Here is a 72,089-nt window from a genome sequence, read left to right as displayed (position 1 = left end):
TTTATGTTTGCAAACCTGCTTATTGATAGATTCATTGGTTTGTATTTTTAAATCAGATTAAGCTGTTAATTATAATATAGAATGGTTCAAGTAACATATTTTAAAGTATTATACATACATATATTTTTAAAATATGTACAATGGCATTAATTTGTTTCATGGAGCAGTCTTCGTAAGTAGTCATGTCTTGAAGGAAAGCAGTTATCTGCCTTATCATGATCTATTTCCTACTTTTTTTTTTTTGCTTTCTGAGGTGTTAAAGTGACAGTCATAAAATACTTCTATTAAAAGATTATGGATTTCTTTCCAGACAGAAATATTCAGAATATTCAAACTTTCATACTGAAGCTTTTTATAATTCCTTTTTCTAGTACTTTAGTTGAAGATGTTCTCCCCTTTTGGATAGTAAACATGACAACCTGTGCATGTCTGTTTCATTGAGGAATATCTCAGTGCCTTGGAGGGGAGTGGTTAGCAAGGATGGGGAGAGGAGAGGGAAGCAATGCTGTGTTCCTGCTGCTCATTCCCCAGAGCAGATGAGTTTTCTGTCTCCCAGCTTTGAAGACAGCTAGCAAGATTATCAGCTCTGATTGTTTCTCAGGCAAATAGGTGTTCAAGGGAATAGGAGTAGCCAAGATGAAGACAGCCTGAGGGTAAAGGGAGCAGATGAAGCAAAAAGAAGCTTTTGAGATAAAAGTGATGTAAGAACATGAGGACATTAGAATCAAAAGTTGCATATGATGTAGAATAAAGAGAAAGACCTATATATTTCCAGTTAAGTTAAAGGTTTAATTGGTACCATTTCCAAAAGTATGGGCTTTTTAAGTTCTAGAAATCCACTCAGCTAACAGATGTACAAAATGCACACCCTATCCTCTTCAGCAGTGAAAAGATTTGTGAGGTAAAAAAAATCATTTAAAGGTGCTGAATATTTCATATTTTATTCATATGCTTTTGACCACTATGCCCTGCACAGCTGCTGGAAAATTTAATGAGATCAAAGTATTTGTGTCTCTCCTCTACTTGTGTTTTTGTTATTTCTGAGTTTTAAACACCAATAATTGGAAATGAAAACAGCGATGTGTGCTTTGATTGTATAAATGTAACTATTCTGAGAAATCATATTAATATCTTTCTGGCTACCAAACTGAAAATCACTTGCCAAATGACCAGTTTGTTTGTCTGTTCCAACACCTGAAATAAAGGAGGATGCTACCTTCTCTAAAATGAAGGTGTGCAGCAAACCCCACAAATACCTGTTGAGATGTTTCTAGAACATTCCGTTTAACAGACGAGTGCATGGAAAAATCATGAAGCAATGTTTTTGGGGTTTTCAAGATTTGAATAGTGCATTAAAAAAAAAAAAAAAAAAAAAGAAAAAGTATGTAGCCTAAAGCTTCGTATAACTCAACCTATTTGTGAATGAGAAAAAAAATAGTGCAGAATTATATTTCAGTACATACTTCATAGTAGTTTTTCCTTTGGGAGAAATAGTTCTGTTCAAGGCTTCAGAAAAGAATTGAGAGATGGATTCTATGAACTCTGGATGAGAGAGGTAAAAGGATACCTATTTTCTGGCTTTATGATCCATGGCATTGTCATTCACTTATAATTAGAGTAGTAAGTGTTGCATGGAATTAGTGCTACAAATTATTACTTTCAATTGAATCAAATCATAAAAACTTATAATTGTTTCAACCATAATAATGAATTATTCATATATATAATATTCTTATAACCCATTTACTGCTAATAACAAATTGTTAATTTATTATTAACATAAATATCTTGGATACATGATCTTTGGAGTACATGTAACAGATAATGTCTTTGAATTAACTGACCCACATCTTCATTATTTGTGTCATGTTTGTGAAGCTAGTTTGTTTTATTCCTGTCTCTTTAGCTTTAGAGCAATTTTGAAGCTGACAAATGTTGTCTGTGTTAAATCAGCCAGAAAGTTTTTTTACGATTATGAAGATTGACTGTGTTATGCCTGAATGATTTGTATTTTAGGCAGTGACTGCTCTGTGTCAGTAACTTTAATACTTATTAACTGCTAGATTGAGATCTGTCTCATTAAACAGCAATGAACCTAATGTACTGAAGACTCTATAACAGCTAATCACAACACAGTTTTCTGTACATTATTGTAATCATCAGTGTCCAAAATACGAGTATTTCTTTCTGTCCAAGGTGTGAATGTATACATTTTTGCATGTATATAATTAAATTATTTTAATCGTTACTTTTTCTGAAAATATTTGCATTGGTTTACATTGCAAGCAATACCAATACTGATAAAATCAATCTTCCCAAGCATATAAAGGTGCCTTTTCCAGTATTTTTTTCTTAATAATTTCTTTCTCACCAGAAGCATTACCTACTTGGGCACAGATAAACAAAACCACGGACAATCATAAATATCTCATATGCAATATTTTTTATGAGTGTGGAACAATGAAGGAGTCAAATCAACTGGTGTAGTGTCATCTAGTTGTGGACACCTATGTCATATTCTGCATATTTTATTAGTTACGGTGTTAATTTGATTTTAAGTCAATTGGACAAGCCACAGGTTTTCAGCCAAGCACATTCTCAATACCTTAATAAATGGAGCCTTGTGTAGGTACCTAAATAGTAGCTGAGCCAATTTCTTTGACAAGCTGTGGGTTGTGCAGCCAGGAGCTTTTGCTTAAGTTAATCCTTTGTTAGAATTACAATTGACAGGACTGGGAAAAGTGGCACTGGTACCTTAAAGGAAGCATGCAGCATGCAGGATGATCATTTACCTGTCCATCAAAGAAGAAAAGAAAAACAACCCTAGAGTGAAGAAAAGGTTAGTTTCCTGCCTGACTGGCAAAGCAAATGAGGCATTTTGCTTTAAAAAAGTATTTTCAGTCAATCCTAGGTGACTTCCCTTTGTTGTTGAGAGTTATGGAGCTGGAAAGAAACACAGAGCAGCTTTTCAGGGTGTTGTGCAGTCTCCGCTAAAGCTTGGAATGTATCTTCACTACATGAAATCTAAACCTTTGATCATGACTCATGATGAGACTTTACTGCCAAGCCACTGTTCCTCTGGTGTCACTATAACTAAGATCTGCATTTTGCCAAAAGTTACTAATCAGGTGTATTGCTTCACAGCGCTCTTTTACTAATGTGTGATATCTAGTGATTCTCATCATTCATTAGAGAGTTATCCAACTTCAACAAATACTTTGGCAGAATACTTTGGTGCAACAGGGGAAGTCTACAAGCTATTTGATCATGGGTAAAAGAGTACAGTCCACTATGATGGAAAATGGATTTTTGTATGTGTGTATATAAATATAAATGTGTATTTATCCATATTCAGCTATCCTAAGCTGTGTTTCAGTTATTCAGGAAAAGAGGCTGTAGGTAGCCTTTTTGGCTTTTTTCCCCTCCAGGTTTCAGAGCAGTTAAGATGGATGGAACAAGGGAAGCTTGTTTGTTATGTTGGGATTAGTACACACATGTGACTCCTAAACTAGGAGAAAGAGAGGATCTCTTCTTTCTTGCTGTTGTTTATGTTGTTTTGACAAAGAGCCAAAACTTTGGACTTCAATGAGAATAAAAATCATGTTTCTTTATATTATCTGCGTCTTTAAACTTAGCTGAACACTTATTTTTAATATCATTTAGCTCAAATACAAAATACATCTTTGATTTGGCTTTGTAAGTTTGTTATATCAGTTTGATGGTAAAACAGATATTGTAGGTCACTTGGAAAGGTGGATTTCCAAAATGTAGTTATTTGAATAACTAAATGTTATAGATGAAGGTTTCTTGAAACAACATTTCTTCTCATTGGCAAAGTAGCATGTTTCATTTTACTCTACATTAGGACAGTGAATTATTAGGTATCTATATAAGCAATCCATTTGAGATTTAATTGCCTTGAATATGAGTGAAGAAATGTGTGCAATGCATATGATGAAAATGCAAATCTAAGTTATATTTCTGATGTAGGAGGTACCATGATTATTAGTGAGTTTGTTGAATTACTTTTTTTCCTGTAGTGACAGCAATTTGTTAAACACTACAAATTGAACAGGAGTATGAAGTGCTTAACAAGGAACAAGGGACAAGAACAAGGGACATTTCTGGATGAAATCGTACCTAATATTAAACAGAGTACAAAAAATGTACTAATTCTATTACCCTTATTCAGGTTTAATTGTTATCTGTTACTCAGATCAAGACAGCATCCATATGAGAAAGAGAGGCAGGGATTTTGCATAATGTACTGCATTATATTAAAAAACTATGTCATCTCCAGCTCCCCATATTTCAATTGAAAACAACCATAAATTAAAGAACTTAAAAATTTGCATATGCACTAAGGATTAAAAAAGTTATTAATAAATTAATTAGTAAATTAAATCTTTGAAGGGAGGCAGGGATTTTGCATAATGTACTGTATTATATTAAAAAACCATGTAATCTCCAGCTCCTCTTATTTTAATTGAAAACAACCATAAAAGAAAGAATTTTAAAATTTGCATATGCACTGAGGATAAAAAAGTTATTAATAAATTAATTAGTAAATTAAATCTTTGAAGGTCTTAGTAATTTCCTTTTTTAAATAAATATTTTGCTGCACAATTTTCTCTTCTCAAAATATTGGTGCAGCTACAAGGAGGTTTTACAAACTTAAAAATAAAAAACTGCTTGCATCCCTTGAAACCCTTGAATTTACATTGGATTACTGACCTGGGCTAGTATTGGAATTCTAAAATCTCTAAATAAAACTTCTCAAATAATAAAGTTCAGTTTAGAAAATTTTTGACAACAATGTCTTTTCCTAATACAAGTACTGAGCAATCTTGTATTGTTATAAGATATAGTAAATACGCAGTTGATTATTTCAATTTTTTTTTCAAAAATGGTACATAAAACTGAGCTGAACTTAGACTGTGACCATTCTATTCCTTTTGTTTTAATGATTCAGAGAAGATTTTTAATATTTTCTGCGTTTCAAAACACGCTGAAGGATCAAATATTTTACCTTTATTGCTTCAATTTCAAGTATTTCAGCATTTAGCCACATAAGAAATAATCACCTCTTAAAGCTGTCAATAAAGATGGGAATTTTTTTTTCACTCGAGAATTCCTGACATACACATTCAGCTCTTAAAGCTGCATTTTCAGACCACTTCATTATAAGTATGAAATTTTTCTGTTCATTTTTGTTTTGAAACCTCTTTGAAGGATTTCATTGGGGTTTTTTATGTTAGTGAAAGTCCTTGTATCAACCTATAGACAAATTGTAGTAGTAAATAAGATGGAAAATTGTGAGGTTTTATGCTGCGAAATGATAATTTTTGTTGTTGGCCTGGAGCTACTGGGGGATATCTGTGTGGACCTGGTATGTCCATGGTGACTTAATCCTAGTGTCATTCAAATACCTGAAGTCATATGCTTTTTATGACTGAACATTTCTCTAAGTCAGAGAATCAGAGCGTGGGTGGGATGGATGTTGCAAAGGTAATGTTTTGTTGCTTTTTAGTTAAAGGAGGAATTGTGTGAGATGTTATAGAGCAGTTTCTGGCTACAAGTTGTACATGTTTACCCTCCATATAATTCCCTGGACAGCAGTGTTATCCTAACCAGTCCACAAAGGTGGTTTCTGGGATTTTTTTTTTTTTAATGCAAGGCAATATGAGGACAGTGATCTGGTGAAGGGCTTGGTTTGTGGGAGCTGCTTCCAAAATCCAGCATAACCAGACTATATCTCCACTGCTTAAAGCAGTCATCTTGGCCAGTGGGATTCTCATGAACACACATCATAGTGTTTTTGACAATGCGCAGTGTTAAGTATGTCAATTCAGTTTGAGGCATTTTGCATCTAAATAAGAAAAAGTCTTTATGATTTCTCTTAGCCTTGGTCCCATGCTGGGTGCAGTAACTGAAGAAGCTATTAACTGCAGAATGACTGTAAAAGCCTCAGGACTAACATTTTCATTTTCAGTATTAGCTGACATCTGATTAGCTTATATCACTGTGGAGATAAGTCAAAGTAGATCCAGTAATGATACACAATTTAATGTGTAAAAGGATACCTTCATATTTGTTTTTTTATATACATGCATTTTGTTGCCTATTTCCTAAAATCCTTTTGTGTTTTTTTGGGGCATTATTCTTGCTTTTCTATATATCATGTTTCTTACAAGTGTTCCATATCTAACTAAGTTTTACACTGTAATCCTAGCAGTCAGGATATCAGAATTAGTTTTGTGGTAAAATAACTTTTTGTTGCTTCATAGGTAATTCTGTAATTGTAAGCATTCTTATTGAAGGTTGATCTAAATGAGAAATCATCTCCTGAACAAGACTAAGAAACAACTTTATTTGTTAGCATTACTGGTCTAGTCTCCAGTAGATCTTGTATGATGGGAGAGGGTGGAGCAGAGTGGGGATGTATTCCATTAATGCGCCTGGGACAAAATCACATGGGGAATGTGCATGCAGCGCTTGAGCAGGTTTTCCAAGTCAAAGTACAGGGGTGATCTTTGATGATTCATTCCCAAATATTGCTTCACCTCATTTGCAGCTTTATAAAACCACATTGTGAATGTCTGGTCCTTCTTCTTCCTTGGGATAGTATTGAGTGAGGTGGATTTCTTCTACCTGCTCCTATACTGTGAAGTCCTGGAGTCCCATTTTAGATCAGGAAATCATGCTGCATGTTGAGTAATTTGAGAGAATGAGATAGAATAAAAAAGTGTTGTTTTTTGTTCAATACATTGTGTTTTGATGGCTGTGTTTATCAATTAAAATATTACATAACAGTAGCTTGACTTGAGGTTAAGTCTAGCTTAATAGAATTCAGAAGTAAATCTGCATGTTTCATGATGGGGCTGTGAAGCTATATTTGAGTTGATTTGCCATGAAAGCTGTGTGACAAATGGTACAAATTTAGATAGGAAGAAAATGCCTGCCTAGCCAGGCATGGAAGACACAGAAGATTTGGTTATTTTGTTTTCCATTTCAAGTTTATCTAGTTCTCTGTCATTTTACTTGGACTCTGTTGTCCTGTCTTCTAATATTAGATAGAAAACTCTCTAAGAAAAGTAATTTAAGAAAAAATGTTATTAAAATGTTGAATGTTCTTCAGAGATACTTTTTCCCATTGGGGAGGTAATTATCTGTGATTAATCAGTAATTCTTTGGACATGTAGTTCTCTCTGATTAATCATTTAGGTGTTCCAGCTGCAAATGAGTTGGAAAGGATAAAAAAACAAAACCAGAATATTCTTCTGTATTTTATATGTTTACTTTTTACATATTTTTAATATTTTTTCTTCATGTTAATATCTGGGGTGAATGGGTTTTCTTGACCGTTTATGTGAAAGGCAGTAGCATAACAGCATTCTGAAACTGGTTCTGATATCATTGATTTAACTTTCGCAGACAGAAGTGGCAGGAGATGTAACTCCTGAATCTTTTTTTTTTCTTTTAAATATACTGATCAGAAATGGATTGAGTATTTTATTTGTTAGTTATATGTCCTGACCTACAATAAGGAGAAAGGGTTCACATATCATTAACACATGAACAAAGAAATTATTGTGGTGATGCAATTTGTGTGCATAATTGCATTTAAACCAAAGGGAAAATTTTTTCTTCTGCTTGATATCTAATTTTTTTGCCTTTTTAATGTAGAGATTGTATAAACAGAAAGTCAACTTATTTTTGGCTGATGCAGTTGAAGATATAATAGAATATTTACAACCAAACCCCTGAAAGTAGAAGAGATTTGCACAGATTTGCCTGTATAAGGAAGTTTAGAGATCTATATCAAGAATATTTCTGGTGTAGACAGTAATAATTGTACTAAGAGGAACAAAGAGGTAGTTGTCTGTGAGATGTTTGTTGACTGGAAAAAGATGAATATAGTGCAACATTAATGTGCTGTGTTTTGATAGCTGAATATAGCCAGTATTTGGAGTTTTATTTATCTTCATGAAATAAAATTTCTTGTCATCTTTTGTGTATTTCATGATTAAATTTTCTCTATGGAATGATTTTAATAAAATAGAGAAAAAAAGAACAGTACAGACTTTCATGTTCAAAATTACAAAAAAAAAGGATAGTATTTTCAATTACTTCCTGCAGTTTTGGTAAAGACCTGTGGCCCCAGAAGATTTGGATTTTTACCTGAAGGAAAAATATTGGTACACATGAGCAAAATAAGAACAGTAGATGCTGAATTATATAGCACAAGCTTATTGTGCAGAGTGAACAGTTTGAAAAGTACTGAAAACTGTATTTGAAGATGAGAACAAACATCAAAGGAGCAAAGAATCTTTTTCATCTTTCCTAGTAATTATTTCTGTGACTGTATGTGCTAAGTGCCTTGTGAAGAGGGTGTTGGGAGAGGTGAATGACTGCCTGTCTCACACAGACATACACACATATCTCACAGCTGAGTCACTCTCTGTGCTGGTGATTCAATATCACTGTGCAGGTTAAAATAGCATTTCTATTGTTCTGGTATTAAACAGTCATCTGCACATTCTGAACAGTTGAAAGAAAAGAATTGGAGCAGATATTACCTATAGCACATTACCTTGTGTGGTGTATGAATGATGTGTAAAATCTATTTAAAAATCACAGTGCTGATTCATTGGTTTGCTTTAGTTTTGAGTTGCTTTGACAGCACTGAAAACTCTGGAGTTACTCATGAAGTAAGCAGTGAGAAAGGTAATAGGATTATAGAAGAATGAAGTAAATGAGCAATGCTTTGACAATATATGATTATTTGAAAATTTCACGTGGTTGAATTAATTTTTTCCTAGTATGTTTTATGAATGAAAATATCTCGAGTCGGTGAAATATACCAATAAAATCTTCCCTCAAAGTCCTATAAAGATGAACACTTTGAATGTGAGAGATGAATAGAAGCACTTCTTCACAAACTGTAAATTTGTTTCAGAAATTTTACAAATTTTGAAGCGATGGAGGAAAAAAACATTATTTCTTTTTGGATTAAATTTTTCCTTGGATTGTACATTATTATATCTATCATTTACACTGTTTTTACTTTGTTATGCTATTTTACTACACTTTTACACTGTTTCACTGTAATAAAGCTCACGTAATATCTCTGCCTGTGGGTGACATCCAAATTTGTGAAATCTGAGTGTGTGCTCAATCCTCACTGGACCTAGAGAGCGAGGTGCAGCAGCTTCAGGAGGTAATGCACAGCCAGCTGTTCCCAGACAACAGTGCACACAACTTTCTTCCACTTCATCTTTCTCAGAAGGGGAAAAAGCAATCTTTACAAAATCTCTCTTCCTCTTCTCTGCCCCAAACTATTGCAATATGAAGAAACATCACTTAAAGTCCATGTGTCCCTGAAAATATTCAGGTCTACCTTATTTTTTCAGCTGGGCCTACAAGCTCTCATACACAATTCCTGCTACTGCCCTATTGCCATCTTTCCCCTTCTTTTTGCTTTCTCATATAATTCAATAGATGTACAGTGGTACTAGTTTTCTGTTTCTGTTTCTGTTGTTACGCTGTGCTGACAGCTCTGATAAATTCTGATGTCAGGTAACTAAGTATTGTCCTGTAGTTCTTGTTCAATGAATTTATTTCAAATATATATTTCTTAGGATTTTTGCCTTTAAGACAAAGATTTTCCAGTGAATGATTTTTTTTTCTAGTATTTGTACAGTCTTTTAAACATTGCAGAATTAATCACAGTTGTTATTATTAAGAGTAGTCTTAAAAAATAGGACCTAAGAAATTTTAAGAGATTCCTGCAGTTATCTGCATGCAGAATTAGTTACTTCAAAAGCATTTATACATTTGTCTAGTCTGTTTCTAAGATCTCGCACTGATGAAAATCCCAGAGTCCCTGGGTATAAAGCCCACATAGTTTGTCACTAAAGAAAGACTCATCCATCCCTGGACATCCAAAACCTTGTGCTGCTGGAGAGGACAGCTGCCTGCTGCCAGTGCAGTGGAATGGCAGGAATTGCAAGGACAATCTGCTCTTCACTCAGTAATCTGTGGGCTCAGAGTTGAGAGGAGCAGGGGAGATGGAATGCTCTCACCTAAAAGCCTGGAAGGTGTTACACCCCTGGTAGTGTGTGGTGAATGCTCCAGGTGGTGACTTGTGCTACAGGTTACTCACCAAGACTTTGGCAGCAGTTTAAATGTATGGATTTGCTGGTATTTCACAGCTGGCTCTGATACAGTAAGTTGGCATCAAACAAAAGCAGTCTTAAGCTATTACTTTCTTTCTCTTTTTGTACAACTAGCATACATACTTGGGTATTATTTTGTCTTTTATATTTTTAATATATTCAATGTTTAGTACACTATAATTTTTTACCAGGAGCTATCCAGCCATTTGAATGCTGCCTTCCATAATATTACACCTATTTATAAAATAGCAAGGGGTTTCTATATGGGTAAAATGTGTACATATTTGAAAATGGCCTAAACTGTTCTCTGCAGGGAATCTTCTATACAAATTTATATAAGTGCTAAACAAATATATATGTATATGACTATTTAATATTTGTTCATTAAAAGCAGAAAATGAAGGTTTTAACAGACAGAGGAAATTATTACGTGGCTTATCTAGGCTAAAGGAAATAGAAATATACCAAATTAAAGGACAAAACATGAAATTACATAGAGAAGCTACATTTGCGAATTAGACATAATGAAAGCAGACATACTGTCTTTAAAGAATGGCTTTTTTCTTTTGATACATCTTTGGCACTATGATTTAGCATGGCATAAAGCCTTTGGAACAAGTTAAAATATATTGAATCATACCTGTGGAACATCTTATACTTAATTTTTAATTGGTCTTTGTCTTAAAATGTATATGCCTCTCTTTGTTTTCTATCCAGGTCCTTTTTGCTGTAAACTGGTAGTGCTTAGGAGAAAACACAGCTTCTGATTACTGAGCCAATGCCTGTTTGTCTTCCAACTCAGCCAGTGGTTTCCATCTTCTGTGTCCCTTCAGAAGGCAATAGGAAGGGTTCCCTGGGGTGTAAGGAGTGTTATGGGATTGATGAGATTTGGAAGAGTCAGAGATGCTGCATTCATGAAACTAGGTAGGGTACTGCCAGAAACTTGACCACACTTACTGAAGAAATGGGTTTTTTTGTGGAACTGGGCATTGTGATGGCAGGACAAGAAGTTGGCCTTTTAAAACTCAAGAGCAATTACCTTAATTTAAGAAACACCTCAGAGAGTAAAATATATTGAGAGAAAATTCAACTATATTTTTTTGTAATTCTATGCTCTTTGGTGGATGTCTTTGTTTATTCTTGTATTTGAGCGGTGCAGAAGGAATTGGTGTTGCGGGCAGGAGCAATTCTGTTGTCAGAAGTGCATGTCCAAAAAACTGGAATAAACCTATGATGATGGAAGGTATTGGACTGAAAGTCTTTTTTATTTTTTTAGTGGTTTTCCCGTTATTGAGAGTCCTCCTCAGTAATCTGATAGGTGACCAGCAGGAATTGTGAATATAGATATAACCTAGGACTGGCATTGTAAACTGCTCTGAATAAAAACATGAACTTCTGCAAGGAACTAACTGTTTAACCTTTCATGTTAATCAGATGGCATGTCTACATTTAATAGGTCAAGTAGCAACTGAGAAAATTCAGAAGTTGGATTAACTTTTCACAGGTTTTCTGACAGTCTGGGTTGTTATACTTGACCTAAACTCTCTTTGGCCTACAGTCTTTAATTTTCAGAAATTTTTCTCACAAATAAGACACTCTTTTTTGCTTTTTTGATATAATTTAGTAGCATATAACTTTATATTTTTCTTTCTTGTAGGGTGCTTCGAGTGTTGCATCAAATGCCTGGGAGGGATTCCCTACGCATCTTTGATTGCTACCATCCTGCTCTACGCTGGAGTTGCACTGTTCTGTGGCTGTGGACATGAAGCACTTTCAGGAACCGTCAACATTCTGCAAACCTACTTTGAGATGACAAGATCTGCAGGAGACGTTATTGATGCCTTCACCCTGTAAGTTCTTTTTACTTGTTTCCTTTTGAAACTGCTGAAAAATTCCACAAGGGATATAAATTTGACTCAAGAAAATGTTATTTTTAGTGAAAATCATAAAGAAAATGGTTTGGATAAGCTTAGCAGATGAAGTTTTGACCAAGCTGATATTTTTAGTATTACAAGCAATTTGTAATACTATTAAATATCCCAAAGCTTTAACTAATCTATTACTAAAATTTACTTCATATAATGTCGATAAATCTGTTCACCCTTGCATTTAAAAAACAAGCAAGCAAACAAACAAATAAACAAACCCCGTGGTCACAAAACTATAAATAGATGAAGCAGACTTGTGCAACAAGTATCAGTTCTGGGAATAAACACAGTAAAGAGGTAACCAAGGAGTTGTGCAGAACCCTGAGACTTGAAATGTCAAAATTCTGTTGCCTCTGGTTTTTCTAAAATTAAGCTGTTTTGAAGGTTTCATGCTTTGCTATTCCTGAAAATCTGTTTCTGGAAGACCTTTGTTTTTCTGAGCATCAATTTCTCAATAAACTAAAAAAATAGTTTATTTCATGCTGAAATGAAATGAAATGTTTTCTTGTATCTTTAAAATTATCTCTTAAAGACATGATTATCTTAGATATTTGAAATTCACATTCTTACCTAGCTGCTAATGGTTGTAACTAAAGCTGAAGAAGCCTATCCTTAAATTTGTAATTATTTTCTTTCATGAACATTTTTCACAAAAGTGACTTGATCATCAGAAACATTGACCTCTTCTGATGGATAGTTCCACAACAAACATCTCAGGGCTTAGAACTGATCAGAAAGCAAACAAATGACCAACAAATGGAAAAATCAAATTGAAACAGAGAACATACCTATGCCATTATATAAGTTCATCTTTAATTCGTATTGTAAATACTGTATACAACGTAGGTTCCTCAAAGAACCCAAAGAAAAGATGATTACAGAACAGGAGATACATGGTTAAAAATTGAGTATAGGAGAATTCTTCAGTCTAGAAAGGGAGTAATTAAGAACTGTTGCATGAGTGGTCTGTAAATTCACAGTATTATGAATAAGACACTCAAGACTGGATTGTCTTTCTATTCCTGTAAAAAAAGTTTGAGGTATCAGAGGAAAGCATTAGGCACCAGATTCAGCAGGAGCAAGTTCTTAAATTTTTTCATAGCAAAACTGTAAACATATTTGCGTATTATGGTTGCCAGAAATTTTTATGGCTTCAAGGGAAGACTGGATAATCATGGAAAACAAATCCATTGATGGTTTCTAATGACAAATTTATCCAGCTCAGGATGTCACAAAGGCTAGGCTAGTGTTAGAGGTTATCCTGTTGACTTGCTTGCTCTTACTTTTTCCTTTTATTCATGGTTTGGCATACAAAAATGAACAAGATATATGTATATTTGATCTGACTGGGTGCCACTGTTTGCATGAGAGCTAGAAATGGAATCTGAAACTTAACTTCTCTTGGAATATGTTATCAACATCCTTTCCAAAGCTTCTCTGCAAATTTTAGGTGTACTCACTGTGGGATTGTCCTGGATTGTCAAAAAAATTGGGATTAGTAGCAAGAAGGGAGAGTGAACCAAATAAGTATGTCACTGCTACACCAAATTCTTCTTTGAAATAAAATTTCTTCTTTGGATCAAGGCATTTTTATATCCCTGTATAATAATATGTTCAGTTAAGGGGAAGATGTATCTTCTGCTTTGCCTTTTGGAATTGTCATTTAGAATGATGAGTCTGGCTTGACTTGGTGGCTAAGGTTCATTGTTATCCTGAATGAAAGATCAGTCATTTTATTAGGCTCTAACTTATTTTATAAGTCCCTAGGGAGCTATTAGTGCAGAATAGCCACAAATCAATGTTTTCTCTTTGTAGCAAGTTTTTCAGCTTCTCTCTGTCACATCCTAAAGTGAAAGTATCAGTCAGGGAATATAGTCCAAATGCATATAATTCACTGTAAAAGATTAAGGAATTGTAATTTTTTTCCCCCTGGCATTTGTTTTTCTTAGTTAGCAGGTTTTGGATCTGTTTTTTTTCTTTGTTTACTTAAAGAGATATTAAACCCACTTCTTTCTTCAGCAGGCTTATTGTAACGTAAAATTTGATTTTATTCAGTTGTGAAAGGTGTATCTAAACTTATGTCTTAAAGGCAGGAGGAGAAAATATATTGATTAAAAGCAGATAAGCAATTGCTTTGAACTGGGTAAAGTGTGTGACTCTTAAAGAAATTTGCACATGTTAATTTTCTACCTGTTTAAGTAGATATTACAGTGCTTTTAAAATAATTTTGTAGGGAGCATAAATCCTTGATATTTTCTCACAAGTATTGATTAACCATTTGCAGTACAAAAGTTCTATAGTAATCATACTTTTGAAAGATCAAAAACCAGAAAGAAGAATATGTAAGTAGAAATAAATGTTGTAGTGCCACATCCTTAAAACAATACATATTGAAATGGAAATAAAACATAGTTTTTTATTTTTCTGATTAAAAATTATAAGAACTTCAAAAAAATCTAGCAGTGTGCCCTAGTCAACTGTACTTTTTAAAGGTTATTTAACACATTTGGGCTCTTAATGCTTCTAGTGCTGTGAAGCATCTCAGGCTGGCCTGGACTCTGTCCTTCTGTGATAAATGTGCCAGGCAGATGCTGCAGTGGAGTGAAGTGTCTTAGATTCTGTTTAATCATGCTTATGGTTTCTGTCTATATTTTTATTAGCATGCTGGATTTTAAATGTCATTCAGCATAAAAATCAATCCCAATCTGAGAGCTATTTATGTGTGTGGCAAGAGAAAAAGGCTCTTTTAACTTTTTGCATTGTGTTCTGAATGCAAATAACACAACTCACAAGCCACCCTGTATCTTTTATCTCTGTCAGGGCAGCTACTGGCTATAATTTAGAAGAAGCAGCAGACTCCTGTAGAGAAAGTAGGGCATGTAGAGGGCATAAACAAAATCTGAAACACTCTCTTAATGCCTAAAATAAAAGCCAAAACACCTAGATCTAGCAATGCCATTCAGAAATGCCGATATCAGTGTCCCTGAGGGCATCAACAGCCCTGACTGTCCCTGCCTGGCCTCTCCCAGGGCCTCCCCTCAGCCTTCCCATGGTCCAGGACCACATTTCAGGGAAGCCAGAAGGGTTCAACCCCTCACCTCAGACTCTCCTGGCCACGGGGTTGGGGCTGCTCTGGGCTGCCCACGCTCCACACGATGCCTTGGCGCTTGGGGAGAGATTAATTAATGAAGAACCTGCAATAGGCAGCAAAGTTCTCTTGGAGCATTCAGCCCTTGGGGATTCAGCCAACAGCAACAGCCCTGTGGAATAAAAGAGGTGATCTGAGTGTTGGTCCTGCAGACTGGTCCCTCATCCCATCTCCCTGGAAGAATTACAGTCTGAACTCAAGGAGTCTATAACAGCTGCATATCATATTTGCTGTGGAAATATTGACAAGTAGTAAATATTTGCAATTTAAAAACTATAAAAAAGTTTTGTAGCTGCCATTTAAATTCCATAAATGCCAGTCAGATATATAAATTTTCTCAAACTTATGATTTTCTTTTCAAGTTACAATATAGAATGATCATGGTCAATAATTCCAAAGTTATGGAGGCAAGTTAGAGAGGTGCTGGGTAGGGTAGAGAGACTGTTTTTTTGCTTGCTTGTTTATAGAGGGAAAACACAACCCAAAATTCAGCCTTTAATAAGATGCAAAACCCAAAAATTTCTAAAAAATGACAATAATTTTTTTGAAAGGATTTTGTCTCAAAGCACTGGATTATAGCCTGACTTTAATTTCTTCAGGGGAGAAAGGTAAAAGTTACTCTAAATACTTGAAAGCTAATATAAATCCAATGTGTTCAAATTCATGAGAGCAAATGCTGTATAGACAGGTATTCCTTATGAAGAGAACATATCTGCAAAAATCACATAGCTGAATGGTAGATTCTTCTTTCTTTAGACAGTAGTTTTTAAATCCATAAACCTTTAATAAATTGGATGACTATAAAGACATCTGGAATTATCAATGTGTGATTTTTCATTTGGATTAACCTCTAATTATATTGCCTTCTGAAGGACTTTTGGGAAGCTTCATTCCCTACAGTTCCAGACTTTCACTGCTCTAATAGTAGCTGTCTCCCTCCACCCACTCCCCCACCAACTGAAGGAATGTTTGTTTGGGAATTTGCAGAAATCATAGGCCTTTTTTTGGGATGTGGATTCTTTCAGGGGCTGTAGAGGAGTTATTTTACTTCCTTGTGATCCAAAGGAAGCTTAAGAAAATATATATGATGCTTTAAGTTATCCTGAAAACTGCTTTTATAATATTTAACTGCAAGAGGTGAATGGCTTATGTTGCTGACTTTGTCAGTTTAAGAGCTCTGTAGATTTCACTAAGACTGAGCCATCTGCTTGAGATGGATGTAGTTTTCAGTCATTCTCTGAATAACTTAATAAAATGCAGTGAACACTATCTGCAAAGTACCAGGTATAACTACATTTTCTCTACTTAATCACTGATTTTGAGAACATTACAAAGTCAGCAGAACAAGACATATGATTATCAAGCATGTATCACATGAGCTGGATTTTTATATTTTTCTGGTGTTCGGAACAAATTCCAAAAGAAGATTTTAGAAAATCAGGAGCACAAGGTACATTTTGTGTATTTCTCAACAGCATCCTTTTCCAGTTCTTTCTCTTTAGTACGCAAAGCCAGTCAGTGCCATCTGTCACATGTTTGTGATATATAGGCCATGGAACAAGGGAATCATGCTCTTAGAGTGGAAAATGAAGAAACCTCCCTGATAGTAGCATTAAACCCATTTTCCTACTACAGTCAAAGCTAATTCAGGTCGTTGTAAATTCACTTCCTTTAAAGGTGCGAAACCAAATAGTAAACTAAATGAAGTTGCAATCCGTAATTCTGTTGTCACTGTGTTCTCTACAGGAAATTGCATAGACACTGTCTTGGTGCCACCTTCCCAGGTCTAAAAATTTCCTTCCTTTCAGGATGTCAAACTTGTGTTTCAGATACTGCTGTGGCCAAGTATGATGTTTGCTGATGACTTTTCTGTTAGTGCGTAGTCAGGGTTTATTAGATAGTATTGTTTTGTAATATACATATGTATGTACAACTGTTTTCTTTTGAGTGAAACAAAAAAAGGTGTAGAGTCTTTTATATCTACCCTCTTAGGGATAAAAAACAATGTTTTGAGAGGCAGATAAATGGATGTTATTATTTGCCGTCTTTTTTTTTGTTGTTGTTGTTGACTTTGCTGCTATCACAAGTGCTGGTAGCACTAAAATATTACTGTTATCATCAATCTTATCTACTTATATCAGTGGAACCCTTTGAAAGTTATTACAATGTGCCCCATAGTAAAGGACAAGCTAGTATTACATGTGATATTTATAAACATTTGCATTAGACTGTGTGATTATTCTGTTTAAGACATCTACTTAATACACAATAGTAGTAATCTGGTTTTCCCTATATATTTTTGATCTCTTACAAAAACATTCTTTAAATTTGAACATACATTATGTTTTAAATACTATTTATGTTATGGAAAGCAAAATTTATAATGCTCTGTATCAAATAATTGCTAACTTAGGCTGGCCTGTCCCATAGCATGTTTGGAAACAGCAACTGAGATTGTGTAGAAGAATGAAGTTTTCCCTGCATGGAATATCCAGCCTTGATCCACGTGTCTTCTTTGGGTATTATAATTTGGCAGGAAGCACCAGAGAGAGCACAATGTCATTGGCGATTCAGGTTACTTAAGGAGAACAGTTTTTATTTCATTGGAATTATTGAGTCACATATAAATAGCAGCCCTGGACAAATACAGCATATCAAATATTAGATAGAACATAGGAACATAGATTTTAGATCTGATATCATTGGCAGATGCATCAAATCTGGCAAAAAATAACAGCACCTGAGAACATGACCTTTACAAGATTATACAGTGCTGAAAAGTCACATTTATCACCTACTCAGCTGTATTATGTAGTCCAGTCTTCTGTATTCTGTTAAAGGAAATACCAGTGAGAACTTGTGTAAGTAAAATTTAGGATTTGGCAATTACCTGCAAAGACATGGTCCTCATTTTATGAAATGGAATAAGGCAATTCAGAGCACCACATGAGAATACCAGTGGAATAATCTGGAAAATTCATAGCAGTGCATGTGAATACCAGCAGAGTGATCTTGCATAAAGAATTTATTGGTCATCTTCTCTGCAAATACAGCTTCCTACTCTAGGGTAGACATCTGTATTATTTAGTACTGCGTTAAGTAGCTCTCCTTCCTGGTTGACTGGAATCTTAGATTAGCTGTAATCACTTCATGGCTTGTGATTTTCCCTTTCTCAATAGGTGGTTCATCTCAACAGAAATATCTTTTTCTTTTTTAACTGCCTTTATTTTGCTCACTTTACAATATTGCTAACTATGCTTTATGTGCCATGTAAAACTAACTCTGTGTTCCACAGGATATCTGAAAAGGGTAAACTCACTATTATGATCCCAATAAACAGATAAATTGGAAAGTGTATCTTGATATGTAATATCCATATTGCTAACTATGCTTTATGTGCCATGTAAAACTAACTCCGTGTTCCACGGGATATCTAAAAAGGATAAATTCACTATTATGATCCCAATGTGGGCATAGAGTAATAAGTTGTCAATCTTAACGCTGTCAGTATGTACTTGTGTGTCTCCAAGTTTATAGTTTACTAACGAAACACTCACAAATCCTGTGATATGCTTTTGCAACATCTTTTACCCTTTATGCCTGGAAATTCAGTATCCATAGTGTACAACAACCATAATGTAATTCCACCAGAAGTCAGCACAATACTCTGCCTTAGTTCCACTGGTGCTTTTGCTTTCTTCAGAATGCTTCTGATATTTTCTGCAATTAGCATCTCTAAAAATGTGTTCCACAGGATATCTGAAAAGGGTAAACTCACTATTATGATCCCAATGTGGGTGTAGAGTAATAAGCTGTCAATCTTATGCTGTCAGTATGTACTTGTGTGTCTCCAAGTTTATAGTTTACTAACGAAACACTCACAAATCCTGTGATATGCTTTTGCAACATCTTTTACCCTTTATGCCTGGAAATTCAGTATCCATAGTGTACAACAACCATAATGTAATTCCACCAGAAGTCAGCACAATACTCTGCCTTAGTTCCACTGGTGCTTTTGCTTTCTTCAGAATGCTTCTGATATTTTCTGCAATTAGCATCTCTAAAAAAGTTTCTAAGAAAGTAGTTTTAGACAGAACAACATTAGGTTAAAAACCGCCAAACAATGTTGAGGAGAAGCCTTGTCCATTGGTTGTAGTAAAAATTCAGTGTTTGGGACTCAAAGTTTTCATGATTACTAAAATTATGCTGGACCTTTTCCTGTATAAAGAAAGTTACAAGATTCACAGAACACAGATGTGGTTTGTGCTGCTTGTGCTCTTCTTGCATTAGTTTGAGGATTCTATATCACTTTTCAGACGTTCTGCAAGAAATCTATATTCAACTGTTCCATTCCTAGGAAGGCAACAACAAACTTGTAGAGGATGATGATCTAGGGTTCTATTTTCCATGGCTGTAGAGAGTTGAAAATCACAAATTAAAACCAATGGGTACTTGTCTCACATCAGCTTTGTTTCCGAGCAGAACAAGAAAATCTGGCCCTTGAAGAATATGAATGTAACTTGCATATTGTAGTAGGATGATGTCTTCTTTATATAATACTAACAATCTGGCTTTGGTTTCGATCAAATGTTTTGTATGATTACACACAAAATTTATTTCAGAAATACATAATCAACATCTCTGTTTTCTTTCTGTTGTATTTTTTTCTACTTTAATAAAAATTACTTTTTCATCTTTTTTGGTCTTTTCATTCCTTGACTGTTAATCCTTTCTCTTATCATTTCTTGATGCACTTTAGTTAAGCATTCTATACTCCAGTTTTATTTTTTTTTCCAACCTGAAATTTAGAAGTTAGACTCCTTATTAACCTAATCTAGGAAAAAATACTCATGGACTTATGCTGAATTTTTTTTTATTATTTTCATTTTTTTCCCCTTCACAGTGAGAATATTTCCGTTTCTTTTATCTCATTTGGGCTTTTACTTGGGGGGCTTTGTCTTACTTTGCAGGTAGTATATGACTATAAATAAATTCTTCTTTCTCCCTACTTGTTTTCCTCCTGAAGTTTGTCTTTGTTTGTCTCCTCCTTTTCCTGATGATTTCTCTCTGTTTCATGGTACCAGTTATCTTCTTTGCTCAATCTATTTAAGTGAATAGTATAATGAACTGACACCAAGAAATTGTCCCCAGCTGGTTTGCAGGGGAGCCTGAGCAGATGTTTTCTAAAAGTTCCAGGGGGCTTGGTTTCTGCATAGCCTAAACAGACATTTTGCTTGCAAACATCCCCTTATATCTTGTCTGTCTTCTAAAAACACAGTTGCAAAACTATTTCTACAAGGTTGAGACAGTATGAGGGGGGAGGCTGCTATCTCAGTGTCTTAGCACCCTCTTAGCATCAGTCCCTTAGGGGGAAAGAGGATCAGCATGGAGGCCAGCATTTCTGGTTTACAGAGTAACAGAGGTTAATGTGTGTTCTAGATGTAAACATCAAGTATTCAAAATTCCCTGTCATTGAAAGAGAAAAAAACAAACAAACAAAAAAAATCCTCCAAAACAGGAGAAGCCCTTCTACCCCAATAGTGACATTTGCATGTATTTCTCATCCTTCTAAATTTTCTATGCAGGTTGAAAAAAAAAAAAAGGCAGTTTTTCATTAGATATTGTACTATGGTAATCTTATTAACATTTCAGTACTTTGATTGCTTTGGTATTTTATTTTTCTTATTGTGTTTGGGGTTTTTATCTTGGAAATAGGTGAAATTGCCTGAAACTTGAATTCAGAAAGTATAGGTACAATTCACTGCTAATCATGTTCTACTTAACATCTGTAATATCTTAATATCATTGTAGATATTGGGTTATGTTGGAAATTCTGGAATAGATACACGAGACAGAATTATAAATTCAGGAAAACTAGTCCCACAGTAATATCTGGTATTCTGGTGGGTTGACCAATGAAAACCTTTGGAATATTAGGCAAAATGTTTAGGCTGAAGTGCACACATAATTATTTAGAATAGAATGGTTTTCTGGGCAGCAAAAGAATCCTGTCACAGGGCAAATTAGTGTGAACTTTAGCTGTTAATTACAACTAAATGTCTGTACTGCATTCCTATATTAACCAAATTTAACAAAATATATCCCTAACAAGTATGTATGCTGTTCCAAAACTGTATTAAGATGCTTTTCACAAAAACCTGCTGAACATAGACAAGTCTGTTTAACACATTATTTTATTTCTTGCTGATTTATTATATTTTTTAATGCTTAAATTTGCCAAAACACCATGAAAATACACAGTAGGAAATCTGAAACATTGGTCTGACTCACTAAGAATATTTTCACTCACCTCTGACTTGTCTCTGCTGGGATAGTCTACTCGGTTTTCAGTTCCAACCTGTTCATTGAGAAGCTAGCATTGATGGCTTCCCTGAATACCTTCTTCCAGAAGAAGAAAGTGTTTTCTCTAGAGATATTTTGAATATGTTTCTTGTTGGATAGAATCCAGATTCAGACTAATGAATTAGGGAAGTCTAGTTAATGTGGAATAATTAATGACCTAGCAGCAGAGAAAGAACTAAAAATTGAAGGATCAGCTTGATTTAAATAACAATTTAAAAAAAGTAATGTTTTAACATTTCTGAACATAGTGTTGTGAGGACAGGCAGATCCAGAATCCATGGAGAATCCACCAGGCTAAGATAAATATATGGCTTACATTATTCTATATTTTTTTAAAAAAGCTTTCACTAACTTCAAGATGCTTTTCACATTTATTTTATGCTTAGATAATAATTCAGCTTATTCTATTCAGCAGCCTAGGTCAGAGTAGCTTTAATAATAATGTATATTTTTCCAATACAACATAAATATTTTTTTGTAAAATAGTGCATATTTTTCCAATCCTGTCAGAAGAATGAAATTTTATTTTTATCATTTTGTCTCCTTCCTTTGCTCATTACCCACTTCTTTCCTTCCACTCCAGCTTATACAAGTGTAAGGCCTCCTTGTTCATTTTCTTTGTCCTTACCCATCTTGCTCATTGGCTCATGTTCACCACCCCTTCTGCCATTCCCTTCTACCTCCCTGGTTGCTCTCAGGCTCTGTCTGCAGCATTTGAGAATTTGCTGAAGCACAGATGGCAATTAATCTCCCTGAGTTCATCCACGAAGAATCACATTTTATTTTAAAGAAAGGCAATCTCCATTTTATAAGGTCTATCTTTTATCTATTACAACTTAATGAGAAAATAAAAGTTTATGTGAACTGTATTAGATGCCGCAGAATAAATTAATAGTAATTCTATCTTTAAAACTATATATATATATATATATATATATAGTTATTGTTGTAAATACATTTCCTTTAAATACAGCAGGCACTAAATGTAGCTATACTGCAATACAACTCTATCTGGCTTTTAAAGAGGTAGCTGAGTGATTGTCTCACAATTTTCATTTATCTTTTTACTTTTTGCTTCATAGGACATCTTTCTGCCTTGGAATAAGGCTGGCCATTTCATCCCATGTAGTCTGATGATGAATAGAGATTTTACGACCTCTCTGTAATGAGTGGATGAGGAGGAAATCGATTTCTATATTTGGCTACTGTTGGGCTATATATATTTTTTTCCTTTTGTGAAAGGAAGGCTCAAGTGAAAGTTATTCCTGTAGATGCACATAAGGCTGAGGGAAAAGCAGAGATCTCTTAGCACACTTTTTGACACAAGCGGCTCAGTGGGAGACTCAGCACAGATGGTTTAAAGGGCTGTTGTAAGGACTGAAATAGTCTCTGGACTTCTCCAAAGTCCTAATCTCTTTAGGGCAATGAGAGCTTGTAACTGAGCACATTGAGGTCTGAGGGGAGCTGCTGCTGGCAGAACTCCCAGACTTCAACCACTGGTGAAGGTCACAATTGTTTAAACTATATATATCTAAGAATTGGAAGAGTTTTTATGGAATAGTCATAAAGTTGCTGTCTATTTGTTTTTGTAACCTTTTTTAAAATCACTTATAGGTAAGATAGGCTTAAAACACAGTTTTGATGTTTAAAAAGAAGTGTTACAATGGCTCAATTACTGTCAAATCAGGGAAATTACATTTTTGCAATGTATTATGTATATTAAAATAAATTTAATCTGCATCATCTCATACCATCTAGAGTGTAGAATATTTTCACCCTTTTGAGTCATTCAAGTATCTATTCCATGCAGAAATTTACTTACTCTATTTTTTATTTGAGTATGAGACAAAAAGCAGTGTTAAAAAAAAAAAAAAAAAGCTGGAAATGCATTGGTATTAGAATGTTAGGGGAAAACATAACCTGTCTCATTTCCAGAAGCATTAATTTCTAGTGCTTCTCCCATCCCCAGATATGTCAGAAGTTTAAATGTATTTTGATGGCATTTTTTAATGTGGACCTGAACTTGACTTTGAATCTTTTGAAAATTATTCAAGCTCAAAGATATTTTAACAGGTTTTTGAGCTTTTTTCATTGTATTATACATGTAAAATGTGTATTATGAGTTGTCTTTTGAGTGATGATGGAAAGTGTGCTCATAAGGAATTGTTATCATTAAATTTTCCTTTCATAACAATAAAAATATTAATCATTGTCTTGAGAAAACATCCAGTGTGGGTAATGGCATGTCAAAATTCATCTGGCAGATCCTAATCGTTCTCAGGTTTATTTTTTTTCTTTCTCTGTTAGGAAGTGTCACTATCTTGACCTGGAGAATACAACTGGAATTAAGTACCATCTTAAATCTGAATATAGCAATTTTATAAAGAGTTGTACAGCTCCTTCCCTGTCACATCAACAAACTGACAATTTACTGTGACTATTTTTTTTAGAGAAGTTCAAGTAGAAAACTTTGAAATCTGCTGATCTAAGGCCATGGCCGGTAGGAATATTTCCAAGTATAGAAAAAGAGCAGAGAGGTGCTATCAAAAATCCTGTCCCCAATGCTGGTCATGAGAGAACATTTAGGAGGCACAGTCTCCTTGAGCCAAGGTTGAACTTACAGGCAGTGCTGGGCAGAACAACCACATACCCAGGTAATCTTTTCCATGAACTGAGCCTTCCAGGACCCTGCATGGCACACTGCAAGCCATCCCTCCATTGCTCCAGCTGTGTGCCTGTGAAATTATATTTTAAAGCCTCATTATAGAAGAATTCCGGATGATCTGACCTCATTATTTCTGGAATAATATGTTTCTGGTTTGAAGTAAGGAATCTCTCGTGATGACTTTATTATTCTGTGTCAAACACTTTGTCCACTGGAGAATAAGTGGGAGAATAACAATGAGAAGGTAGCACAGACTGACACTGCAGACTTGTATGTGTATGTGTTTTATTGAAGATTGCAACTAAATATCTTTTATAAACTAAGTGCTGGATAGAATGTATGACTTAGGAGATGTGTCAGGTTTTTCTTCCTTTTCCATTTCTTTTTTTTCTTTTCCACTTCATTTACAGGAAAAAAAAAAAACTGAAAAGTAACTGACTTTTAAATTGATGTGAAAATATTTGCTGTCTTACCTAAACAGATCCATTTTTACATTTAATTAGATTCAATGACCCAGTGTTTCTTATATCAACACTATTTTATTTCAGAGTTCATTGCTGTCCTCAGCTTCACCTGTCATTATGGCACATCAGCACTTGCACTTCCAGTCAGTCATAAAGTTTGAGACTCAGGGGGGTCTGATCATCTCACCCTGAAATTTCAATCAGCTTTAAATATCTATGCAGATAATTAATTTTTGCTGTTCCTATACAGGATTGACATCTTCAAGTACGTGATATATGGTGTAGCAGCTGCATTCTTTGTATATGGCATTCTGCTGATGGTGGAGGGATTCTTTACAACTGGTGCCATCAAGGATCTCTATGGAGATTTCAAAATCACCACTTGTGGCAGATGTGTGAGTGCCTGGGTAAGTGTCTAAAAAGCTTTTGTACTTATGACAAATTCGATATGCTCTGTATATATTTTTAGTGTCCTGTGATGTTTATTTTTTGGTTTTGTTTTTCTTCAGTATTTTGTGATACCTCAGCTCAGTGTTTAAAAATTACAGCAATGAGAAAAGAGTGTTATAAATATTCTCTGTATTGGTTAAACTCTAAGCAATTCTTGCTACTCAGGAGCAATGAATTCCACCAGCTGAGTGAGAAATCTCGTTACCTCAGCAACATGAGCTGTACTGAGCAGGACTGAAACTGTAATGCCTCCAGCTCTACTGGGAATGAAATATTTCCCTTACTAGTATTTTCAGTCATTTTTGGAATCTTGCCTGTTCCTCTTTGGAACAAGCTGAGACCTGTCATCTGGTTCTATTCTGTCTCTAAATGGCAAACAGGCCATTATTTACTCCTGTGTTAATCTCTGGTTTGGAGAGACCATTTACTTATGACCCTGGAAAACTTGGATTCAAAAATTCTGATTTGTGCTAGGACTTAAATGGAAGTCTATCATACTAAAATTGCTGACTGTTTCAGGTGGGATTATTTTAACCTTTCTGTTCAGTGTCAGGTAAGTAACTAATTTTTTCGGTACTTGACTGTTCTGCATCTAAACTAAGAGGCCTGTGTACTTTGTAGCTGTTGGAGTTGGATATTTCTGAAAACAGTCTGCATGAAAACTTCATATTTTGTGATCAATACTAAATTAATAAATACAACCAGATAAATCTGGGTGTTAAAGTACACATTTTTTATGCTATATTAATGATAAATCACATATAAATTAGTATGCTGGGTTGGGTTTCCCACTGTACTCTGCTGCAACTCTCAACACTTAATTTAGTGGAATACAGTCTAAGCAATAGATACTTCCAGTCACACAAAGACTATCAAAACTAGTATTTTGGATATCCTGAGGTTTAAGGTTAAACTGAACACAGATAATCTGCATCTTGCAAAATTGGGGAATGCAGTCTGTATGTCATCTCTATGTAGATGCAACCTGTTCTACAGTAACCCTGTGTTTTTGCCTCTTCTTCTTTCATTCTAGTCATCATTGTATGATTTTGGCACTTTGACTAAGATTGCTTTAAAACCTTTAAATAAGTATATAAAAAAAGACTGAGAACATTTTAAATTAAGTGCAGTCATTGCTTATGCCAACACTGCTTTCATCTTCTGGAAAGAAGTCTCTAATCTGTATTCAGTGAGGACATACTAAGTTAGTTCCAATTCTGTATAGAGTAGCAAGATTTTCAGAACGCTTTTTCTTCACAGCTTCCATGAATGCCTGTCCTCAGCATTGCAGCAGAGCAGTGCTACATCCTCCCACAGTTTTGATAACTGTAATTCTATAGTACGTGTCTAGAAGAAATGAGAGGTTAAGCAGATATTCCATGGTTAATATCACTGTTATTATTAGTGATTTGTGACTTTATTTCCTTCAATACTTCACTTTCCTCATCAGTAATTTGCCGTGTTTGTGTTCTACTTTGAGAAGCCCTGGGTTGAGACACACTGTGCAGCTAAGGTTAAGGCTGTATACTCTTTATGACCACAATTAAAATAACCCATCAATAAGTTTGAGTTAAATACCTTGTTGTCATTGTTCTTTAAGTCAGTGGAAGTTTTTTCTTTTTCCTGGTGAAAAAAACCACAAACCTGCTGTTTGATTGCTTGTCTCATTTTGATGATGTGTCAGTAAGATTGCTATACAAATGTCTGGAGTTAATTTGGGTAATTATTCTGGCTTTAGTGTCTATGCTCTAGAGGGTATATGTCAATTAAAACTTGATATCCTTTTGGCTAGGTTGATTTTCATTGTCTCATATTTTAAATTCATAAGGGAAAAATAACATCCTATGTTTAAAAAAATATATATATATTTGGAATTACAAAATGTTTTAATCCAAGACAGATGTGTTTAGAATTTATTCAGTTCCTTAACATATGTTAATTATATAAAGAAATATAATTATATTTATATAAATTATATAAAGAAATAAGTCCTAAGAACAACAAAAACAATAGTAGAGAGGTAAATGAAACCAAATCAGTATTGTGTGTCAAGGCTAGATTGCCCAATTGCTAAAACAGTTCTGTAATAAATTTTGTTCTGTACAGTTGCCAAAATGAGATAATGCTATTGAAAAGGGTTGGCAGATACTACAAGTTGCAAGAAATTTTCCTTGTATGCAGCTTTGACCTTATACTTTTGTAAATAATAAAAATCTAAACTGTGAAAGATTAAACAGTTGATTTCTTTTAGCAGAGCCTTAATACTAACAGAAATGTACACAGAGGATATTTGTTGTTTTGAAAAATTAAAATTATAAAAATGGCTCCACATTAAAAACACCTTTGTAAAAACTCCAGTTGTGACTATGATTTCACATAAAATTTGCTGATATCTTTCTAAATAGAAGTTTAATGTTTAACATTTCAGTTCAAGTCTGAAAATTAAGTCCTTCAGCTTTACTGTTGCCACCAGTTGTTTTTCATTAATATTTTGCAGGACCAAATTTGTTATGTCAGTGACTAAACCTATTATGAAAATGTAGGGAAAAATCAATAAAAAAATTTCAAGACAGAAAAATTTATTTGAAATTGGTATGGTTTAGCTGTATTTCTATATATGGAAATATGAACAGTAACACCTTTTTCTCTTTCTTAAGAAATATTTTTGAAAAGCAGACTTTTGAGAACACTGATAGCCACCATCTGAAGGAACTTTTCATGTGCTCTTCCTGACCTCCCTCCTTAGCTGCAAATAGCTCACTTTCTAGCTCTGAACGGGCAAAAGGATTTTTTTTTTGCCTGAAGAAATGGAAAAAGAAATAGCTCAGCCTAACCTTTCCAGTGAATGTATAATTGACTTATCAGCTGGTATGAGCATTCAGAGACAGCATCCAAGTCATGTCAGTGCTGCCATGGAGCAGAGCCTCATATCTGAGAGAGACCTTGTGAAAGTGACAGTGAAGACTCTCACTGGCAACGTTTGTAGACTTAATTTACTGTGGAAAGAAAAACAAAAGCAGTAAAACAATGCCAGTCACATTCGAGGAGGGATGGCTTTCATTCCAGGCTTCATTTTTCCATGCCTGAACATGCTTTTAGAGTATTAAATAAACATTCATATATAACTGTGCTGCAGCATGATTAGTAGAGAATGGGAGACAGGCCTGAAGCCAACTGTAATACTGTTTTCATGTTTGCAGTTTATTACCCTTCCTACTTATATTTAGCTCCCTTGGCCATGGAAAGCCTCATTTACACCTTGTTTTAGAATATCTGCCCACAGAGTCAATAGAAATGCAATGACACTTTCCCCCTCATGTTATTGTATAAAAGGAGGTTTGGTTTTTGTTTTATTTCATCATAAAAAAATATATGAAGACTTCACTGTGGTAGTTGTATTTCTATTTCTTTGTACCTTGCTTTTCAAAAGAACCATATTAAGGCTCTAGAGAAATAAGTTTTATATTCTAAACTGCACTTACATATACCTTTTGTATCTTTAGTTTTAGGAATATTTCATTTAATTGCTGATAAGGATTTTTCTGCCTTGGAAAATAATTCTGGATACCTGATTGCCTATGGGCTATTTCATAAATGCTTCTTGAGTGTCTAAACTAAAACATGAACTTCCCAAAATATTGCCACAATTTATTTTGTAAAAAAAAAAAAAAAAAATGGAAGCTGCGCAAATGTTTTGAAAAACCATCTGTGAACTCATCACTTCATCTTTTCCTTACCAGACCAGTTATTCAGAGGCAGTGAAACTGCATCATATTGACATTTGATTCTTTGTGTAACAGGAGGAAGAGAGTTCAGTGCAGGCTCAGCTGGCTTTCCCACCCAGAACAGATGTATTATTTCTGAATGTTAGAAATGAACCTCTCATTTCTGAAAATTAGATACCATGTCTGGATATTCTGGGGTAAAACTGCTGATCTGAGAGACAGGGAGGCCTTGCTTCTTATTAAATTCTGCTTCATACCACATTTGTGAGAAATAAAGGACCTTCTCTCCAAGACAGCAGATATCCTTACGGGTCCAGACTCCTTCAAACCAATCTTAACTGGGGAAAGTATCTAAAAATCTCTTTTCCTCACACATGTTTAGTTGTGTATGCTGTATATAGTTTCACACCATGATATGGGAAGTGGGGAAGGTGAGATTCATAGTGCTCTGACCTTTCAGATTGCTCAACTGAAAACCAGAAACATGATTTTTTTTTTCACAAATTACCCAGAAGCTACTGAAGTAGTTAACTTCAGAGGGATTGTATTATGGCACAGACATATCCCACCTCATTAAGGTTATCAAGAAAAAGGCCTATGCTCCTTCAGTAGTTAAAGAAAAGAGCAGCTTAGGCAAACTTTATCAGGTGAATTGAATTTTTTTGTGACTGTCCTCTTTCCTGCAAAGAGAATAACCCTCAAGTCTTTTAAGTCATGTATTTTATATTAAGATCTTCAATCAACTATGTACATTTAGTTGGATGTATCCTGCCTGGCCCTTTTAGCTGGAATTTAGGTGAATAACATTTGCTATCTAAACACTGCTGCAGTTAGTAGATGAAAGAAAACATATTAGCAATTTTATAGGTTATTAGAACTCATCTTATCCCTGGATACTAAACCAGTGTTGGAATTTCTTTAGAGAACTGTGTTCCTTGCAGTTTTCTGCTCTTGATATTGAAATAGGAAGAACAAGCCCTAGCAGCAGTTCAAAGCTCAACTGAAATGTTGAGTCATCCTTATGTCACTCTCTCCCAACTGCATTGTTAATATACATATGGGGTCTTGAAAAGAAAGAAGAAAGCAAGCTTTTTTTCCACTATTTGTTATATTTTTAGAAATATTTTGCAATGAGCTCAGAAATTTTGTTGTGCATACCTATGTGCTGAGTCTACTTTTTTCTCTCTTATTTCTATAATTTAGCAAAGCCTTTTTGTTTTTCTTTATTGTACAGCTCCAGATTTTCTCACTTAAGAATATTGTACACATAAAATCATACTTTCATTTGATATTCCTTTCCTCCCATAACTTCCCATGTGTTGTATATGCAGCCCTTTTCTTGGCTGTGGTATTCATTAGTTCCTTTAACAGACATTGCCAGTACCTTCTCATCTTCTCTTGGTCTTGCTGCTTGCTGACAGCAACGTTGTTGTTGTTGGTTTTTGCTTCACATTGTGGTTTGTGTCTTGCACATTGATGACAGATTTATTTTCTTGGCATGTGAGATCAGCAAGTATTTTTGTTAATTAAACTGCTGTCATACATTTCCAAAGTATGCTTGACTTTGAGAGCGGTTGCACTTTCTCCATGGGCTTTAACTTTCTTTTATGGATCATCATAAAATGCTCAAGATGATAGCTTTATTTCCCCTGTGTTCAGATAATCCATCTCCGTTTTAACTTGAATGTTTCATCAGATGACGACAGTTTTCCCTGATCCTTGCTCTCACCTGGCTAACTTATTAAATGCATCTACACATCTTACTCTTTCTATAGTTATTTAAGCTTTTGAATATCAGTGGAATTATCACAAATTCATTATTTTTATGGTGATAGAAAATTCACAGAAATCATAGACCTTTGTTCTTCTTATGAACTGCATCTTCCTGTGGATGTCTTATGAACTCATAATTAGCTTTGTAAATATTTTTAGTCATTGCTTGCATAGGAAGGAGGAAAACTTTTAAATATATTTAAGATCACAATAAAAGCTTCAAAGTTATTGACACTGGATTCTTGGCAAGACAGGAATCAAGCAAGGAAGGTCCCTTCCCCTTCATTTTCACACAGGCTTCTCAAAGCCCATTAAGACTATATTAGAAAAGAAAACAATTTTTTTTTTGACAGCCAAGTATTAACCTTGAGTGACACATTTGTTTAGACTTATAACTATTATTTCTGATTTCTAGTTTAAGCTTCACTGCCTTGTATCCACCTTCAAACCATGGAAACTTCCTGAAAAAATGTTGCATTCCAAATTTTGCAAATGTGAAAAACGTAAACAATCTGTATTGTTCAGTCCTTTCCCAGCTGAGTGTTACGTCTTCATCTGTGTATAGAAAATGTGCCATCACTGAAAACCATTAGAGTATGGTTTCTAAAAAATTTATCAGCTGTTTGATAGCATAACCTAGTAAATTTACTACTAGGACCAGCCTACTTTGCCAGGGAAAATGTAATGATGGAACTGATTGTTTTTTGTGCTTAATGTCTTCGAATTGAATAGTTTTGTGGCATGAACATAGGAAGGAGAGCACATGAAAAAGGTTTTTTAATGAAGATATCCATATTTTAAAAGCTACTAATCCATATTTTAAAAGCCATTTTTAAAACCAAATTATTTATCTTCAATCCCATTTAAATACAAAGCAAGTATCTTAACTATATTCCCAGACAGTACTTCCTAGCATTAGAAAAATACCACCAGGAAAAAAAAACAAGAGGAGAAGGATAACTTTGTGAATGTGAAAATATAAGCATATGCATTTTGAGAAAAAATAATTCCTGTTTGAAAGATTGTAAAAAAAATTACATAGGAAATTCTGCTTTTACCAAGCAGCAGTAAAGATCTAAAGTTACAGGGCTTCAGAAACCTGTCAGACTACAAAAATTATACTCTTACCTGAAGGATATAAAACAACTAATGATAACTTTAGGCAACACAATGCTACAAACCCATTAACATTCTGAAGAAAACTCAGAAATAAAAAATAAATTACAATATTTGGTTTCTAAGGAAGTACCAAAGAGAAAAATTATATAATCTTAGGATAAAACTTTGTCTTGCATCAATGCAAAGCCATCTTCTTCAAACTGATATTTCCTCAATTTGTTAACTAAGCAATATTTCAAAAAATGAATCAATTTGTTAGAGAATAATTTCTGACATGACTGTGGAAATCTCCTCTGCTACCAACAAATCAACAGCATAAATCAGAAAGTAAGCCAGTTTTTTACATGCATCTAAATGGTTTCCAAAGCAATAGAAATAATGTATGGAATATTTTAACCTTGAAATACATGTTTAGAAAAATATATGTCCAGATGAAAAGCAGAAAGCAACAGTGAGAATTGATCCTAATTTTGACAAAACCATTTTTTCTTCCACATAAACTATCTGTAGAAGAAAAATGTTTAAAAAAGCCAAATAAAACTGTTCCAAAACATAATTTCAATTTTCTGGGATTTTATATTTTTATGTTAACATATTTTAATAATCAAAGGAAATTCTCATTAGGTAGTATTCAGTTTATGAATGAATTTCAATTAGGCAAACCTGAGAAATCTGTCCCTCTATGGAAAAAAATTTGGACCAATATTGGGTTTTTTTTTCCCCCTCTCAAAGCAGTTGACTTGAATGCAAGCCAAGGAATATCAACCACATGACAGTAATAGCACACCACAAAATCTATCCATGTTTCAACAAGACTTTTGGAGCTGTGCCTGGGAGTATAATATGTTAGAGAGAGAGAGGATGAGCATGTTTTGTAGAAGCAATTATAAATGTCCTACAAGTGATTGCTAGCAATGGAAGTGATGTTGTAGAAAAGACTTTGCATGTGTGTATTTTCTGTGGTTTACAGTGCATTTAGTGATAATATCAGAACAACAGCCCCTTCCAGAAGTATTGTATACAAAATGAGACAAGTTGAAATATTTTGCTTCATTTTTTATTTCTCTTCATGAATGAGGCATGAATTTGAAGATGCTAGTTAGTGCAGAAATGAAAATATTAGAGACCATTTCCTTGTGATCTACTCAACAGTCCTTCTTTAACATGTATATGTCTGAAGAAATTTGGATTTTTTTTTGTTTTTCATTTTGTCATTTATTTACATTTAAATAACTAATAGCATTTTTGGTTCTAGACAACATTTTATAATAAGCAGCTGAGGCTCTTTGAGCTTCTGCATTGTTAAAACGTTTTCAAGAACTCAGCAAGTTTTTTACTTGTCTCTTTTCATATTTGCATATGGGGAATTAGACATGTAAAATGCTGTCACAAAAAAAATCCATTGGGAAGAGTGGAGGTGTTTATGGAGAGAGTATTCTTTAAAAGTAAAAAAAAATTTGCAAAAATCTGCTGGATTAAATCTGAAACTCTGAAAAGAAGAAATAAACTCCTGTGGGGTAATAATACAGGTGATGAACAGGAACAAATATCTAATCATTAAACTGCTCTGTCATAAACGTTTATTGATAAAGAGCTCTTATTGAGTCTAGCCTGTTGATGTAAGGTGTAGTTTGAACGCTTCATTATAGCAAATTGAATGCAAATAAACAGGCCTGAAGTGGGAATGAACACGTGTAGTACTTTAAATTTGGCTTCTCGTAACCTGAAGGGAGAACTGTGCACTCTATCAGTACTCTCCCAGTACAACTGCATCAAGAAATATTTCAGCATTTGAGAAAATATGTGTCAGCTGCAATGAATAATTAAAAAAGAGTACGCAAATGCATTTATGCAGAATGTGTGCAGAGTAAAGAGACCGTAGCAATAACGCAGAGGAATTCTTTTCTGGGTAAAATGAACAACATGAAGCAAAAGGCCTGAGAGTCAGTTATGAATTTGAAGCTGGGAAATATGCTAAAACTAAATAAGTTTTTATTAGTATTGAAATCAAATACGGACAATTGAAAGTGAATGACACATTTGAGAGACAGGACAATTCAGGGAGAAATTGAAAAGGTCTTTCTGTTCAAGCTTCTGTGTGGCCAAAAAATCCAACACAGCACCTTGTTCTGGCATTTCCTGTTTGGAAAATGCACCCAAACCAGGACTGCAGTGCACTGCAGAGGCCAGCTGCTTCCCAGTATTCCCATAAGAGACAGCCAGGCTAACCCTGGGCTTATTCTGCATGGTGTCCAGCACTACAAGGGTTTCATAAGGAAGCGTGATAGGCTTTGAGCAGGGTGGATGTACATGATCTCTGCAGGTATGGTTTTGATCTCTGGAAAAAACTGTTAAAGAAAATTTCTGAAACAGTTGGAAAGAACCTCTTAGTTCATGCAGCTGAAAGTAAACATTTTTTGTGTGTGTGTCACAGGATAATAAATCTAAATGTGATGGAAACACAGCAAGGTGCACATCTTTTTGCAACTCTCTGTGTTGAGAGCTCACATCAGGGACTTCATATAAAATAAATATATTATGAGATTGAAAGAAAGTGTAAAAGTAAGTACTGAGTGGTTTGGAGCAAAGATAAAATTACATGGCAACACGAGCTTTCTGGAGTTAAGTTTTATTTGGGCACTTAATTTGTTGCTATGTTTCTGTATTATTTTTCTTGTTGTAAGCAGCATTGTCCTCATAAAATAAAATGAATGAGGTTTAATTTGTTTTCCTTTTCATTCCATTTCTGTTTGTAGAAACTGTACCTTCTAGATAAGATTTCACTGTCTCTGTCCCAAGGGTCATTGAAGCCATCATACAATGTTTCTTCAGGGGTACTAAATTATTTATAACAAAACTAAAACAAGAAGAGTGTTTGAAATTTAATGAATGTGCTTTTCATGGAACAAGTACCCATAAATTAGGAAAGAAGGAGAGAAAAAAACTCCAAACCAACCAGTAACACAAATCTTGATCTTATTAAAATAGATAGGATTTGAGTAATGTTTTCAGTGGAAAAAGGATTTCAACCAGCTGTGACCACCAGGGAAGTTGTGCTCCACACAAACAATTTCAGAATATGCTCTGAAATACCTGCTTCCTGACATTGGTCTGTTTTGATTTAAAAACAGTTCCAGAAGGTTGATGATTCGCCTGCTTTGATAATTTATAACTCAGAAAAGCCATTACAGGCACTGAAAATCTTACAAAATCTGGAAAGTGCATTTTGCCAGCCACAGTGATGATATAAAAAACCCCAAAACACTAAAAATGTTAAAGATGTTTTTGTTCAAATAATTATTCATTTCAGCTATTCTTTGCAAATGTGAGCTCAATTTAAATTAGTGATCTTTAATCTTCATGATTTGGTAGACGAATTTCACTACCACTTCTAGTTTGTTTTGAGTTTATATGTTTGTCTTCTTAGAGTGAAAATCGAACTGATCAGAGAAAGCAATTCTCACTATAAACACAATAGATAGGATGCTAAAGGACAAACTGTGATACCTCTTTAAGATGCTATACTGCTATTTCAGTAATCTTCAGCTTGTCACATAGCAGAATGCTACTTCAAAGGAGAAAGATCCCTTTGAATCTCAGGAGACTGGGTACTGAATTTAATTCCTGGAGTGAACAGGCTCCTTAAGCATTCCTTGTAAGAGCGAAGAGGGAAGGTTGTAATAGCAGAGAAAATTATCTAAAAAAATATTTATTATTCCCTGTGCTTTTTAAAAAATCAAATTCATAATTTCATTCAATTACAAAAAGAAGCTATCACCTGCTATTGCTAGAAAATAATAATTTGTTGTACAAGGTTAAACTTTTTTTACTGCCCTTACAGCAGGAAGTATATTACTGCCCAGATCACATTTCTGTGGTTTGCTTCACTGATATCAGTGATAGCAGCTTCCAAGCATAAGCCAAAATTACCACATGGTTTAACTTGAAGTTTTGTATTTTAGTTATTCTTACATAAACAAAGGAAGCTTCTGTATTTTTTCTGTCTTCTTGGTGTTCTTGGTGTTATGGCATGAAATTAGGCATGTCATTGGCCATTGGCTCTTCAGCTAAAAAGCAACTGACTGAGGAAAACGGAAGTTTTCTCTTCTAAAATATGTCTTTAAAATGAAATAATCATTTGAGCAATTTTTCTGAGATACTCAACCAAGCAGATTCACGTTTTTAAAGAGAATCTGTTCCATAACAAGCAGACATGAAATTAGGCACGTCATTGGCCATTGGCTCTTCAGCTGAAAGCAACTGACAGAGGAAAACTGAAGTTTTCTCTTCTAAAATATGTTTTTAAAATGAAATCATCATTTGAGCAATTTTTCTGAGACACTCAACCAAGCAGATTCACGTTTTTAAAGAGAATCTGTTCCATAACAAGCAGACAATTCTCTCTGAGAAGGCAGCTCCTGTGACTCACAGCAGCTATCATATATCATATGACTGATTTCTACTACGATTTTATGCCCAAGGCTGATTTTTAGAAGCTAATAAGCTCTGTTTCCTCCCTCTTTGCTATACTAGTGCTTTGTATTATCTCAGTCGAAATTTTTGAGTAGGCTTCTTTATCATTACTACAGATCAGAAAATAAATAGATATAAAAAGAATTTGTAATGCTCATGGTAAGGCCTATCTTTTTTTCTCCATTTGGTGCTAATCACAAAATTGGAAGATTCTCAAACTGATGTGAAGCCTGGTCATAAAAACAGTTATTACATTTCAGGGATGTAACTAATATAAAAATTTAGTACTTCATAAACAATATGGATGTGCTACACCAAGACGTGTACTAAATTCATTAAGTATTGTTTATTTCACGAATTCTAAAAGGATCACAAGTAAGACTTCAGACTTACTTGTTTTTGACAAGCAAAGAATATAGTGTAGAAGGCTGGTTTACTTTTAAAACACTTCCAGAATAAATGAGAATTTAAAGTCTACACAAGGACTGTCTTCATTCTTATTTAGTGTTCCTGCCTTAGGAAAAAATGAGTGCAACTCTTTAGCTTGATGATAAATTAAGATTGGACATAGCAATTTAGATGGGAATTCATATCCTGAATCTACATTTCTATGTAATTTTCCAAGTAATTGTTTGTGTGTGCCTGGGGTTCAGACAGATATTTCTCCATTAACTTTAACACTGTAATATGGAAAGGAAAAAAAAAAAGAAAACAGTAAAAGAACAATAACAACAACAACAGAAAAAGGAGCTGTATTTACTTGTGTTAACTGTTTGCTCTGCAATAAATGGGGTAGAATTTCCAATATATAAAGCAACTGACTCATGGAAATGTCTACAGCAGTATTCAAGGGTGCATATTTACTCTGGACTTTGCTATCACTGTCTCTGTGTTACCAGCTGGGTTTCTAGTAAGTGGGTTATTGGGAAAATCTGGTAAGGCAAACAGCTGTTACCTGCATGAATGCATTTTTAGAAATCTTTAAGTGTAAATTAAACACATCAGTTTTTCTTTTCAACTAGTTGGATGTTGAGGAAAAAGTTAAAACACTTTGCAACCCTCAAACTGGTAAGCATGGAGGTAAAGTATGAGTCTTGAAGCATGGAGAACTAACTCAAGAAAAGGATAGAAAGCTGATATCAAGAGTATTAAACAGCTTTTCAAACTACTTCTAGAAGTTTCATTTACCTAGAGACAATCAGGAAAATTAATCTGAAATAAATTTTAAACTAGATTAATTAAACTACATTAAATCCCTATGTAAATATGCTTCCTCAGAATTAAAATTACTTTTATTTAATAATATTTGGAAGTGAGTTAAAGTAAATCAAATTAAGGTCTCTTTAATATTGCTTGAGAACATCCATCCTATAACTTCAAAGCAATGAAGGTACCTTATTTAAAATTCAGCCTTTTGTTGTTTTGGATTGCTTTTCCTGATCAGATCAATGAGGATAAGCCACCCTGCTACAATTTTTAGTACCATTTACAACCATTTAGATTCTGACCTTAATTGATTCCCATAACTAAAATCTGTACATATATTAGGCTTTTTCCTCTATTACCTGAATAGAGAGATCCTGCATTAAAAAAAATCTAAAAAACAAAACAAAATAAACTGAAAAAGAAAATATATCCCTTTTCCCCTTATTTACTCTTTAAGGTTTAATTTTTAGCATATTTTTGATCACCTTATTTAGCTTTCAAAGATATTTCTTATTTCTTACTCTCAGAGCCAATATTTTTCTGAGGTAAGCAGCTAGAAAAATGTTAGTGTGATGAATTTTTTTTTGTTTCCTGTAATGTGTTTAGATTCATCAGCATTTCTGAAGCCACCAAACACTATGGCTATTTGGATTCTATATTTAGAGACTAATTTCCCCATTTTACCATGTAGCCTCTTCATATCCTTTCCACAGCATAAAATGAAAAGATGGTTTGTTATTAATAAGTGTGTTTCCCAGTGGTGTCAGGCCAGAAAAGGGGCAGCATGTTTACATATTTATTGGACATTTGCATACTTGTTTTCTGAATGATGAATTTGCTTGTAGATCCCAAATATGTATGAATGCAATAACAGAATGGCAAAAATATAGTCTCTTTGGTTCAATGCCAAATGGATTTGCCAGTGAGCTTTTGTGGCAGTCATAGATAAAGGCTCATTTTTATTAAGAGCCCAATTTTGAAAACAAGAGAAGAAAAGCCTACAGAATTTAATTTTAATTTTTTATTTCATGATTGATAGTGAAAGAAACAACCATAGGGCCTCTTGTCCTAACTATGGAGTAGTGTTGATGAGAGAGAGGGACAGATGTGTTTCACAGAGCCTGCAGCTGTCTGGACTTCAGGTCCGCTGCTTTGCATTCATCGTTGGCACAAGAGTGCGAGAAACATGGAGCTAGTTTGCACTTCTGGAAGCATAATTCTTATTCTTCAGAAACATCATAGTAGTGCTCTGGCATCATTTTGACCTGATCATTAATGGGTTATCCTTCCAAAACTATAAATTAAATAAGGATAGAAGCAGACAAAGCCAATCATAAATGCATTTGTTACTTCTCTATCGTTCCTTTTTTTCCAATGGTGAATCAGTTCAGTTCTGACTTACCACTGGTTTTGTTTTTCTTCTTTTTACTGCAGTTCATTATGCTGACATACATCTTTATGTTGGCCTGGCTTGGAGTTACAGCTTTCACTTCCCTGCCTGTTTACATGTACTTCAATCTGTGGACCATTTGCCGAAATGCCACCGTAGTGGACGGAGCTAATCTCTGCTTGGATCTTCGCCAGTATGGTACGTAAATCCAAAGCACTAAATGAAAAGTAACATTTCACAAAAGAAAGCATTCCACTACTTTACTTCCATGTATCTAAAATGAACTGTTCAGTGTTTCTGAGGCACTTGTTAAGTGTCTCTCCCTGCCCTTTTACCCACCAGTCTAGGCAGTGTAAAAAAGATGAACTGCATTGCCTGTCCTGACAAAAATTGAGTCAACCTTGTCCATCTTCCCAGAGTAATGAAAATCTGGCATGGGTCTTTGCCTTAGTCTTTCCAGAAATTGCTGGAACTTGTCTAAAATGCCTAATTAGTCATCAATCTGGAGAATTACTTTTAATCTTGTGGTAGGACACTGACTTGAAGATGTGATATCCTAGGGTATCAGCTGTCTCTGCAGAGGTGAATTGGGACACAACATTCATTGCTTTCAAAAACCTTGGTGGGGACCCGCAATACTGATAGTAACACTCTAAAAAAGTGGTGGAAAGAGAGATGGAGAGGGAATGGGACTAAAGCCTGAATGCTGGAGGTTAGAATAATATGGGGATAGGCACCTATGTGTGTTTTGAGAGGATGTAACATCTGCGTAGAAAGGAATTTGTGATCTTAAAATGTCCTGTAAAGGAAGCAAGGTACCAGATTCTACTTATTATTGCTGAAAAGAGAAACAATTAAGTATAAGTTTGTGTAATGCTTTTTATATAACTTATGGAAGAAGCTTTACACCAGATCAGTATGTTTGAAACCAATATACAGCACAACTTCCCACATGAAGGTAGAGAAGGTTTGTGAACATTTTAAGTGTATAAACGGGCCTCAAATAATTTCTTTAACTGGTTCTTTAATTGTTGTGCTGATCAAAACAGGGAATAAAGACATTTTCAAAAATGGCAGAAAAATAGTTACCTACATGATTCTTACTAGGGCTTTTAATAAATAGAAAATGTGTTTTGTGCTGGCTGAAATAGAATAGAATCCTAGAATGGTTTTAGTTGAAAGGCACCTTAAAGACAAATTCCAACCCCTTGCCATGGGGCAGGGAGACATTCCTCTAGATCAGGTTGCTTGGGACCCCATCCAACCTGTTCTTCAACACTTTCAGGGGTGGAATGTCCACCATTTCTCAGGGAAACATGTTCCAGTGCCTCAACACCCTCACAATAAGGAATTTCTTCCTTACATCTAACCTAAATTTATCCTCTTTCAGTTCAAGCCATTACCCCTTGCTCTGCTGCAGCATGCCCTTGCATAAAGTCCCTCTCCAGCTCTCTTGAGGGACCCTTTAAGTTACTGGAGGTCTGCTATAAGGTCTCCCCAAAACCTTCTCTTCTCCAGGCTGTGCAATCCCAACTGCCTCAGCTTGTCTTCACAGGAGAGTTACTCCAGACTCCTGGTTGTCAAAAAAACCCAGATATTGTTAAAATAAGTTCTTAGCTTTTCTCGTATAAAGGAAGTTGATCTGTACCAGGAATTCCAAATAATGTGAATATTTATTCTTCTCCAGGTATTGTAACTATTGGAGAGGAAAAGAAGGTTTGCACCTCATCAGAAAGTTTCATCAAGATGTGTGACTCTAATGAGGTAAATAAATACCATAGCATTTTTGGCAAATCGATAATATATGTTGTAGTAGGAAGTAGCTGATATTTGTATTCTTTCTGTTGACAGTCTAATTCTAACTATGGTGATGAATTAAATCACAGTGAAAAATACAGTCAAGCAAGTAGTTTTCCTAGTCTTTTACCAAATTTAGTCAGTGTAATTTCTCCAACCATTTGTTTTCTAAATATGCTTGTGGTTTGTTTGTTTGGGTTTTCTTTTTTTTTTTTTTATATCGATGGACTCCCTTTTAAGTAGAATATCATGATTACTTTTTTTGAATTGGAAAAAACACCTTTAAGTGCATGCTAAGAATTTTTTACTGTTCTCTTGCTGTATTCAGGCAAGTGTCTGAATTCACATGTCTGTGTTGTAACCATAGTATTATACTTTTATGATCTCTGCCTTTCTGGGTATTCATAGGCTTGCCACGCTGCTATTTCAGGAGCAGAATCTTTTTGTCAGTTCTGTGAATATATATGAATGTGCTGATTCTTCTGTCAGGACTAATTTTTCTGCTCCTTTATAATGAAGATTACTTTAAAGTTTGACATTTTGTCAATGAGAAGGTTCCACTGAGAAAAGTGTGTGAGCTAGTGCCCTGCTCTTCTGTCTTTTGTCTGCTGTATTTGCTTAAGCATAAAGATATTTTTAGACTCACAATTCTCTACTGGTGTAGGTTTGCATTATGCATGCTGAAATGGGAAATGAAAAGTGACTGTTACTTGGTTCTGATGCATTCATAAGTGTTAGTGGTGGTGATTCCTATATACTGCTTCTACTAGTAATTTTTTATGGATCATAGGGTCATGATTTTGTTTTTTTTTAATACTTATAGTTGCATTTATAAAAAATTACATTCAGAAAACATTCTATGAAGTTAGTACTCCTCTTATATCAATGATTTTTTTATCAGGCATTTTTTTCATTATTACATAACCTCCTGAAAACAGCAAAGATAGCTAAATGAAAAATATATATTTTAGACAGAGTTTTTTGTTTCAAGGCCACAAATAATAAATGTAATAGTAGAATACCATTCATAATAATAATTTGTTTTTTTCAAACTGAAATTTTTCTGCTTATAGTTCCAAAAATAGTGACCATATAGCAATTATAATATATCATTAGTGTTATGAAACTAAATCTAAGAGATCATTAGTTTTCCACTGTATGATTATTTTGAAATATATTAAGTAGATATCATAAAATGCTATTTTGTTCAGATGAAAATTCTGCATTTCAAACAAGTTTTGAATCCAAATAGCCACCAAAAGATATTCAATGGAAAATAACACATCTTCAGTGAAAGTAAATTAAGTAACTACATTGCGCCACATAGTTTAAATACATAATACTTAGTTTAAATACATAATACTTTCAATGATGTTTCTAAAAAGACCCTTCAAAGCTCAGTATATCAAAGATATAGCTGCATTACACTAGGCACAAATACCCTTTGAATTCACTTTGATGGTGCACATTTATTCACATATTTTTGAAGTATTACCCATTTTCAAGCGTGCTTTCTGTTGAATTCTATAATGCACAGAGCAGACATGATAACACTGTTCCAACAAAAATATAAATTAATGTTCTAAGTGCTAGTAAATTGCATACTGTCCCAGTGCTGGTAGATGTACGTTTCATTAAACGTTTGCAACAGTTTTTTCAAGTTTCTAACTATGCTCTTTGTTTTTAACCTACCATTCTAATCTGTTAGGTACCTAAAGACTAGCACATTCCACTCTTTGAAAGTGTAATTTCTAAAACCAGCATACCAGACCACATCTGTAGGCTAAGACAATGCTTCACACTTGACATAGTACCCCAAACACAAGGGAAATGAGGGAAAATTCAGAATTTTGTGGTTGGACATGCAGACATTAAAAGGTTCTCCTTTAAGGAAAGCTTACTTTCCCAAGGCAAAAGTAATTTAAGGGAGGAAAAGTTAATTTGGGGTCCTAACTATCTCATCCAGGAAGAAGATCTCTTTTTTCTCCAGATCTTACACTCAAATTAGTAGACAGAGGTAATGCATCAGCAGTGAGAAACTGTGCAGAAGTCATTTCAGTCATTGGAGAGCCAGTGCCCTTCACTACATGGGCTGCTTCAAGAATAATCACAAATATGAAATGATGACATTTGTCTTTGTGCATATCCAGAACATGTTTCTGAAATTCAACAGGAAAATTAGATTAAAATACCAGTCTTTTACAAAAGAAAAAGCTTATTAATATAATGCATTCTTAAAACATTTCTTGCAAACAATTACTTTAAACCAGAATAGTCCATCTGACTAAGGTGAAAAGTACATTGTATTTGTGGCCAGCCAGTAACAGTAGTACAACATCAGTGCTAAATGACACAATTGGTAAAATCTGCTTTCTGAAATGACATTTTAGGTTATTACATTAATATCCTCCACTATATCCTCACTTCCAAATTTGTAAGCATTTGTAAGTGCCAGACTATTTAATTTCTGAAGATTTTTTAAACTCTCTAATGTCAATATGATTCTACAAAATTCACAAAAGAATCAGCTTATTCATAAATGCTAAGTCCATCTGTCCCCAGGATAGTTTTCATAAAACTGTATATTAAAAATATATTTTTTAAAAGTAGTCATTTATTGCAAAACCACCAAAAAAAAACTTGTTAAAACTTGCAAAACCATTTGTGATCACAAATCGCAATTTCCCCATATCTCTTGGTCTCAGATTTGCTTATGAATGTTAGAATTTTTTCCCAAATCACTAGATACCTGTTTAGTCTGCAAAGCAGAATGTTGGGTTTGGGTTTCAAATGGAGAATTGTCCTACATATTAGGACTAATATATATAAAACCTCATCTATTTTACAGTATATACTAGGGAAAATTTCATTTTGCAACAAAGAACACTGTCAAAGAGTTTGTTTTGAAAATTTATCATTCGTATGTCAATGCAAGATGGGGGAAAAAGAACCAAAAGCAAAACCTGATAGAATTTTTTATGTTGTAAATGCTTTTTGAGGGTCTTTGTCATGGAAAAAACATAGCCAGGATTTTGAATCATATTTAATTTGTACCATATATGATTCTGAGCAGTACTGTTGTTTCTTATGGCTGAATGGATAACAAATGCATGTGGAATAGATCATTACAATAATACATATTAATTTTACTTTTGTCAGTGTTGTGTTAGATAGAGGCAGAAGACATTAAGTTGTTTAAATGTAAGTTCTAGCATTCAAGAGTTGATTTTAAAGGCAGTATACATTTCACCTCAGATGTTGCCCCAAAAATACTGTAGAAAAACTTAATCATGAGATGCAAAATTTCCTTTCTCAAAAGTTACCATATGAGCTGGTAACTCTTTTGCTTTAATTTCCACACAAATTATGTCCTGTAAGGTGGAGATGCAATCAGGTCTCCTGAAATAGGAGCAAGGGAAATGCAAAGTGTTCTATTCTTCTCCCCAGTATGATTGTGGTCTTTTGCTGGATGTGAGATGCATATAAAAGGAGGAATTGAAGTTATTTAAACTTGGGTCCTGGGGAAGTAGGGTCATGTCCTGCATGGAAAAATAAAACAAAACAAAAAAAAATCCCCAAATAGCAAACTCCACAATTTCTAAACACTGAAGCATACTTTCTCACCTTATGAAGAAATCTAAGCAGGAATAGGTATGGAAAGACCCTGCACTGCCTTGCATATGTCTGTAATTAAGGCAGACTGTGAAAGCTGCCTGGCTTCGATTTAAATAAGCTTTGAAGGGGACTCCACTGGCTTCAGGCTATTCAGGTCATGGAATTGTGAAATGAAATTAGACAGCCACTTAGAAATTACCTCCTTAGTGTGGCAATGTTATATAGGAACTTGGTGTTAAAATAAAAAACAAAGCTGGTGGCTCTGTTCAATGGATATGTCATTATAAACATGGATATATATTTGAAATTATAGTAGTTAAAGTAGATGTTTCCTGGCAAGTCTTCCTACTTACATTGAATATGAACTCCAAGAGTTTTCAACAGTTAGTACAGTAGTTTGATTCACTAACTTCATAAGGAAGGGATGGTCAAAGAACAGGTGTGTAATGAAGGTCAGACTGTTACCAATAAGCCTTCAAAGTAGTCTATTTTTTAACGAAGAAAAATGCTGAGTGAAATTGCAAGACATTAAATTTTTCTTTTACTGGGTCATTACCAAATATTTTGTGAAAAAGTGCCTACATCATTCAGTTTTCATCACAGACTCTTCAGTTGCAAGGATTTCTGGCAAATATGTTTTAAAAGGTCATGAAGATGTGAGTGCGCTGCTCAGATAGCCCCCACTTTCAGGATTCTCATGTCTGCAATCTGTTTGAGCTTCAGACTGTGTTTTTAACTGAAATTTCAGACTCAATGAACCAGTATTCTTATTTTCATTGGGTGCAAATTGCAATTCAGATGAAAAAATTTTTAGGATTACCAGCCTCTTTATTTTGACTTTTCTCAATAGTTTTACTGTGGAGAATTTAAGGCATTTCATTCAGTACAATGGGGATCAAGGATTAGGGTCTCCCATTTGATCTAGAAATGTCTGATCCAGAAAGCACCCATGGTGAAAGCTTTTGGAAGACCTGAGTTAGGATAGAAGGTGTTTTTCCTGTGTACTAGATTATGACTAAAGAGCATTCCAAAGTGACACACAACATGCTGCCATCTCCAGCATCTGTACTTATGGATCGCTTTCCCAGTGTTGTTCTCTAGATATCAAGAAGATCCTAAAGATATGTAGAAGTACTACTCTCTAGATTTTTTTCTTAGAGGACACATTCTCTGAACAACTTCTTTTTATTTTATGTCTCCTCAAGTCAGATAGTATTCCTCAAACAAGGGTTAATTGGAAACTTGACATAAAACATAAGGATAAAAAAGGTAGCAAAAATATCTGGGTTTTTTTAAGGGCTTCAGAATGATTTCCTTGATCTTAATTACCCAGATTAAGAAATGTACTTCTGCCTCTACTAACCAGCAACAATTGCCAACAAACACTTGTGAAAAAAATGTCCAAATATTCCAAAAAAAAAAAAACCCAAAAACATATTAGAATGGATCTGTTCATTTAATATGAATCTAAGATACTCATGTCTACAACAGTACAACATGAACAGGAGAATTTGCACAATCTCAAGGGGGTTTTTTTATTATTTATTGTATTATTATTCCATTTTCCATTGGAATCCCAGTATAATTTCTTGATTTCTTAGAGAGAGGTGAAATATTTTAAATCTCACAAAATTGTCCATTGCTTCTGAGGAAGTAGATTAACATAAAGAGAAGCTCTCATCAGAAAGTGTCTGAAAGCCTGATAGGGAAGGAGTAAATGTCCGAAGAGTCCCAGCACAAACTGGTTGAATATCCTAGTGGAACCTTTTTATTTTCTGACTGAATACAGAGGAAACAGAGCATCCAATTTTTTTTTCAACTATATTTTGTCACATTTTGCCTAACTGAACTTATTGACAGTTATTGACAATTTTTACCCAGATTGGTAAGTTAAATATAAAACTAGAATTGTAGTTGAAAGAAGTCATGGCTAAATGGAAAGAAAATGCTAACTTTAACAAAAATAAAGAAGCAAAACTTTCCTTAATTGTATTAGATATGCAGTCATAAGATGTGTCTATATCATATTTCGATCTTAAGAACTACTTTAACAAAAGCTTCTTCAGTGGTGAAAATTGTGCAATAAATACATAACCAGAAGGCATTTTTACATGTACCTTTGCAAACTAGCTGAAAGACAACACAGGGATTATTCAGAATTTGGATTTTTCAGGTTTTAGGGTTTTTTTTCTTATATCTATTGCTACCAACTACTAGTTATAGTGACAGTAACAGCTGTGAGATGAGTAATCTGAAGGTTAATGAAGCCTGAATTTGCCATCATGGTTCTACACTACTTCTTGACACAAGAATGCCTAGCTCCTGCTGATGAGAACCTACAGCCTCCCATTTTACACGTGCTCTATTCTGACTACCTCTATTGTTTCTTAACGCTGTGTTACCTCTCTTACAGGTTCATTATCTCATGGTCTTGTCTGCCAACTGGGCCTATGTGAAAGATGCTTGCAGAATGCAAAAATATGAGGATATTAAATCAAAGGAGGAACAAGAGCTGCATGATATTCATTCTACTCGCTCTAAAGAGCGGCTCAATGCTTATACATAAAAGAAACCTTGTCTTACTTCCTAACATGTGAATGCTTTGTTGTTTAACTAAAGGCCATCCTACCATTTTAAAAACAATTGAAAGTGCTTCTCACAAAAGATAGTTTGGGTGACTTACATATCACCTACATACAATTCTTGGTTGTCTAGCACTTGGTTTCTTAATTAGTTCTTACTTTGTGTGACCATTCTATACCACAAAGCTCCCAAATAGCCTTTCCTGAATCCCTTTAGGCTAATTAGTTCTGATAGGTCAAGGATACTAAACTATTGTCAAATACAACTATGTGTTTGATTTTTTTAATCACTTTGTATGTGTTATGCATAACACCTTTTGCATTGTTTCTTATATGTTTTTGGAAAAAAAGTAGCTTTTTATACTTTTTAGTTTTGAGTTCAGTAACTACTTTAACTACAGGTATACTTCAAAGGGACCATTGTACATGATGTACAATATATAAAGAAAACATTCTGATGACTTTCCTTTATATATGGAAAATCTGCCAGAGGGACCCTGATCAACATGCATGAAGGTCCTAAGAACGTTTTAAACAATCAAAGGTGCAATTTCTAAATTTGTAATAGTGGGTAAAAAATTTAAAAAAAAGCGAAAAAAGAAAAAAAAACGAAAAAAAAAAAGAAAAAAGTGCTTCTTATCTTTGTTAACATTGTATTATTGATGTTTTTAAAGAATATTCTCTTGTTTCAAGTTCCATGGGTGATAATTCCTGTTTGTATTGTGAGCATGCAGTCCGTGGTGCTAACAATGCATGGCCACTTGCCTTTTGAAGGAATTCAATACCACGGCTACCTGTTAACGAGTTATGGTATATAGACAACTGTTAATTAAGTGATATAGTTATTCATAGTTTTCTACAGAATAATCTCTCTTTAATTCAATGATGGTTATGCTAAATTGGAGCTGTCCATGTGATGATGTAAGAAATTACTGCTTAGCTACATTTATGAAAGTAATATATCAAAAATGCAGTGACCATAGGAGTCAGATGTCTTTTTACCTGCTTTAAAAATTTAAATGGATTGCACCTGTCTGAACTGTAAAAGATATATTAAAGGAGACTTCCATAAATGTTATAGCTTGGCTTCTAGCTTTCCTACACATAATGGTTTACCTGTATTACGTTGAAGTAAGGTGAAAGACCACTACAGAGCTTATTATTTCAAAGTGTAGTAATATATTTGAACCTTTATTTTGATATGAAAATGTTATCAGAATGATAGCTCATCTTAATTTGAAAGAATTACCTGTATCAAAAACAGAACAAAAAACCCTATTTAAGAAAAGTCGGTATTATTGGACCAAATTTGGTGGAATTTTTTTTTTTTATTTTGCCTATTTCTAATGCTACAAGAATGCTGTAAAGTGTCTTTTAAAGTGATGTAGCCTGACAAGACATTTTTGTCAGTGTTAAAAATCTTAGGTAGTTTTGTGCACTTATTGGACCATTGTGAATTCTCTCTCAGTGTAAGTGCATTTCTAATAAAACTTCTTGAGTAAAACTCTTCTTTGTACTATTACTAGTCATGCATCATCAGTAATTTTTAACAATTCTTGTAGTAAGTAGAAGGTAATACTATAGTTACTTGTGGCATGATAATGCATTAAGTAGTATTAGTTGGTTGAGTTCTTTTTATTTTTCTTTTCTTTTGCTTGTTTTGGTTTTTTTTTGTGTTTTTTTTTTTTTTTTTGTGTTTTTGATTTGGGGTTTCGGTTTCGGTTTGGATTTTTTTTTTTACACTTAAGCTGTCCTACGGGCTCAACAGTTTTCTGATAATGTGCAGTACCGGTATTACAGTTCTGCAAAAAGTATTAGGAACCTCTTTTTTGGATTCTATATTGTAGTGTTTCAGTTTTGTGTCTTAAAATGTTTGTGCTGATTTTTAAAACTATGTCTTTTAAACTCATGTAATGATGTTAATGCTTTTGGCTCTTCTCTGGTATTAGAGTTTGTATTTTCACAAAGAATGCTTTGTAGCAGGCATTACAATTAATCTGTTTTGTACATAAATGTGCCAACAGCTTGATGGTGGCGTTTTTGAAATGTAGAACAAAGTGCTTGCAAAATGTAATAAACACACTTGTGTACTTTGTGTTCTTGTTAATTCTTTGTGTAGTTTTTCTTTGCCTATACTGGACAGGTCACTGTAACTAGAAATGGAAGAAGCTTGCTTCTCCTACAGACCTTGCACAGATTGCTTTAAATATGTCTCCTAATCAGCATTTAGTGTCAGAAATTATATATCTTAAGACTAAGAGAGTAAAATATTTTCTAAGAGCAGAGTTTCATAGTCTAGCAAGTGCCAGGTAGCAGGAGCCATACTTGCTGTATTTTTAACATATCTGTCAAAAGAGAAATGGGGAAAGATTCCCATTACTAAATTGTCATTTGGAACAGCTCAGCAGCAACTGATCTGAAAGTGGTTTGAATATTGCTGAGGATACTAATTTCTGGATGGCAGAGTAAATAATACTTTGAAATCTCAATAACAATATTACATTACTTACATGCATGTAAAGTAATTTAAATGGTTAAGAGAGATCTATAGCTGTGCCAACTAACATGATACCACTAAGGAAAATTATTTAAAATACAGTTCCACAATGTGTTTGCTTCTCAGTTAACTAGCTGTTATGGAGCTTTTTGTGTGCTTTCGAAGAGAACTTGTGTCATAATGGCAGAAGCAGCACAAGCCAAGGGAGTAGAGGAGCTTCCCACAGCACAGCACACCAGTCATAAGTGATTCACTTAAAAGTCTGAGCATATTTGGTTTATTCCAGAGACTTCTCTGTTTGTTGACAGCCTAAACTGATTTTTCCTGAGGTAGGCTGCGTGGATCTTGACTTCTATAAACTCTTCTGTCCTCAATCTAAATTTGTGCCTATTGTGCTTTTAAGAAACAAGAAAAATATTATATGTTAATCTGTTTGGTGCAGGTTTTTTGCTGGAGAAGGGGCTGCAGTTAAATGAAAATTTTCAGTTTAAGAGGATTCCAGCCCTAGATACTCAATTTTGCATGTTCATCACAGCTTACTATTTATTAGTAGTGTAAATACTACTAATAACGTTACAAAACAGATTCAAAAAATTGTTTGATGTAGACATCCTTCCCGGTGCCTGTGTCCCACTCAGATCACCCCCTTTTCTTTTGTACAAGATTATTTTATGCCTCAGCAGGACTGTCTCCCTCAGCAGCAGTGTTTCTGCTTTGAGCACAAGCAGATAAAACATTGAATCAGCATGATTTAGACAATGCACTGCAGATGTGGGGCTCAGTGCTCACACCTTGGTAAAGAGAATGGCAATTTTGAACCCAATGCATTATACAGTTAGGTGATGTAGTTAAAAGCAGGAGACACTGAAGTTATATGCCTATTTAATAGTTCTAAATAGTTAATGATTTTTTTCCCCCACAGGACCTAAAGTAAGATGATTTCAACTATAACTGGAAATATATATACAAATAAATTTAAAATTATATATGCAACTTGTAGTCCTACATCAATGCAATTATTTAAATTGTAATATGTATGCATTGATTTTAAGTACTTATTGAACATTACCATGATTGCAACTCACCTTCAGCTGATGTAGTATATTTTAGGGCAGAATATATCTGTACTGTACTTCCTATAATAGTCAAGAGCAACAGTTTATAGAGTCTTTTCCATCATCAAGATCCAGTACATTTTTAAAATTTTCACTTCTGGTTTACCAGAAGTATTTATGTAGCTGATTTTCTGAAGAGCACAGCTTAGTTTATTAACCATAAAGAATCAGACTATAGTAAATTTCATCTCAGTAAGAAAGGGGGTTCTTATACAAGCTTTCTCTTTAAGTATCCCAACATTTTATTTCCATTGGGTGGCACAGAAACCCCACATATATTGCCAAGCAGCAAGCCAATTTATGTTCCACAGTTCAGCACTGCCTCCCTTTTGGGTAGATATCAATTGGAAAGAACAAGTCCAAAGCGCACAGAGTCTTTAACAGCTCTTTCTGTCCCACATGAATTCTTCTAACTTGTGTTTTCTACAAGGGAGGAACTGCAGCAGTTTCTGAATTTTGTGATTTTCAGCTATAGTTTCTTGTTCTTTCAGGTGTCTGCAGAGGATCCCAATGCATCACAGTTACTTCTGTGTTTAACAGTTATTGGCAGTGATGGAGGCAGGTAAGTGCTTCTGCTGGCACACCAGTAGGAATGGTGACTAATAGAAAACTGGATCACCTTTGGCTTGCAGTAGTCTAAGCATCACCCAGATTTGCAGGTACTCTGCAGGGAGAAATTTGCCCCCAAAAAAAGGTTCTGCCCACAAGCTGGTGTGGACTCTTTCCTTCCCTGTGTAAAGTGGACTTTGCTCAGATAAATATTAGCCCCAGGGAAGATCATTTCAGCTGGTCTTTGATATGACACTGCTGGGCTTCCCATGTTTGAAAGGGATGGTTTGGGTACATCTACTTTAGGAATGATTAAAAAACAAAACAAAAACCCCAAGAGACTTGCATGAATATCCTATGGTTCTGCATGTTGAGTTACTCAAGACAGAAATACTGTGTAGGCCAGAAAAGGGATTATTAGGGCCAGGTTTTTCAAAGGGTCTAAATATTTTTTCTTCTCAGTTGCCCAGAAAAATGATACTTAGCATGAATCACTTTCCTGATTAATAGAGAATATTTTGGTCTCTGAGACTGTAAGTCCTATATTTTATTAAATAGCTTTGCTCACATGTATTTCTTTGTAAGGATAAATATTAATTTTTGAACAAATCTCATGGGGAAACAAATTTATCCTCAACAAATGAATGTCCCTGTTAAAGCAGGCAAATAAATTCCTGGAATTTTACAATTCAACTAGTTTAGTTGCATATACAATCACATCCTTACCACTTTGTATTCCTTTTGGAATAGTAAATTAAATCACAGGGTTAAACACAGAGGAAAAGTGTTGGGTTCATCAGCTGCCTGGTTTGAACTGACTAAGCAAATGGAAGCCTTTTCCAAGAAGGCAGTGGTGGATGCTTCATATTGATGCCATCTTCTCAAGTATGAAACATGTTAAGCACAGATACCTCATTAAGGTGTTTAATTGGTATTTCTGCTTGTGTTTCATTATTTTCTTCTCCATGACATGCTGGTCCTTGTGCCATGACTTGAATTGGAATTGAAGCAACATAAAACTTGCTGCTACTGAGGAGGGGATGTGGCATTGGTGCATCCCAATGTGTGTACTACATGCAGTGATGTACCAAATGCTTGGAAACAGGGATGAGAACAGTGAAAAAGGAAGGCAGAAAAAAAGAAATATAAGATTTTTCCTTTCCTTGTAAGCTCCAGCTGCAAGGTAATAGCTGGGCCTGAGACCTCTGCCTCAGTTAAAGCATTATATGCAGGTATGCCTTACAGGAGTAGGGCTTTAGGAGGAATGAGAGCTTCTAAAAAGGTACAAAGGGCAAATGCTGCTAGGAACAGAGTGATTTAGGACAGTCTAAAGCCATGTTTCTCCTGAAAGGAGCAGATGGCCAAGAGAAACTTGTAAACCTTTAATTGTCACAGCAGGACCCAGTCACTGGTCATCTGCCCATGTGTTCTCAGGATCTCTTCCCAGCATGAGTAACGTGGTGGCAGAGCTGATGTGTCACATATGCAACAGCATGGAGCTATGGGGTGGAGCTTGTATCACTTAAAGCAATTTGGGGGATGATGAAGAAGAGGACCTCTGCTGTAGTCATAGTCCTGGCCCCATTGCAGCAAGGTTGTTTTCAAGGAAGGAAAGTAAGGATTTGAGGATGATCAGTCTGGAAAATCTGATTTTTGCATGTAAGAGATGTCAAGTGTTTTTGCAATGTAATAATTAATGTTAAGTACCTGCATTTTTCCTTTATTTTAAATATACACACATACGCATAATACATAGTCCAATAAATTGATTTTTTAATTAACCTCTGTGCTACAGTAATAATAATGACAGCCTTAACAAAAAAATAGTAAATTCAGTGATTATATGAAATTTTTTACACAAGAAATGGCATTAATTTTACTCTACCACAGTTATCAGATACTTTGTAAATTATAAGGTTATCTATGGAGATAACAGCAGCTTTGACTTTTCTTCATGAGCCCATTCATCTTGCTTTGCTTTCTGGTAATAGCAGGCTTCTGGCCTTCAAAGTGCTATTTTTTTTTCTCTACAGGTCTTCCAAACATTCAGACAGAAGTGTTAAGCCTAATTCGCAGCATTTAACACATGGAAATACATGCATGAGCAGACATTTTTTCCCTGCCTTTCTTCAGCAACCTAAATAATGTTCTTTCTCTCACTGCACAGCATCCAGAGTGTATACACAGGTGCTGTGCCTTCATGCTTGCTTTCCCCTAACCCTTTTTCCTGTGTTCCCTTCACAATCACTGCCCCTGGGCAATTCACTGCTGGGCCTGGCTTCCTCCTTCACCTCTGCCAGTCTGCTCTGCTCCAGCTGCAAGAGGCTGAGGCTGGCATTAGGATTAATCTCACCTGGCTCGGATCAAACGGGATGCTGAGCCCAGCCAAGCCCCAACGCCATTCTTCATCCTGCTCCTCCTGGCACCTTCTCAGCCTCACTAGCCAAATGTGAGGTACCCTCTGGGGAACTATGGAGAAGATGTTCACTAGGGAGACAAACCTGAGCTCCATAAATTCCTATCATCCTTCAGTATTCCTAATGTAAAGGGTAAACCAGGAACTGGGGGAATATTTATATGTATCATATTACTGTAAAACCTAGGCAAATTTGTGCTATGCAATACTTTTCAATTGATATTCAAGATTTATTGTAGTTCTTCTTTAAGATCAAACAAAATTGTGAATAGCAATATTAGACAAAATAATATTTTCCTAAATTGGGAGGAGTGTTCATCTGTGACAAAGAAGCTAGTGATGAAAAAGAAAACCAAATCCACTAAGCTCATAAAAAAATTTAAAAGTTATAATGTGAGTTCATACCATAACTTATGGGGTATAATTAAGTGAACTGTAGGAGGTAATAATCCTAAGGAAAAAAGTTGATTGAAAGAAAAGATTAAAAGGATGTACTTTTTAAAGTACAAGATCAACTAACAGTACTCAGAAATGTTTTGGTAATTTGTGTAAGATGCAAAATTTTTGCATTTTGACAACAAATACATGGATTCATACATCCATTTGTACTTAATTTTACTAAATTATTATAGAAGGGCACATTCATTGAAGGAGCCATTGAACTGTGAAAGTCATCTCCTCTTACCAAAGGCTTTCCTGCATGCCATGGGGAGTAAGAGTTTGTTATCTGCATTAATCTCTTTAACTGGATTAAATTCTTGAGAACAAAATCCACTCAGTTCCTGGGCTAGTATATGGGCCAGATCTGTTGAACAGGTATTTATGAACAGACATGCAGACAATTTGACTGTGTTCCAGAAGATTAGAGTTGAACTCTGTGGCACAGGTTTTCCCAGGAGGCTAACTGAGAAGACTGCACCTCTTCCTAGGGTCATAGTCCTTCTAACAGTTCCATGGTTTGTTTTCTTTAATCCAAATGGGAAAAAAATAGATGAAGAAATTATAGAAAGCAGAATGGAAACAAATCTGTGTTTGAGCCAGCATTGTTTTGGCTACTGCTTTTGAGGTTTTGGGTTGATATTAGACAGGGGCAACATAATCTAGTGCTACATTTCAATTTGGTAAATGTTTTGGAGATTATTTTTACTTGTTCTGTGTTTTTGTTTTGGCACTTACAGTCCTGACTTCATATACTTACAGGTGGCCTAACTTAATTTCTTCTGTGTAGCATACAGACAGAATTTTTCATTAGCATTCAATTTGCTTGGTGTTGAAACTTTTGGTCATTTAAAAATATGTTTTTTTGTTATTTTTTAATACTTTTTTTTGTATGCATTTTTGAAAACATAATCATTTCAGCTCTATTTCTTTCTAGGAATTTGTTCAAACTGAGAAATCTAAGTAAAGTAACTTAAAGTTCTTATCCTTTCTTTTTGAAGTGTTATAAGTTTCAAAATGCCTTAAGCTCAAAGCAAATCCTTCTTCTACCAAAATAATTGGATTGAAAAAAAAAATCAAGTACAACTGCTGTGGTGACACTGAAATTGGATATTATACATATTTTTTGTCCTAAATTGCACATCATGATGTGCTACAAATAACTGCAAGCAATTTCCTATGAAATTCTGGCATTCAAGTTTATTTTTGGATGACCAGGCCCTCTGACAGCATGAACCCACCTCTCTAATACAATTTAGGTAAACTTCAGTGAAAATCCTGAAGGAAGAATTTTTTTTTTTTTTTCTGCCTGTATGACAGAGCTGAGCGTTCTATTCATAGACACAATTGTGGATAAGCATAGAAAATCCTGAAGGAAGAATTTTTTTGGGTTTTTTTTTTTTTTTTTTTTTTTTTTTTTTTTTTTTTTTTTTCTGCCTGTATGACAGAGCTGAGCGTTCTATTCATAGACACAATTGTGGATAAGCATGCTGATTTTCTTGCTTATTCCTCATTAAATATGAGGAATCTTTGCATTAAATATGAGGTATCTTTACATACAAACACCATCACCACTCCCCAAAACCCAACACAACGAGATTATTCATGTAAGGTATTATTTTGTAGCTTTTAATGATGGTGAGGAAAATGGTTAAAGGGGATGACGAGGCGGTCGATCTCACACTGATAGGTGTAGAGTACTGACATCTGGTGGTAAAGCTATGTAAAACAGAAGAATGTGGCAAATAAATCCATTTAAGAAGGTCTGATTTTAAATAATAGCTTTCATAAGACCAGTCTGTTTCTTTTCTACTTCTGTATATTTAGAAATTATTCTGTAGCATAGATTAAAAGCATTGAAACACTCTGTCTTTGTATACAGACATATACATATATATATATACATATATATATATATACACACATATATATATATATAAATAGATTCAGCATTTAAATATCAGTCACAATTGGGAGTGAATTAACAGGGAGTGAATAACTAAAAGATTTCAGTGGAGAACCTGACTTTTTGGCATTGCTCATTATTCTAAAGGATTTTTTTAATCTTTAGCAGGGTTTTCCACCTACTTTAGAAATGGCATTTGTACATAATTATCATTGCAGGATAGTAGTGTGAATCACCACACCACCAACCCCCACTTAAATGACACTTGCTTTTGTAGTACATTGATTTTTTTTTGCATATTACAGGTAAAATTTCTAAATAAGCTATTTAGGATGCTGACTTACCTTACCTGGTGAGAAAACAGGGATGCTAGCCTTTTAGAAATACTTGTCACTTTCTAGAATAAATATTTTTAATATAGACATTGCTTTTAATTAAGGATTAATTAATCTTGAATTTTAAATCAAACTACTGAGTGGTAAAACTAGTGACTGCTTCCTGTTATATCTAAGCCTTGTTTGGCATTCAAGTGACAAGCACAGTCCTAAATTCCTGTGGAGCAGAGCTGTGCTTGGTCAGAAGCCTTGGGGTCCTGAGGCCACTCAGCCTGGTGATGTCTGTGGTCAGTGGCATCACCTCTGCAGTCATGGAAGTTGCATCTTATGCTGCCTTATGTCTAGCCAGCCAAGCAGCTGTCCAAAACCAAGCTGTGTTATCACTAGAGCTTAGAACATGGAGGGGGATAGACCACATGGCATTTATGATAATTTTAAGGTCCTTAGGATATCGCTCCTGGTCTTCACCTACCATGCCAGAAGGAGTGTCAAACATGACATCTCACACCTGCTGGCCCTGTCTAGGGTATCAAACACCCTGAAAAATGCAAAATGCCACCAAGTTACTACAATTAACTGAGTCTTATGTGTCTAAATCTCCAATGTTTTGGCTGGGGCTGCTCAGCATGGGGTGGACACTAGAGCCAGCCTTGAGCTACTGGCGCTGGCTCAACTCTCCAGTCTTGCTCCTTGGCAAGAAGACAACACAGTCAAATCCACCTGTGGATCTTCCCAATCCCAGCTGGAGGAACAGGCACATATGCCACATGTGTAGCTCTTCTCTTGATACAGCATTTCCTCTTAATATGTAATTAAAATATATATCTGATTTAATAAGGAGAATGGGTAGGACTAGGGCGGAGGATAACCTTGCCACTTCACTTTCTGGTGCCTTCATAAAGGTGACAAAATGGAAAGCATTTTTTTGAAAAACACTAATTCAATTCAGCTGTGGTGTGGTTTTTGTGCTGCTTTTTTTGGTTTTTGTTTTTCCAAGTGTAGGGAACCCTTTCAGGAATGAAGTCATTATCAAAACAAGATTCTAGTAAGAGGAGCAAAACCTTAAAACAAAATAATTGAACTAAATGCCTTACTAAATATGTAGCTTTCTCAGTTCTTTCTTAATTTAGTTTAACAATATATAGTCCCTTCCCTGGAAGAAAATTCCAAGCTAAATAGTGTTCCTGTTGAACTCGTTCTTGATATATTTAAGTATGGGAAATGTGCCTTGGCCACTGCTTAATTTTAGGAGATGCTTAAGTTTACTTGCATATAAGCCTCATCTGGATGACATAAATACACAAATGACATAGCTGGCATAAATACACATTGTTTTCTTGTTTGATTGAACCAATTGTTAAGATTCATTGGAGAGCTTTCTCAGAAAAACCTTTCTCCCCCAAAACAAAAACCTGCTTGTACGTAAATATGTATTCATCACTTCTTTTTCTCTTAAAAGTAATTCATTAAGATTAACTGACTGCACAGTCAGTTAATCTCTAAATCCAGAAAAAGACACCAAAGTAAGTGACAAGGCAAATTCAAAGACAGAATATCTGTAGTAAAATTTCTGACTCAGGCAGAAACCTTGGCAGTGTTTAAAAGCATGTTACCTGTCAAAGACTGGCTTCTCTGTTCTCCTCATCTGCCAAATGTGTGAAATATCCTCCTGCATGTATCTCATCATTATTTCTGTAGAATTTGCAGTCTGGAAAGAGTCCTGAAACTTGGCTTCTGACATTAAACACAGGAAAAGGAACTGTCAGCACATTGTCTTACAATACATTTATCTGATTTTGGTGCACTTATTTTATTTGATGTTCCACATTTTCCACATATCAGTACTTGTTCTTGTGGTGACAGTGTTTTTCCTTAAGTGCCACACAACCACGTGTGCCACACATAAGGCTGGTAATCATTCTGGTAGTCTCTGTGTGCCTGTCCCAGAGCCAGAGCTGAGAGAGGAGAGCAAACTGTTCCCATGAGCAGGTGCAGGCAATAGAATGGATGGACAGGAAAGCAATTGGTGGGGAAACGGACAAATGGGTATTGCTAGTGGGGCAAAGAGGATGTGATAAAAGAAATGACAAATTCGTGACAGGGTAACAAAAGAAAAGGGAGGGAATCAGAACATGATGCCATGTAACAGAGGGCCCTGAGAGTGGAAACAGCTGGAATGGGTCACACCTTAAGCACTGGACAGGATGGGAAAACCACTGCGGCATGGAGATAATTTCCAATCTGATATAAGAGTACAGCACAGATCTGAATGAGCAAGAAAGAATTTGAAAAAAAACAACACTCACAAATTCATATTGGTATAGAGAAATAAGTCAGTTTAGCAGTTTTGGAGGTCATGGACATGAGTCCAGAGAGAAAGTAGTTCTGCACAACTTACAAACTCAGCAGGACTTTGAAATAACAATGAAAAGAATAAGAAATAAAAAAATGTAGCTGTTAAGAGAATATATATAGAATACCTCTTGACAGTCAGACATCTGAGAACATCTACAATAAGGCTGAAATACAGAGTGAAAAGAAAGATGAAAGATCTTCCTCTGTAAGTACATAACTTTGCAGTGACTCAGTCACTGAGACTGAGCAATAAGATCCCTTGAGACCAGAGAAGAGAATGAAATAAAGGTATTCCATTCTGAATTTATTGGTGACATCAGAACTACAGCAAGTAGCAAAAGGATTTCAAATATCTGATGGGACTTCTCTGGCATGTTTTTGTAAAGTTGTGTAGAGTATTGCAATTGTATATAGCGTACATAGCATGAAATAAAATGAATATTCCCAAAGATAATTTCTGTTCGTAAAAATGTTAATTTCCTGATGTATTTTATACTGCTGTTTATTTTTCTACTCCACAATTTTGGAAATGGAAAATATCTTACTATATTATGACTGGGTCTTCATGTTTCCAAAAAACTCTTAATGTATCTCTGAACACCACTAAGCGATTTCTAGCTCATGTGATTTGGCTGGCACCACTTGCTTGGAACTATTTTTGTGGTTTTTTATTAGCAGGATAACAATAGTAATTAAAAAGGATAAACCTAAAAAAATCAATGAAATGAAGTCTAGTGCAAATGTATGCTTTCATGTTGAGTACATATTACACTTTCATATTTCTAGTATGGCACATCCTTTAAGGAAAATTAATTTTCCTACACTGTTGTCCAACCAGGAGGAAACTAATGGTCTCCCAGGAAGCAGAAGCTTCTCTAGTTTTCAGTCAGAAGACGAAGCCTCCCAGGTCCATCTTAGGAGTCTCTCTGATATGATGTGAAAGACAAGGCAATAGGAACACTTTTCTTCTAATACCTGCTCATTTTTAATGTAATAATCTCAATTGTCCTGTTTTGTCCTTTTGTTTTGGGTGACAGGAATTGTCTGCTGTATTACCTGTCTGTGGAGAACTTCATTAAAAGGCGAGAATTTCATTAAAAGGTGGTGGTGGCTGTGCTCTGGCTCCTGATGGATGAGGATGTGCATACAGCCCTTCATGTTGGCTACAGTTATCTCTTAGTTTCCTTCTGCCCATTCCATCTTCATTTCTATGTAGTTTTCCAGCTCTCAGAAATGCATTTTTCATCCTATGTTTGTCTAGCAACAACCAGAAAAATGAATGCCAAGCAACATAAATATTGCATACACAGCAGATGAAAGTTATGAACAATGGCCAAGTGTCTTGCAAGTGTTTCTGGCCTATTCTATTCAGATTACCTGGAGGATACTAAAATAGAAAGATGGAAGTAAAAACCAGAAAACAGCAAAATTTAGAAATATTGCTGTTTCAGTGTGTATAAATAGAATAGTTACAATTCCAAAAATTAAAATAAAAAAGAGAAAGCCCTAAAAAAATTAACTTAAGCATTATCTGAACATGTCCTTTCATATTTTTATTGCATTCTGTTTCAGAATTTCTGAAACTGAAATATTTTATTCAGTCATCAAATTATTTTGCCTTTCCTCACTTGAATGGAACTTGAAGTCACCAGTATCTCCTTGCAGGATTGGTGCAGTGCAGATTTGGCTGTCAGAGCTGGTTGTTCTACAATATGGATGTTCACACAGCTCTCAGAGCATTCAAGGGCTTAGCTAAGGAGATTAGGAAGGTTCACGTTGCATCTTGTCCTTACTTAAAGAAACAGTTGAATGTCTTAGAATTTTAAAAATAATTTGAAATTAAACCTGCCAGATAGCTTTGGGATGAGTAAAACTACACCAAACCAAACTATTTTATTTCATGTTCAATCAAAAATATTTTGGGAACACTTTCCCAAATAGCAATTTGGATTGGAGGAAACTATCTTCATGAGAGGAGTCGGTCCTGTAGAAAATAACTTGTCCCATACTGTGTTCATGCTTTGCAAGCCCTAGTTGTTTTTGTTCCTAAAGTCTATATCCATATCCCTTGCTGCCACCTGCTGTTGTCACACAGAGTGGCTGGAATAGTTACCCATATGATTTTGTAAGTCTTGTAGTAAACAAGGAGAAAATATTCAGTATCTGATGCTTAAGCAAGTATGGGGGAATTTTTCGTGAGACTGAAAAAGAATACCAAACCCAAGTGACCAAACCTTCAGACCAATTTAACAGTCATATAAAAATAGCAATAATACACAATTTGTGTTGTCCTTTTACTTGTGCAAATACTCAAATGAGTAAAAAAAACAAGCAAATGTGGGATTAGATGTTAGGCCAGAATGTCAGCTGGAGTTCTATTTATGTCTCTGCTCTACATAGCTGCCACTCCCAAAATCTCTTGCTTACATACCCACGTAAAAAACTTTACATAGCTGTGCTACTAAAAAAAAATAAACAACAAAATAAAAAGGCAGCTGTCAGAATCTTGCTTTAGCCAGAGTGAGGATGGCATACACCCTCAGCAAAGAGATGAAAGCAGGGATTTCTCCCTCTCTCTCTATCAGGATATCGAAAGGCTGCAATTGTGTTAGAGAGTGAATGAAAAATTTCTAGCTGAGGAATAAAAAACAAGAGGTTACTGTTTAAATTTGTAAAACAGAAAAGGGTTGAATAGCAATGCCTCTAGATCACTGGTCCTGATGATTACATGCAGAAAGAGTTTCTTTCAGATTTGCTGCAGATTTAGGCATATAAAATATGCTCTTAGAAGTTTATTGAAGAAAAAGATAAAACCTAGGTGGTCATTGTTATATAATAATAATTTAAAATAACTAAAGATCATTGATATTTTGATGCATCAGAGAAGCATTACAAGCCTAAGTCCCAAGGTTTTTCTGCACTCTGCCACCAGCCCTACAGCCAACACTGATGTTTTGTTGATCTCATAGCAGTAGACCAATGAAATACTGCTTTCTATACCTGAAAATATAACTACAGTGTCCCATAGGAAGCCAGTTTATGTGTTTTGCCCTTAAGATTGCATTCTATAAGGTGAAAGATGAGCACCGAATGTTGGGTTGTTCATTTTGCTTAACTACTAATTCAGTTTGTCAAATGATATATTTTCAGACAATGCCAAGGCTTGTTTTTGCGGAATGTTGTGCGCTAGGCAAATGGATGAGACTGTGCCAGGTTTTGTCTGTAAAAAGAAAAAAATAAAAATCTTACGAAGTCCCTGACCATTCCCTCGGGACTTTTTCTAGTTCTTTCTCCAGGATTTCATATAAAATCTATAACACTCATCCTCCATTTCCCATGTAAAAATATTCTGATGGATTGCAATATTAATAACTGCCTTCTTTTTACGTCTTTTCACTCTGAAGTTTAAATAACTAAAAAAACCCAATTATGCTAAATGTGTAAAGACACCGTACCCAGGCTGGAGGAGAGGCACAGCCCGGAGCTGTGCAGTACACATGTGGCCAGGCTGTACTGCTTGAGCTCATATTGAGATATTGGTCCCATGTTTTCATGCCTTTCTCTATTTGTTCTTGTGTTTACATAATCTTCCTTTTGTTAGCATTTATGGTGTCAGTAGTTTGTGTTCTGTGCTTTTGAAAGGTTTGACGTTCTTTCATTAAGATGCAGCTTGGAGCATGATGTTTAAAACCTACTGGAAGGTTTTATACAAGAGGTAAAACACTATCTCTCACTAAAGTTAGAAAAAACACCAACATTTTAAGTTTTTTGGTTTTTTTTTATTTGCCTGTAAGATGAAATTAAAAAATAGCTTGTAAAGAGTAGCAGAAATAAACATATTGGTTACAAAAATATTAAGACTACTATTTCAGTCTGTGTTGTTTTTGTTGAGTTTTGTTTTACATGACTAATAAAATTGCCCCTCTTTTCTAGACTTGTAAATAAGTATATACCCTATTTACTATAGATATTGGATTTAAAACCTCACTAAAGGAAGATTGGGAAAAATATAATTTAAAATACAGCATTTCTTTAGCTATAAATTAATGTGAAACCACCTTCTCTCATTTTCATGCTGTGTTTTTCTTCTGTCCCACATCAAAAAATAAATTTTACCAACAGAACGAGGGAAAAACCTTCCAGAAAAAGAATTTAAGAAAAATATATATTTTTTTTTCTGAACATATTGAACACAGACAGAGTGGATGGGCCTTCTGCAGAACTGTGATTCTGTTGCTATACTAACTGAAAATAAGTGCTTCAATAAGATAACAGGACTGCCTTGTGTAAAATCTTAGCTGAGACATGGTGTGAGGGAACTTTGTGCAGTCCAAGGAGTTGATTCTAGCAAAAAAATGCATGGAAGTATTCCAAAGAAGACCAGGTAAATGGAAAAGAGGCCATGAAGGCACTGGCATATTCAGACAAGGAAACTGAGGCTGAGGGGTTTTGGTTCTTGCCTTTGACAGAAAACATGAATGATAGTGAACAAATCTGGTAAAGGGCAAATAATTATTCGGTCAATTAGTTTAAACTAGTAAAAGAACAAATAAGCAAAAACTAAGCAGCTTGAGTTTAGGCTGGAAATTAAAAAATAAAAAAAGCCAAAGTGATTCCTAACCTCTAATGTAAATCTTTTCTGTAATAACCTTCTAATGGGAAAATAGAAAGGGAGAAGAAATAATAACTTTTTAATCAGCACTTAACAGTGATTTCGAAATTATTCTATGATTTTTTTTTAATATTAGCAGAGAACCAAATGCAACGATGCCAGGGATCACTTCACTTTATTTCTGCATTTCTCCAGCCTGTTAAATGCAAGAAGATAATATATTTTCTCTTCCAGAAGAGAACAGGGAGAATAGGACTTTACAGTGGAGCTGTCACCTAAAGAAGTTTTACACTGTGAGTCCCAACTCCAGATCAAGGTAAGAATTAAGATTTTAATATTTTAATTTATATAATTTGTTCACGTTCCCACTTTCTTTTTTTTTGATGAATTTTTTTAATGAATTATTCATTGCTTCAGTAAACTGTTTATAGAATAGATGGGATTAATGCTCAGAAATATAGCTGTGTCCTACAACATCTATCCATCATAGTTCACCTCTTATTATCTATGTTTCAGATTTAAGTTTGGAATTACCAATCTTTGGAACGAAACCTGAATGTGAATTTTTACCTGCTGTGATTTCCTCTTTTCCCCTCACATCCTCTCTCCTGGTGTTTCTGATAAACAGATCCAGCTCAGGCTTACTTAATTGAAAACCTAATTTTGGAGTTATAAAACTCCATGACAAGGTGAACGCAAGAGGATCTCTATGGAGACACTGCATACCTCAGCTACATTACTAGAATCATTCAGATCACATCCACAAATTGCAGAAATTTTCCACAAGGTGGGGATAAAGGGATGTTTCATATCAAGGAGTTTGCTTTTACAATACTGGGTTCATGGTTTGCACATCTGTATGAAGTCTATGGAAGAGAAATTTCATCTTACAAATCAGGGATTCAAACAAAATATTCATGAAAGCACAATAACTTTCCACTGAGTGTTGTAGGAGAAAATGTAGGCTTGTTTAAATAACTTGAACAGTGTAATCATATGGATTATTTAACAGTGGTCCTAAGAGGGTTCAATTCAATATTTTTCACTTTGTTTGATTTGAAATTATCAAACTTATGCTTCATTTGCCTAATGTTTTGTTATCCTGCATTGAAGTGTCAACATTCTAGATTTATAATTATGGAAAAATATGGAGGTTTATAAAAAGCTCATCTTGTAATGCTAAATCCAAATAAGAATGGTTGTTGCAGCACAGTATAAGAAAAAACTAAATGCAAAAAATTATAATACATGTAAATCAGATCTGGAGAAATTATGAACTAAATATAATTAGAATAATTGATTTTATATCTTCAGGGTATTAAAAAGTTTTTCACCAGAAGGTTTTGCCTAGTTTGACTAGTCTTCATTTCAGCAGAGACAAAAATTATTTCAGAACTCACTCACTTGTTTGTCTGAAAGATTTTAAAAAGCTTTTGTTGTTAAGGAGGAAGTTAAGCAATGGCTTAAGAGCTACAGGAAACAGAAATTTCATGGGTTTAGAATGAGAGTACTAATCACCCATGCTAATTTATCTGTGTTCTGTTACACACAATTATAAATTGAAGAAATATTGCATTTAATGGTTAAAATCAAGAGGAGTGGGACAAAATCAAATCAAGAAGAGACTTGTGTGTGAACACACAAGTTTCCAGTTTAGATTAATTATACGTAATTGTGACAGGTTATTTCACACTCCAATAATTTCTGAACAGATCTCTTAGATATTCTACACAGGAAGAGTTTAATGTTTAATACCAGACTTGCATTTTTGAAGATATTTGACTCTACACAGGATTTAGATTTAGGAGCATGACTAGGTAAGTTATTGAAATCACAGCTTGAGCACAACAGTTGCAACATACAGTTGGACCACACTGCACATGTGATCCCCATGACTCGTGTCAGTATGTCCACTCTCACAATATTATCCCCATGATTGCTCTGAGGAAATCTGAAGTTTCCTCAAGCCCTCTATTTCCTTCAAAAGATCATTTTGTAGTCCGGCAGATGTTGAGCCAGGCAAGCTAAGCCACTAAACACCTTCCCCCTGAAGATCTTGATAGGTCAGGAGGAACCTTGTTCCAGCTTGTTTGGTGCGGCCAAACTGGCTCATCAGCAAAACTCCACTTGACATCTGTTATTATTATTATTGAGAGATGCCTCAGCCTGAATTAAGGTGAAAAAAGGACCATATGCTGAAGTCTATAGTACAGATTTTATTTAACAGTAAATTGTGATGTAGAGAGACAAAAAGAAATAGAAAAGAGAAGAGGTGGGGAGGTGGACAGGGCGGGAGACAGAGAGAGATTTGGAAGATAGTAACTACCTGTGGATCCAGAGTCTTCTTCCCCTCAGGTTTCTCAGCAGTGGTCACTATACATTTTAGCAAAAAAAAAAAAAAAAATTAATGTTCATTGGCTACACAGTTCTCTTATTTGATTGTTAAATTACTCCTTTGCTTCTAATGCTAATTAGACACATGCTCAGTCTTTCTCTTCTTTTGAGCCAGTGCGTTTCTTGCGTTGGTGGGTTGTGATCTCCCCCTGCTGGAATTACCTTTTACTCATTCTGATTTCAACACAGTTGCTAAATTGGACCTCCTGGTAGCACATAAATTCCATATTCTTTGTGGCACATAAATCATGCATTCTTTGTGTTGATTTCTGGTGATACATTCTTCTCCCCCAGCTTCATTACCCTCTCCTTAGGTCTGAGAGAACACCCACTACCACCTTTATCTTATCTCAAGTTCCTGCTGTGTTGGGTTAATTTACAGTCCAAATTCCAGGTATCCACAGAGGAATATTCAGGGGGGATTAAAGGAATATTTGTTGTCACTGGTGTCACAGATGCCACCTGTCCCATAACCTGGAGAGGTCTTTGTTTAACTGGTGATATACAGACGAGCAGTCACTCATTACTAATTTGCCACAGTGGGAATTTTTGTCTGGATGCATTACCCAGGATGTTCTAGCCAGATCTCACCTTTTACAAGCTGGAGTTATTGCCATCTTGTCCCTCCCTTCGGTGCTTATATCATGCCAAAGTGTTTCTGTGGCCTTAACGCTGTCCGAGATAGACAACTGCACTCTTTATCATGACATTTCTATTGGTTTTATTATTTTATCTTGTTGCTAGGGACATACTCCAGTCATGAACCAGCACGATATATGTAGGTCAGGCTGTATAGATTGATATGTTGCATTTGTCTTTCTATTCTTTTCCCTACGACACTGCATTCTTTTCATGGTTTTTAAGCCCATAAACATATTTTTCAATATTCTTTTCTGAAGTTGCTTATAAATTACATGTTCAAGCTTGGATCCATAATGTACTTTTAGAACTAGTATTCATAATTTTCAGGCCTGTGTATCATTGCTCTGTCTAATACATCTGATTTTAAGTGCTTAGCTTTGTCTTCTGAATCATGGTTTGTACCAGCCAATTCTATTACTAAACAGATGCATCACTATACAACTTCTGCAACTCTTCTCATGATGGAAGTTCTTTGTGAATGGCAGAATACCTTTTTTATCAGTAAGACAAACACACTAATTGAAGATATTTAATTGCATACCTTCCTTAATAACAGTTTTATTAGCTGCTAGCAACTCCATTCATACTCTTGGGTCATTAACTTTGATGCAGCAGGCAAGTGCAATTTTGTTGTAATCAAGAAAGTAATAAAAGGATAGTTTGCGCACCACAGGACAGTTTACAATAGCAATAAAGCCTAATGAATTCTATTATTCACTCTCTCCTATTAAAGGTTGAGTTTAGGTTCTGATATCAAATATCTGGGGAGTGAAGCAGATAAGAGAGAGACCATTGTGTCCTAATATGACATATATAGTTTCCACTTGAGAAATTAAAATGAAGCAGTAGAAAAAAAGTGGATTCCCATGGGTATTTCTGTGAAAACAATACATTGTGTCTCAAATGGACCCTATTCTTTGATATGATTGTGAGTCAGCAAGATAAACCTCAGCTAGATTTTACCTTGACTGTTTTTACAGCACAAGATCCCACTTCTGGGGAAGAGGAGTCCAAAAAGTAATTGTTGGATTTATCCAGGTTTTCTCTGTGTTTCCCTGTTTTCCCTGGATTGCATTTGCCATTGGTACTTGACTTGGCAAAACAAGTTCCCTTACCACAAGAAAGGGAAAGCTATGGAACTCTACCTTTCCCATCAAGTTTGCACCAATCTATGTCTTATAACAGTTCTTTTGGAAGTTTGTGTCCTGGATAAGATTCCAGAAAATGGTTAGAGTAATAAAGCATAGTGGAACCTGATTAGAACCCAAATTACAATAAATAGAAACATGAGTGCTTTTCAAGGACTTTTAGGTTAGAGAGAACCTTTGAATTCTAGAATAAAGGGAAGACTCCTGTGGAGCTTGCAGTAATTTTGGAAATCTCTTAGAAATATATGTGGTTTGTAAAAAACATTTTCAGGGATTGGGGAAGAAACTGAGTTGGCTTGAAACTGTGCTCTGTAATCTCAAGATTATGCACTTATTTAACTGAAATTTAAAAAAAAATTAAAAATTCATTTACAACAGACACATGCCACGAATGGGCTGTACCTCCTCAGGTATGTGCTGTAGCAGGGGATAGCATCATGCCTAGACATCTAATACTCATCTTCTTAGCTATATACTTGACTACATTCAAACATAGCACAAGGAAAATGCATAACTTTACTAAGATATACAAACAGCCTGGTGACAAGGGAAATCCCATGTTTCCCCTTCTTCCCACTTTTTGGATGAGTTGTACCCAAGTGCAGTTTACCTTGGTGTTCTTATGCATTGTGCTAGTCTTCCTCTTGCACACAACAATCCAATTTCATACTATTTCCTTCCTTCTCAATGCTGTTCTTCATGATTGCAGGGGTAACTCAAATCATGCCTTCATCTAAATCTTGCTTCTAGCCTTCACCACCTCACCAGCACAGTATTGTCTGGATCCTATTCTAGTTTCCTGAGGGGGAATGCAAGCCCAGGACTGCCTGCACTCTTTAACCAGACCTTGTGAGTAGCTTGGATGAGAGTCAAGATCTTCTAATGAGGTAATTGATGCTAACTGACAGTCAGCTGACAGTGGCAATCTACTGTCCAGCCAAACAAAACAACATACGAACAATTACTGTCACACAGGACCTCCCTGTGCTTGTGCCTGTTCATGGATGAAATAGGGTGGCTGCGTGGGGTAGTTTGAAATCCCTTCATAAGGCTGTTCAGCAAAAGGTGGCCTTTTTCTGCCTAATCAGGCAATTCCAAATGAACTCCTTTTTGAATGTTGGTGCATATTGGATCAGTGTCCTTAGGGAATGAAGGTGCAACCCTGTTCATTTCCTGAATTTCAAAGTGCCTGAGGCAACTGGATTCACACCTCTGCCAGAAGAGCGGCACCTTCTGGCACACGGCTTAGTGAAGATTGCCAGCAGATGTCTGAGGCATCTCCAAATGCAGAGTTAGACAAATTTTGGTCTATTTTCATTCTAGTTGGGATGTGAGTTTAAGCAAATGAACAAATAAATACTGCAGATATAATTTGGTAAAAAACTGATATGACTTTTTATTTATTAACTTGGGAGCTAATAAATTTTTGGCAGAAATATAAAAACGGAGAAATTTAGGTTAACTAAACTCAGGGGAAGCAAAATTTTTTTATACTCTGGGGAATTAATGTCAGAGGTTGTCTAGAAAGGCTGTAAAATCTCCATCCTCAGATTGAGAATGGAGCAACCTCCTTCAACTTCACTTTATTTGAACTGGCACTCAAAACTGGAAGACCGCCAGAGGTCTCTTCCAACACACTGGATTCTGTTTCTACAATTTGTGTCTATCTGGTAACATTGCTGCATATGCTACTGATCAGCTCAAGTTAGCAGCCAATACAAATGGGATTATTCATAACAAATATATGCAGGAGTTTTTTTTGCCACAGGTTTCCAAGCCTGTACTTTTCAGTTTAAAGCTCACCAGTAGGCAATGCAATACTGTTGACAACAGCAAGTAATTCTTAACACTGGCAATTTCTAGTCCATCAACTGCATACCAGCAGTGTTTGAAAAACTTCAATTCCCCATCAAAAATGGATGTTCAATTCCATGTTAGAGCTAGAACAGGTTTTTTGTGAAGTTTACCTAGAGAGTTCACCATTCTTTCCACTCTTTTCCACCCTTTTATGTAGTAGGTATATTTAGCTACCCTCACTGACTATAGCTGAGGGAACAGTGTTCTCATGCCTCCTCTTCCTTTTAATGTTCATTGCTGTACTGCAACCTTCCAGCAACCCTTTTATCAGGAATCTTCAGTTAAGAGGCTACGAGCCAGCAATGGACAGAAAAAGACATGGCCACTGTCCTTTTCCCAAATTACTAGAAAATGAATATCTAAAGAAAGAAACCCAAGACTGTCATTGAGACAATTCACTTGAAATTAAGAAACCACTGAAGAAATATTCAGGGAAGCAAAAGTGTTTGTCAGAGAAATCTGTAGACAAATAACATAACAATCACAGTTGCATAAAGTTTGTTACATAACTTTAGGTAAACATGGATATCCCAAGAAGTTTATTGCAATTCATACTTGCAGAAAGGGAAGCAAATGAGAATGGATGTCTGTTCAAAATATTTGAGAACTGATTCTGAAAAAAGGTGAAGCTGGCTAACCAATGTAATGGACATTCAGCTAAGGGAAAAAAAAAAACCAAACCAACCAAAAAAAAAAAAAAAAAAAAACAAAAAACAAAAAAAAAAAAAAAAAAAAAAACAAAACAAAACAAAAAACCAAAACCAAAAAAAAAACTAAACCAGAACTCTCTGAAATTTGTGCAAAAAGATTTATTTTGGACCTGACTTAGTAAACCACTCCCTTAGGTTTGGTTTCCTTCTTCCTAATGTTGCAGATTTAAACTCATCTACCACATTTTGATAGCCTGGAGGCTTTCAGTTGTCACTTACTCAGTGTAGTGTAGCCACTTTCACAGATTTTTTTATACCAAAAGTCAATTAGTTAATTTTCCACTGACAGAAAAATGGAGCAACAGGAATGATTGCTCAGGAGTTAGAAAGACCAGGCACTGCTGCCACAGGCAGATGTCTTATGCAGGATCTTCACCAAGGATAACTTTTCTGTTCATGTGCAAAAGATTCTTGAAAGTCAGTAGACATGTTTATTTTATTAATCATGGAGTCATCAACTCAGAGTAGCCACAAGATGTCATTGTGGGCCTACTAAGATAAGCACTGTTGTGGCTGGGAAAACCCATGTTATTGGTTACTTATATTCCTTCTTGAACATAGAAATGCTACCCAGACAGTGACAAATCGTTTTGGCATTATAACAAGGAGCATCTCTGCTTTTACTATATGGAGTTGCTTTCTTTATGCTTTTTGGACAAATATTTTGTAACAGCTAACAGTCCTTGAGATTTCACTTTTCTTGTATATTACCATTATAATCTGGTAATGAGACAAAAGAAATAGAAAGAATGCTGATCAAAGCTGTAGCCATAAGGCACTTAATAAAAACTTACAGTTAGAATTAAAAATACCTGAACATTTTTACTGTGATATGTGGAACAGAAATTAGCCATTGGGTGTTTTCAGTAAATTTTCCCTATACATATTTTAAGAGTCTAAAGAAAAAATCCATTTTTGTTTATGTTATTATTCTCCTTTTTTTTTTTATTTTTTTTTTTCTGCATCCACATCTAAATTCATCAACAGAAAGTTTTTACCTAAGTGGGAGCACAGCAGGGGTCTCACAGCCAAATTCTGTTTATATTTTGGGATAGATGATAAAGATCTGCAAACCTATGCATATACAGAATGTAACAGAGAGAATTGAAATGAAGTCATCAGCAGGCAGTAATGATTTTATGGAAAGTTATTCAGTAAAAATGTCTGAGAAAAGCAGGAGGAATGTTCAAATAACAGCCTCAAAGGGACTATTGTTGTGGTAGGAATTCCTGTTGGTAGGATGATGAGACGTGGGTGTGGGATGGTGGCAGACACCCATATTTCACCTGCTGAGATGTTTAAAGTAGTGGAGAATTGGGAGAATTGTTGTCTGACTGACTGTCTCAACAGAATTGTCTTCGCTAGAAAAACACGCAAGGAATGAAAAACACAGGTAGCGCCTTTGGACTATTTTCAGTGGGAACAAAATATGTATAAGGCCAGTGATTGTTTGTTAATAATTTCTATGAAGGAAGTGAGGAAAGGAATTCCCAAAAATAAGGCTGTCTGAGAATCTGAGTCACTGATAAAGCAAGGAAAGTAAGTAATGGAAATGGGATTTATCTGTGTTTTTGATAAGGTGATATCAAATGGAAATCTCTTCATCAAGTAACATGAAGATTAATATAGGAAGAAACAGAACAAAACTTTTTTGGGGAAAAATATGTCTAATGCTTATTACTTGTCATCCATCACAGGAATCTTAATTGTTGAGAATGTTTGATAATGAGCTACTTCTACCAAAATAAGAATATTTTTTTGAATGCTCAATTAAGTCAAGTCTTGGTAGGCCATGCAATAAATGATGTAATGGATTACTACCATTGTGGAAAGAATGAAATCTTAGTTGACATACCTAGATTATGCTGAGAAATAAAATATATTATTTGGAAAAGTCTTCATGAAATAATAAATAAAAATAGAGAAAGGGAAGCTGGACGGTATGAAACATTAGACTGACACCACATTGCTGGGCTCATCATAATGCATAAAACATTGATTCAATTGTGTTTATTTTCTGATGAAAATAAACTGCTTCCATTCCTTGACAGGGAATTCCAAGATGTACACTTGTTTCCACTACCTGGATTAGTAATATTCCTCATACTACCTGTTGCAGAGCTGAGTGCTGGAAAGTCTGTCTGCTGATCTTCTGGGTCCTCAACAATCTGCTCAGAGTATGTAAGGAACAAGGAGCCCAGGTATACCTAAGCTCAATTTTATTTGAAAACTTTGTAAA

General features: G+C 35.0%; 1 protein-coding gene across 1 annotated transcript; it reads left to right on the top strand.

The window, feature by feature from the left end:
• The first annotated feature begins 11,411 nt into the window (after positions 1-11,411).
• GPM6A (glycoprotein M6A) lies at positions 11,412-48,971 on the top strand. Its single transcript, XM_041480144.1, has 6 exons — positions 11,412-11,421; positions 11,836-12,028; positions 24,997-25,153; positions 38,927-39,080; positions 40,570-40,691; positions 46,708-48,971. The coding sequence occupies exons 1-6, from the start codon at positions 11,412-11,414 to the stop codon at positions 46,858-46,860; spliced, it is 789 nt and encodes a 262-aa protein (XP_041336078.1). The 3' UTR covers positions 46,861-48,971.
• Positions 48,972-72,089: the final 23,118 nt, after the last annotated feature.

Source organism: Pyrgilauda ruficollis, unplaced genomic scaffold, assembly GCF_017590135.1.
Source record: "Pyrgilauda ruficollis isolate IOZ18807 unplaced genomic scaffold, ASM1759013v1 scaffold5, whole genome shotgun sequence".
Taxonomy (NCBI): Eukaryota; Metazoa; Chordata; class Aves; order Passeriformes; family Passeridae; genus Pyrgilauda; species Pyrgilauda ruficollis.
This window is presented reverse-complemented; position numbering and strand designations above follow the sequence as displayed.

What these genes read in the sequence shown, in the direction of transcription:
- GPM6A (XM_041480144.1), top strand. An exon ending in GTTATTGATGCCTTCACCCT is followed by an intron (nt 12,029 to 24,996) that starts GTAAGTTCTTTT and finishes GTTCCTATACAG; the next exon opens with GATTGACATCTTCAAGTACG. An exon ending in CTTGGATCTTCGCCAGTATG is followed by an intron (nt 39,081 to 40,569) that starts GTACGTAAATCC and finishes ATTCTTCTCCAG; the next exon opens with GTATTGTAACTATTGGAGAG.